General features: G+C 36.3%; 8 protein-coding genes, 1 long non-coding RNA gene and 2 pseudogenes across 13 annotated transcripts; 9 read left to right on the top strand and 2 right to left on the bottom strand.

The window, feature by feature from the left end:
• Positions 1-1,566: 1,566 nt before the first annotated feature.
• Positions 1,567-8,090, top strand: LOC137747757 (uncharacterized). The gene is made up of 3 exons (XM_088687457.1): positions 1,567-2,525; positions 3,769-4,304; positions 7,176-8,090. The coding sequence occupies exons 1-3, from the start codon at positions 1,712-1,714 to the stop codon at positions 7,866-7,868; spliced, it is 2,043 nt and encodes a 680-aa protein (XP_088543583.1). The 5' UTR covers positions 1,567-1,711; the 3' UTR covers positions 7,869-8,090.
• Positions 8,091-9,861: 1,771 nt separating this feature from the next.
• LOC137748351 (tail-anchored protein insertion receptor WRB-like protein) lies at positions 9,862-12,097 on the bottom strand. The gene is made up of 7 exons (XM_068488497.2): positions 11,893-12,097; positions 11,666-11,745; positions 11,411-11,481; positions 10,771-10,841; positions 10,583-10,664; positions 10,421-10,470; positions 9,862-10,073 (listed from the first exon to the last, which is right to left on the bottom strand). The coding sequence occupies exons 1-7, from the start codon at positions 12,007-12,009 to the stop codon at positions 10,002-10,004; spliced, it is 543 nt and encodes a 180-aa protein (XP_068344598.2). The 5' UTR covers positions 12,010-12,097; the 3' UTR covers positions 9,862-10,001.
• A 1,661-nt stretch (positions 12,098-13,758) lies between these two features.
• On the top strand, positions 13,759-15,488 carry LOC137747211 (high mobility group B protein 3). The gene is made up of 8 exons (XM_068487278.2): positions 13,759-13,939; positions 14,141-14,196; positions 14,319-14,408; positions 14,533-14,590; positions 14,707-14,751; positions 14,855-14,935; positions 15,022-15,114; positions 15,214-15,488. The coding sequence occupies exons 2-8, from the start codon at positions 14,153-14,155 to the stop codon at positions 15,232-15,234; spliced, it is 432 nt and encodes a 143-aa protein (XP_068343379.1). The 5' UTR covers positions 13,759-13,939; positions 14,141-14,152; the 3' UTR covers positions 15,235-15,488.
• Positions 15,489-18,081: 2,593 nt separating this feature from the next.
• LOC137747036 (high mobility group B protein 3) lies at positions 18,082-19,834 on the top strand. The gene is made up of 8 exons (XM_068487035.2): positions 18,082-18,312; positions 18,425-18,472; positions 18,623-18,724; positions 18,847-18,904; positions 19,049-19,093; positions 19,187-19,267; positions 19,360-19,452; positions 19,556-19,834. Exons 2-8 carry the CDS (start codon positions 18,432-18,434, stop codon positions 19,574-19,576), a joined length of 441 nt encoding a protein of 146 aa, XP_068343136.1. The 5' UTR covers positions 18,082-18,312; positions 18,425-18,431; the 3' UTR covers positions 19,577-19,834.
• Positions 19,835-20,988: 1,154 nt separating this feature from the next.
• LOC137748412 (TMV resistance protein N) lies at positions 20,989-27,611 on the top strand. Of its 4 annotated transcripts, none has more exons than XR_015957691.1 (9): positions 21,031-21,246; positions 21,345-21,431; positions 21,733-22,191; positions 22,411-23,518; positions 23,647-23,943; positions 24,060-24,917; positions 24,995-25,701; positions 26,658-27,126; positions 27,314-27,611. XR_015957691.1 is itself a non-coding variant. In XM_088687469.1 (6 exons), the coding sequence occupies exons 2-6, from the start codon at positions 21,698-21,700 to the stop codon at positions 25,478-25,480; spliced, it is 3,243 nt and encodes a 1,080-aa protein (XP_088543595.1). In that variant the 5' UTR covers positions 20,989-21,246; positions 21,345-21,697; the 3' UTR covers positions 25,481-25,866. The 4 variants fall into 4 exon arrangements, 1 of the variants encoding a protein (XP_088543595.1); XR_015957692.1 differs by having other exon boundaries at positions 21,736-22,191; XR_015957690.1 differs by having other exon boundaries at positions 20,989-21,246; positions 21,345-22,191.
• Positions 26,937-29,945, top strand: LOC148698750 (toll/interleukin-1 receptor-like protein pseudogene; annotated as a pseudogene).
• On the top strand, positions 29,295-33,291 carry LOC137748410 (TMV resistance protein N-like). The gene is made up of 5 exons (XM_088687482.1): positions 29,295-29,434; positions 29,528-30,760; positions 30,892-31,188; positions 31,324-32,337; positions 32,415-33,291. The coding sequence occupies exons 2-5, from the start codon at positions 30,215-30,217 to the stop codon at positions 32,940-32,942; spliced, it is 2,385 nt and encodes a 794-aa protein (XP_088543608.1). The 5' UTR covers positions 29,295-29,434; positions 29,528-30,214; the 3' UTR covers positions 32,943-33,291.
• Positions 33,292-34,487: 1,196 nt separating this feature from the next.
• On the top strand, positions 34,488-37,746 carry LOC148698751 (disease resistance protein Roq1-like). The gene is made up of 3 exons (XM_088687484.1): positions 34,488-35,696; positions 35,996-36,880; positions 37,021-37,746. Exons 2-3 carry the CDS (start codon positions 36,842-36,844, stop codon positions 37,684-37,686), a joined length of 705 nt encoding a protein of 234 aa, XP_088543610.1. The 5' UTR covers positions 34,488-35,696; positions 35,996-36,841; the 3' UTR covers positions 37,687-37,746.
• LOC148698752 (TMV resistance protein N pseudogene) lies at positions 35,209-36,557 on the top strand (annotated as a pseudogene).
• A 9,182-nt stretch (positions 37,747-46,928) lies between the features above and the next one.
• On the bottom strand, positions 46,929-49,409 carry LOC148698753 (uncharacterized). Its single transcript, XR_015957700.1, has 3 exons — positions 47,983-49,409; positions 47,579-47,651; positions 46,929-47,492 (listed from the first exon to the last, which is right to left on the bottom strand). It is a non-coding gene; the product is annotated as an uncharacterized LOC148698753 (long non-coding RNA).
• Positions 49,410-54,776: 5,367 nt separating this feature from the next.
• LOC137748411 (uncharacterized) lies at positions 54,777-57,695 on the top strand. 2 transcript variants are annotated; one of them, XM_068488555.2, is made up of 4 exons: positions 54,777-55,482; positions 55,791-56,055; positions 56,191-57,096; positions 57,212-57,695. In XM_068488555.2, exons 1-4 carry the CDS (start codon positions 54,992-54,994, stop codon positions 57,287-57,289), a joined length of 1,740 nt encoding a protein of 579 aa, XP_068344656.2. In that variant the 5' UTR covers positions 54,777-54,991; the 3' UTR covers positions 57,290-57,695. The 2 variants fall into 2 exon arrangements, with proteins under 2 accessions (XP_068344656.2, XP_088543617.1); XM_088687491.1 differs by having other exon boundaries at positions 54,814-55,482; positions 55,947-56,055.
• Positions 57,696-60,948: the final 3,253 nt, after the last annotated feature.

The following is a 60,948-nucleotide window of genomic DNA, read 5'->3' on the forward strand; positions in this document are numbered from 1 at the left end:
ACCAGCTTGACGTCAAAAACGCGTTCTTCCATGGTTCCTTAACTGAGGAAGTATACATGCGCCAACCTTCTGGCTTTGTCGATCCACAGTTTCCAGCACATGTATGTCGTCTTCGACGGTCCTTATACGGCTTAAAACAGGCCCCACGTGCCTGGTTTCAGTGTTTCTCTCAACATTTGGAAGAGCTCGGGTTTCATGCATCAATGGCAGATTCTTCACTGTTCATTTACTTCAATGAGACTACTGTTATTTATTTACTCATATACGTTGATGACATCCTTGTTACAGGTAATAATCCCTCTCACATCTCCACATTGATTCACCAGTTGGGAAACAAGTTTTCAATGAAGGACCTTGGGGCCTTGCATTATTTTTTGGGAATGGAAATTACGAGAACACCGACGACCATGTACTTAACACAGTCAAAATATATCCTGGACCTACTCAAACGCACTAACATGGCTGATGCCAAACCACTGTCTACTCCAGCCCTACCTGGCCGCAAGCTTAGTCTGTATGAGGGTGAGCCCTTGGATGATGGTACAAATTTTCACAGTGTTGTTAGGGCTCTCCAATACCTCTTATTCACACGGCCTGACATTGCTTTCGCTGTAAATCAAGTCTGTCAGTATATGCATTCACCCACCACTACACATTGGGCTGCAGTCAAGCGCATTCTTCGCTATTTGAAAGCCACTCATAATCAAGGTATCGTTTACAAACCCAGTTCGTTGTCCCTAACAGCATTTGCAGATGCCGACTATGCTGGTGACCCCGATGATCGTCGCTCCACTGGTGGCCATTGCATTTTTCTACGGGATAACTTAGTCTCTTGGAGTTCTAAAAAAAAAAGAGGTGTGTCTCGCTCCAGTACAGAGGCTGAGTATCGCCAAATGGCCTATACCTCTGCCACCTTATCTTGGTTCCGCCACATATTCCGTGATCTTCATCTACCTCTAAATCCACCACAATTGTGGTGTGACAATATCAGTGCATTGGCCGTAGCTTCCAATCCAGTATATCAGGCTCGTATGCGTCATGTGGAAGTTGATTATCATTATGTTAGAGAAAAAGTAATTCGCAAAGAATTAGTTGTGGGATATATTTCATCCGTTGACCAACTCGCCGATCTCTTAACCAAGGGTTTGTCCACAGCTCGTTTTAGTTATCTCATTTCCAAGCTTCCTGTTTGTCAACGTCCACTCAGCTTGCGGGGGCGTGATAAACCAACTCTTCAAGATATCTCTCCACGTCCGAAATACATGGTAAACGTCTCTCCAAGTCAACCACACAAGTTGGATACTCTTCAACCTCTTCAACAGATAGAAAGGAATCACAATCCTTCCTTATCTAAAACTCATGTGTAACTTAGTTTTGAATTTCAAATGTAATCAGATGATATGTAACCAACCTCATCTTGTAATCTCTATATAATGAAGTCCATACCTCACTCATAATTAATTGAGTTGAGTTTATGCAATCTATGTTTACAACCCTAGCTTAAATTCTTTCAATTGTGACATGTAAGGCTGTAATACGTTCAATTGAAAGAAACAGTTGCTCTCTCTTCCGTCTCTCATTTTTTTGCTCTCAAGCCTTATATTCAACAGTCAATACCTCCACCAGATTGCTGCTTGAACTAGTCAACAGAACTGGCCTTGTTGTAATTTTGCCTTTCTCCCCCTCCTGCATCACTCTTCACCCCCTCAACATGGATACCTCCATTATGGCTGATCAGTCAGAGAGTCCTATTACTCCGTTAGCATCAACCGATGTCGGTGACCAGATCGAGCAAGCAGATCAGAGTCATCAGACCGACATTCAAGAAGCTACAAAATTAGAAGGCAACAATAGTACAGTTTTAATAAGTACCATGGATCGTAATGTTTTCAATGCCGCAAAACAAGGCAATCTGTATATCCTTAAGGAACATGGCGAGAATCTGGACAAAATATTGACTGCAACCAAGAACACAATCCTTCATATCTATACAGCATGCTATAGTTGCCCAACGAACAATGAATCTGAGTATGAGATACTCAAGTCAACAAACACTGTGAAAGGTATCCTTGAAATGTGTCCAGCACTACTATGGCTGCAAAACGAGAGTGGTGATACTGCCCTGCACATTGCGGCAAGATATGGGCGTGCTGGTATAGTTGGAGCTCTCCTCGCAGCTACAGAAACTTATTATCAAGGCGACGTTGAGCAAGGCTCTGCGATCTCATCAGAAGATGCCGTATTGCAGGAGCAAAAACTCATCAGGAAAACCAACAAGAAGAAGGACACAGCGCTGCACGAAGCTGTCCGCTTTAATTACTCTAGGGTGGTGGAGATATTAACTGAAGAAGACCCTAAGTTTTCTTACTCTGCTAACGATGCCGGCGAGACTCCTCTTTACCTAGCTGTCGAGAGGGGATGCAGTGCTTGTTGTGTTGCAATACTTGAAGGTTGCAAAAATCCAACTTATGAAGGCCCAAATGGTAGAACGGCTTTGCACGCTGCGGTTATCCGCAATGATGACGGTAAAGGTATATAGAAAATAGTTTTTTTTTTTTTAAATAAAAAAAAAAATAGGTTAGTATCTGGTTTCTAGTTATTAATATTCATTAACTAATATCTTGTTAGTTTTCAGATTTCAATCGAAGTCCCTAATATTAATGTAATAATATATTTACATGTCTAGTTACATAATTTTTTTAAAATAAAAATCAGTAATTGATTTAGTGTTTTAATACTCACACCTTTATTAAACTCATAATTAAGTTTTAATTTAAAACAATTACAAGATAAAAAAAAATTAGAATAAGTTTGTACCTATTAGTTTTTTATAAAAAAAATTTTGTTGTAGGCCTAATTTACTGAATAATATAAAGGGAAGAAAGGGGGTGCAGTGGCACAAAGAGAAAAAGAGAAATGTGTAATTATGAAGTGTGTGCTATTTCACCTCATTATTCTTTATTTATAATAATAGGGAAGATAAATTCCTTACCCAAATAAAATTACAACTCTAATATGATAATATATAGTCTAAGAGATACGATAGAATCTCATGGATATCATAGGTATGAAAGGATTAACACGATCAAATTCCTAATCTAATAGAACTTCAACGAATTTTATTTTTTAATCATAGATGTACTCATTCATATAAATTTTCAATTTTCTAAATCTTAAATTGACTCATTCTTAAATATACCAATTTTTATACGTAAAATATACTATTTTTAATATAAAATGTACCTATTTTTCTTTATATAAAATCCATTCAATTACTTTCTAATCCATTTTAAAACTTATATGGGTACATTTTTTTTCGTTGATTTGAGATGTATGTATCCCTGTCAAGTTCAATTGAAGAAATTTATTAATGTTATTAAGCCTAATACCTTTCTTTTTTTTTGTGTTTTTAAGAATGTAACCATGTTTATGTATACAATATATCAAGAGTACAACTTCTATTTTAATATTATTAATCCCAGAAATTTTGGGTTTTATTTAAAATCTCATTAATATAAACAACTACTAATTTCAAATGTTAATTTAAAAAAATATAGTAACCTACATAAAAATACATTACTACATTAATATCAGGACTTCGATTTAAAACTGAAAACCAACAAAGTTTTAGTCAAAGAACATTGAAATATAGGGAGCGCATCCAAAGTCTTCCTTAGAAAATTCCTTTTATCTTTCATTTCATGATTCATTAATAAATATGTTTCTTGAAGTTTATATTTATGTTTTCTTTTTCTTTTTATACTTAAGGAATGACGAGGGCATTACTAAAATCGGATGGAACTCTGGCAAAAACAGCAGACGAACTAGGATGTATTCCGCTTCACATGGCTGCAGATTTTGGTTACTTTTCAATGGTTGGGCAACTATTGGAATGTGATAAATCTACGGCCTACGTTGCTGACAATAATGGGCGCACAGCTCTTCACCTTGCTGCGTCCGAAGGCCATCTAGATATAATGAAAGAGCTTCTTACTCATTGCCCTGATTGTTGTGAACTGGTCGACAACAAATGTCAGAATGTGCTTCACTATGCCATAGAGAGCGGTCAATATCACGTAGTTGATTTTATGTCAAAAGATCTATGGCTTAGCAACATCCTCTTAAATGCCAAGGATGGAAATGGCAATGCACCTATCCATTACGTTGCTCTTTATCCCATGCTTGCGATGACTAATCTTGTACTTGATGATAAAGTTGATATAATGTCGTTCAACAAGGAAAATTTAAACGCTTTCGACATCATTCTAGCTAACAAGGACAACATGAGCAGAGCACTTCAGCTGGTATGTATCATCTCTAATTTTCTTTTATGTTATTATCCAATTTTTCTTCAACTGTCTAGGATTACTGAGTACTTTTAAATTAACTCTTCAGCTGGTATGTATCATCTCTAATTTTCTTTTATGTTCTTATCCAATTTTTCTTCAACCGTCTAAGATTACTGAGTACTCCTAAATTAAACGGTGAATATTAACATTAAGAAATTGTTTAAAAAGTCGACTATTCGATAGACTGAACTACAAAAAACAAACCTTTTATTATGTTACCCACTAAAAATACCTTTCCGGCTCCGTCCATAAAGAAAATCCAAAGCTGTCTAAATAAGGATCACTTATTCGTACAATTACATGACCAATAATAAGGATGTTGCTAAACTTCATCCTTAGATTTGTCCTTAAAGATAACATTAATCTTCTATGTCCTGCAGGAAAATATAAAAAAAAATTTGCTAGGCAGGTATGGTAGACCAGGTCACAGAGTCAAAAGCCACAACGATGATGGCAATGAAGTGGAGGACGAAAACCAAGGTAGCAGAGACACTGGAGAACGTTTAATGAAGGCAAAAGAAACCCAACTGGTGGTGGCTACACTTATAGCAACGGCAACCTTCGCCGCGGGTTTTACCATGCCCGGTGGTTACCATAGCGAAAGCAGATCGGACCAGGGTTCCCCGATTCTATCAAGAAACATAGCGTTCAAAGCATTTGTTATAACAAATACACTAGCCATGGCCATGTCTAGTTGTTCTGTTCTGGTGCTCCTGTATTCCTCCATTTACACAAAACGAAAGTACACGATCAAAACCTCTCCTACGTTTTACATGGTAGTAAATTTGACAATGTTGGCTTTGATTGCAATGGTGATTGCATTCGTTACCGGCACATACGCAGTACTTGGCGGTCATTCTCCAGGATTAGCCCTTGCAGCTCTTGTGCTTGGCTGCTTTTTCTTCTATTTCTTTGCACATTCCATTCTTTCTTTAGAAAGCAAAAGACTTAAGGCCCCGCATTTCCTGCACCATTTGTATTTAGGCATTGCATTGCTGATATGGTACTCACTTTTTGCGCTGCTTAGATCGATACGATTGAAGCTAAATAACAGGCCCCAGCCGACCAAGTAGCTGTTTGAGCCTAAATCGTTTCCAGTGCAGATGCAGCAAGAAGTTTACTTTTGTTTGGTTTTTATTTTTATTATTTTTAATAAATTTAACGGCTTTCTAGTTCTAAAGCTGTGGTAATCAAGTGACAAATGTACTGTCTGTAAGTTCTATATGAGAGCAAACACTTTGGTGATTTGATTAAAGACATTTGGAATGATAAGGAGATTAGGATTGACACTTGTGGTAGACTTATTAGGAGTTGTATTAATTAAAGTTTCAAGTCAGATACATTCTCGATAAAACTAGAACTCTTCTAGCTGATATAATGCATAAGTGTTTCACGGTGATAAGGCTACTCTTTGATAAGGATCACTTAATGGGAGGGATCCTTATTGAATTCCATCGTATGAAGTATAAAACTGAGGTCCCTGCTCTCTCACAGGATGCGCAAGTTTACAGAAAACTCAAGCCCCATTGAGAGAGACTTGCTTTCGGTTGTGTAGAGTTGCAGAAGAACTTCAGTTATTAATCCTAGTTCTTTAAGACGATGTCTTCCACAGGTAAGTGGTTAAGTTGATAATTGTGAATAAGTTTTTCCGTTGCATAATTTACTTTCATTTGGTATCAGAGCCCTTCACATATCATTTGAGCCTAAATCGTTTCCAGTGCAGATGCAGCAAGAAGTTTACTTTTGTTTGGTTTTTATTTTTATTATTTTTAATAAATTTAACGGCTTTCTAGTTTTAAAGCTGTGGTAATCAAGTGACAAATGTACTGTCCAGATTAAATTTGTAAATGGAGTCGGTTAATTGTTTGTCTTCTAGCTCCATTGCAGATAAGTTTGTGAGTTGGCAATGTACCAAAATTTGTTACATATATATAATATATAAATACATATGTATTGTGATGTATGAGCTGCTGCATATGCACAACTTTTAGCCGTCACCGATCTGACAATTCCTTGTTCCATCCCTTGTAATTCACAGCTCCAAGAACAAGAATCATTTAAACACAAAATTCATAAATATTATCATGACCTCAGAACCCAGAACTGATCATTGAGACATTTTTCCACGATCTGAACCCGTTCGTATTTACTGGAATTTCCTTATGCTGCATAAATTCAAAGAATCGTACATCATTCTAGCTAATAAGGACAACATAAGCAGCGCACTTCAGCTGGTATGTATCATTTCTAATTTTCTTTTATGTTATTATCCAATTTTTCTTCAACCGTCTAAGATTACTGAGTACTCCTAAATTAACCCTTCAGCTGGTATCTATCATCTCTAATTTTCTTTTATGTTCTTATCCAATTTTTCTTCAACCGTCTAGGATTACTGAGTACTCCTAAATTAAACGATGAAGATTGACATTAAGAAATTGTCTAAAAAGTCGACTATTCGATAGACTGAACTACAAAAAAACAAACCTTTTATTATGTTACCCACATCTCTAATTTTCTTTTATGTTCTTATCCAATTTTTCTTCAACCGTCTAGGATTACTGAGTACTTCTAAATTAAACGATGAAGATTGACATTAAGAAATTGTTTAAAAAGTCGACTTTTCGATAGACTGAACTACAAAAAAACAAACCTTTTATTATGTTACCCGCTAAAAATACCTTTCCGGCTCCGTTCATAAAGAAAATCCAAAGCTGTCTAAATAAGGATCACTTATTCGTACAATTACATGACCAATAATAAGGATGTTACTAAACTTCATCCTTAGATTTGTCCTTAAAGATAACATTAATCTTCTATGTCCTGCAGGAAAATATAAAAAAAAATTTACGAGGCAGGTATGGTAGACGAGGTCACAGAGTCAAAAGCCACAACGATGATGGCAATGAAGTGGAGGAGGAAAACCAAGGTAGCAGAGACACTGGAGAAAGCTTAATGAAGGCAAAAGAAACCCAAATGGTGGTGGCTACACTTATAGCAACGGTAACCTTCGCCGCGGGTTTTACCATGCCCGGTGGTTACCATAGCGAAAGCGGATCGGACCAGGGTTCCCCGATTCTATCAAGAAACACAGCGTTCAAAGCATTTGTTATAACAAATACACTAGCCATGGCCATGTCTAGTTGTTCTGTCCTGGTGCTCTTGTATTCCTCCATTTACACAAAACGAAAGTACATGATCCAAACCTCTGTTACGTTTTACATGGTAGTAACTTTGACAATGTTGGCTTTGATTGCAATGGTGATTGCATTCGTTGCTGGCACATACGCAGTACTTGGCGGTCATTCTCCAGGATTAGCCCTTGCAGCTCTTGTGCTTGGCTGCTTTTTCTTCTATTTCTTTGCACATTCCATTCTTTCTTTAGAAAGCAAAATACTAAAGACCCCGCATTTCCTGCACCATTTGTATTTTGGCATTGAATTGCTGATAGGTTACTCACTTTTTGCGCTGCTTAGATCGATAAGCTTGAAGCTACATAACAGGCACCAGCCGACCAAGTAGCTGTTTGAGCCTAAATCATTTCTAGTGCAGATGCAGCAAGAAGTTTACTTTTGTTTGGTTTTTATTTTTATTATTTTTAATAAATTTAACGGCTTTCTAGTTTTAAAGCTGTGGTAATCAAGTGACAAATGTACTGTCCAGATTAAATTTGTAAATGGAGTCGGTTAATTGTTTGTCTTCTAGCTCCATTGTAGATAAGTTTGTGAGTTGGTGATGTACCAAAATTTGTAACATTTATATAATATATAAATATATATGTATTGCGGTGTATGAGCTGCTGCGTATGCACAACCTTTAGCCGTCACCGTTCTGACAATTCCTTGTTCCATCCCTTGTAATTCACAGCTCCAAGAACAAGAATCATTTAAACACAAAATTCATAAACATTATCATGACCTCCGAGCCCAGAACTGATCATTGAGACATTTTTCCACGATCTGAACCCGTTCGTATTTACTGGAATTTCCTTATGCTGCATAAATTCAAAGAATCGTATTTTCACAAGAGGTAAGCTTTCTGCATACTTGTTTGGGCCCGATTGTACATAATCGGTTTGGCATTGGATGGACAAAATATTTGAACCGCTCCTAGGATAAAGATGTTTTTATTAAATTTCACGATAATTATTCTGATTAAAGATATCCAGATATTATCCATCAGAGTAGTTATCTTGGAGTTTAATTACATCAACAAATAGATTTTTTATCTAACAAGATTGTAGCTGGATTCCATCTTGTCATATGGCCTTCATGCATGGTTACGGCTGAATATATCAGCATAGGGTTTGATTAATGTTGTGGGATGCATGGTCTTCATGCATGCATAGGTAACTTGCAGGTGGGATAAATTCCAGTAGCAAATTGGATAGGTGTCTGCAACGTGTGGGGCGTATAGGCATTGAGAAAAACAAGGTGATTGTTTTGGATGAGAAAAGAACCGTGTATGACCATCCAACAAATTCGGTGATGGGGTAAAGATAAGTCAAAGTTGGAATAAGATAGGATTAGAATGCAGAGTCCCTATTTGACGTCCAGATTCGCATGTGGTCATCGTTTTAACTCTCAGAATATTCCAAAGTCTTTAGGTGCAATTGAAATGCTCTGTTTATCGTCCAGGCCGTGCCAAGCAAGTAATCAGCCCTATAAATACATATGCAATGGCAACGGAAAGAGGACCTTCACAAAATCAGCATACAATTGCCCTACGCAAAACCTCTCAAACACCTTGAGATTTTTCCTTTTCTTTTTCTGCCGACACACCTTCAGTTTGGATAAACAGCACTGTGGAAGCACCCGGCGAGCATCTTCAGTTTGGATAAACAGCACTGTTGCCGCATAATCAGCCGACCGAGAAGCACCTTCAGTTTGGATAAACAGCACTGCGTCGAGGTCGACCGGTTATCTATCTAAGTCTCGGCCGAGAAGGGTTTTCGAACCTTTATTGGCAAAGGTCACCTTGCTAGCCTTTTCGGCATAGTCAGGTGTTACGAATTGCATTGCTCGGCGTACAGGACGCCGAGTTATTTTATGATTGGATACTCGCAAGTAGGTTTCAGGGTTCGACATTCCGACGGCCGAACTACTTTTACCATCAAGACATACATCACGTTCGAGTACCTGTGCCCATATAGTTTGGTCTCGATTCGACGTGCTTATACTCTTACGAATATAATCACAGTGACCGAATCGGGCTCCGACGATTATTGAACTCCGCAGAATTAGTAGCCTTGTCTTCAGGCTGTAGAACCCAGAGACCGAGAGTGTTCCTTCCTCGGTCGCAATCGCAAGATAAAGAAGTCAACGACGCGCTCAAAGTGACATCAACAAATTTTACTCCTCGGCCGAGCTCGGCCGACGAGTTGGCACGCCCCGCATTCAACCAAAGGACGTAGTTAGCTTACTAGTTACTCGGCCTGCGCGCCACGTAGGTTTTGTAATTTTTAGAGTCAACAATACTACAATGATAAACTCGATTTCACAGACAACAGAAAGAGTAATGCACACTACCGGTTCAAATTAAACGAGTAGGTAACAATCTTAAGTTCATGACTGGACATTGTGGAGTAAATGTCAGAACAAAATCATGTTTCCGTTGGTACAATAAAAACTTGACAGAACACGAATAATTTAAACTCTAGAACTTGGCAAGTCGACATACGAACTTGCTAACCCTGGTAGATAATATCAACCAAGGAATAATTCCTACCTGCAAAAACAAATCAAGAAGAATCAGAAGCAATACTCAAAACCGTGCTTAAGAATTCGCTATATCGCATACTAAGCAATGCACATCTCTTTTCTTTCTGACCCAAGATATGTAATATGCAAACATTGGCAGTCTAAACACGAAAGTGACAGTACATAGTATTGACGAGACATTAGAGTGCCAGCAAATATAGATACTCTTACAGAAGTGAAAAGAGGATGGCATTTTTTAGATCATTTATTTAAGGCACCTTTAATATATGACACATAACGATCAAAAGTAATTCCAACTTTATTTACCATAATATATGACAAGTAACGATCAAAAGTAATTCCAACTTTATTTACCATAACATTTTCGTTTACAATTCCTCCGGCCCTCCATGATATCAGCTTCCCTGCAGGGCAACAAGAGATAGTAATCAGTAACTTCTATCAATTGTTATAGACGTACCATCTGAATAGGAAAGAGAGGGCTTGAAAAGCAAATTTGGATCGAGAAAACGCTACCAAAGGGTTGCACAAGTTGTTGTGATATGGAGGCAACAGGAACCCTCCAAAACCAGCAAACCAGCACAATATATGTCAAGACCTAAATGGACAACCAAGTGTATCTATTAAGAACCCTAGCTCAGGCAATTCCCTGTTATCGAAGAAAGCTAATAAATATTTCAAAAGTCCAAAATACTGAGAACTACCTTTAAGATGAACAAAATTCTCAGATACAAATCATATGAAAGTTTTATCTCCTTGCCGTGTAATTCTTGATCTGGAAGGCACGTAATATGTTAGAATCAACTCATAATAACTATACAAAATTGTAATGATCGAAATAAATTAAAATGTTTGAGACAAAGTGATTATAGTACATACATTAAGGAAAGAGAATTGCAAGTACCTACGGAAAATTTGAAAGGTAAAGTGGGGAAAAAGAGGGTGTAGAAACATTAAGGCATATGTGGTACGTGACAGAGGACTGAAGAAAGATGGGAAATTAAATTTCAAAGTCATTGATTCACCTTATCGGCAGTGAAACAAGACTAAACTTATACTAAACTCATCTCTCAGTATGAAATTTTTGTATCGGGACACCTAGATGCTAACGATATTGAACAACAACCTAAACTGTATTAGCCATTCAATACTTTGCTTAACAACATCATACTCATAAAATGCGTGGACGCTATATACAAACACAACTTTGAGCACAAGGATGTCATATATAATTACTCTCTGCAATCATATATACGTAGCATACGTGTTTTAGGAATGCCTGTATATAATTATACATATGATCAACATAAACCAATAATCCAAGGGCTGGAGTTGCAAACTAACAATTTGCAAGTTCTTTCTCCTTAGCAGCTGCCATCCTCCGAAGTTTCGCAGCTTGCGCAAATGTCGACGGCCTGGATTCAGGCAAAAACAAAGATCATGCAACTGCAAATAATCCAAACTAACGCCTGATACTATAAGGCTAAGAAATTTGAAGCTGCAATCATCAAAACAATGCTGAAAATCCAAAAAAATAACAAAATCCATTTGATAAATTGGAGAACATATATGATTAAATAAAAAAAAAAAATCACTCACTGGGACATGGAGCTTGCCTCCTTCAAGAGGTCTTTAATTTCTCCACGCAATCGGCTTGCCGTGGCATTCTTAACTCCTCCCTGCCAACAAAACGAATCACCCAAATTCAAATTTTAATTTCAGAATAAATGCAATTAAAGCATAAATAAAAGATTAAGAGCTTAATTTCGTACAGAAATTAGGATTAAATTGTTTGAATGCAAGTGAAAAATGGTCGAGGAAATTACCTTCTTTAACTGTTCCAGCCACCTAGAGAGGAATTGGAAAGCGACGACGACGATGAATACAATTGGAGCTGCGAAGGAGCTACGGTGCGCCGGTAGGGTTTCTATTACCTCTCCCATGTCTGATTCCTTCCTTGCTCGATCCGTACGAGACACCACCTCCTTCGTTTCGGATTTTCTATGCTTCTCTGCAACAGGGTCAGTTCCTATAGACCGCAGTCTAAAACTCCACTGGGCAACCCCGATTTAATTGGGCCTAAGTTGTTTGACAATGGTCTAATTGAACAAGCCCAAGTTAGCCCAAATCTCATAAATAACGAGTTTTTAGTTATTGTATATTCTCAAACAGATTTGTGATATGCATACCCCTAAGACGAGGTAGAATTCCCTTCTCCTAAACTTTTTTCACAAAAGGCCATTCAAAAAAATTCTCTACAATTCAAGATATATTTTGTCGTGAATTGATTTTAATGATTTTAAAACAATTTAGTACGATTGTCTACTGATTTTTTTTTTTATTTATAAGTAAGAAATTTTAAGTTCATATATCGAGAATGATGAATTCTTAAATATTTTATTTTCTCATCCATTAGTCTAAATATATGATTACTGAAAAAATGGATTTCAAAGGAATTAGAAATATTTTATTATTAGATTTTAAGCTTCCACAATCTCACAACTCAAGTATAGAGGGATTTTAATCACACTTAACATAAAATATCCAGAAACAAATACAAACTTCATCAAATTACATAAAGTCATAAATCTATCAAAATTCCTAAAATTGAATACGCTTCCATTTCAAGTTTGATTTAATAGAAAATACACGACATAAAAATAAAATAAAATAAAGGAATGAAAATGTAACGATGTAATGATTTTACCAAGAAATAGTTTAGTTTGTCGAGAAAATGACTCGATACACCAAGTATTATAATATAATTTATTCAAATTTAATTTTTAAATTCCTTCAAAATTGTATTATTACAATTGTTGTTCAGTGCCGTAATTCTTAAGCATTGAGGGTTGGCTTGATACTGTGGTGCTTTAAAAAAAAGAAGCTTAAAATAGACATCAAATGTGTTTGGTAAAACAAAACAAAAAATACTTTTAAAAAAATTTGCTATTTTTTTATTCAAAGCATAGTAATCAGTGTCTTTTTAATGAAATTTTCAAATGATAAGTATATCCGCACTTATTTACAAAATTACAATCATTGACCCCATATTTTTCTTTGACAATTTTCATATCACATTAAATTTTATATTTTTTTAATCATTTATATTCACAACAATTTATATAAAAGTTTACTAAACATTCATACACTATTTTTTTGTTAAAATCACTTGTACAAAAAATAGTTTACCAAACACTTATTTTACAGCTATTTATTCTTACGTCACAATAATCAATTTTTTTTAAAAAACACATCAATACCAAATTAGTCCTGAATATGTCTCATTTCTATAAAAAAATATCAAGCAACCAATTGACATATTTACCCCCAAAGCGATAACATCCCGTAAATAAATACAGGAGTAGCGAGCTCCAAATTTAATTTAGTGAATCGATCACCTTCCCACAAACATCTAGAAGCGCCCCAACCCCAAACTTGTAATTTCACCAAGAACTACGCACGTGCCTTCCATATCCCACGCACACATCGTCCACGTGTCGCCCTATTTCCACCGATTTCCAGTGTCCCGGCAGCGGAAATAGAACAAAGAAACACAAGGAAGCGCAAACGGGATCCCAAGCGAACTTCCCAACCAATCGATCCCCATCACGCGGATCGCCAACGTGGCACCAATATTTTGAAATCCCGCCCAAACCCGGACTTCAATCCTTTCAATAAATCAAAATTTAATTGTCCGCCATTTTTATTTTTTATTTTTGCGCCACGGCCTTCCCTTCTTGTCCCTTCACACAACCAAGGGCAAATTTTACACACGCACACCGCACCAAAACAAAGCAAACGACCCAAAGGCATATCTCTCATTATTCTCCATCTGTCTCTGCGTCGTCGCCTTATCCTCTCCCTTCACCAAAGGTAAACTCGCCCGCCGACTCGGGCCGAGTCGCCTCGTTTTCCGCCGTTTCCGAACGATTCTCGTCGTTTTTCGCCGTGTCCGAGCGATTCTCGCTCGTTTTGGAGGCGTTCTCGTCCTTTTTCGCCGTTTCCGAATGGTTTTTATCGATTTTGTGCCGTTTCTGAACGATTCTCATCGTTTAATTGCTGTTCTCTGTGCAGGTTTAGCTGAATATGGGGAAATCAAGAGCTGCTGCTCCCAAAAAAGCCGATGCGAAGTGAGCTTCCGGTTTTGTTTTCCGTTTTGCTGTGAATTTTCTTCCATTTTATCGTTTCAATTCGAGATCTATATATGAAACGGTGATTTTGAATTTATGTTTAATTTTTTGAATTTTGATAGATTGAAGACCAAAAGCGCTGGCGCGAGCAAGAAAGCTGCGAAGGATCCGAACAAGCCTAAGAGGCCTGCAAGCGCCTTCTTCGTTTTCATGTACGGTCAACGCTCTCTCTCTCTCTCTCTTTCTCTCTCTGCTTTTTGAGCAGATCGAACGATTTTATTGTCGTCTGTTTTGTAATTATATTTTTGTATGAATTTTTGGTTCAATTTTATACAGGGAGGATTTCAGAGTGAAATACAAGAAGGATCATCCTAATAACAAATCCGTCGCCGCTGTAAGTGAATCTCATATTCTCAGATCTGCGCTTTTAATTTTATTTTGTTGAATATTTTTTGTTTAATTTTGCAAAATTAAATTGTATTTATTCTTATTTTCGAATAATTTGAATAGGTCGGTAAAGCTGGTGGGGATAAATGGAAATCGCTTTCAGAGGCTGTGAGTATTTAGGCCAATCAATTTTGTTAATCGATTTGTTAATTACATGAATATTCTGTAACCTTTTTATTAATTTGTTGGTTATTGTAATTAAATTATTCAGGAGAAAGCTCCCTACATTGCCAAAGCAGAGAAAAGGAAGACCGAGTACACTAAGACCATGAATGCGTACAACAAGCGCATAGTGAGTGCTCTCTTTTTTATTTACGTTTTTTTGGTTGAATTGATTTGTGTGGTGTTGTGAGAATTGTTGCATCATTGTGAAATTAGGCTGAGGGAGGCAATGGAGCGGAGGACGAAGAGTCTGATAAGTCCAAGTCCGAGGTGCAAAACGAAGATGAAGATGATGACGAGAGCGGAGAGGTTTTTTCGAATTGGCTCTTGTTATTGTGTTGATCATGTTTTCTCTGCGTAGTTCTGTGATTAGTGTGATTGAACTGTGTTGGTTTTGTTTAATTGTAGGAAGAAGATGATGACGAGTAGAGAAGGAAAGCCGGAAATCAAATGAAGGAGAGGAGCAATTCGTGGTTAGGGTTATTGGTTAGAACATATCGAATGACCTGCATTTTCTGATTAAAGCTCTGTGTCTGATGATAAGATAGCTACATTTTTAGGATTAGGGAAGGAAAAGGAAAAACACAAGGGGTTATGTTTCGGGACTCATCCACCTGATTCCCCATATCGTTTCTGTACTTAATGATCGTTTTTATGCTCAAATGACTTCTGTTTTGCTCTAATTAGTATCCCTTTTATTATATGCTTGGGATTGATTTGCTTTGTGCATTTTCTTATGGTTGTGGCATTAGACTTCGTATAACATTGGTGTCATGGTGTCGGTATTCCAAATGAATTGCAATGCGTGTTGCGACGTATGATAACTTTTTTTTACAAGAGTTTGTGATTCGCTTGGAATACCGGCAACTAGCCATCTTCAAGTGAGGATGTGTTTTGTCTGCAGTTCGGTTTGAGATTTTGCATCATTGTTCTCTATTCACCATCTTGTTTTATGTGATGGTGGTTGTTTGGCTTCAATCTGCGTCTCTCTCTTTTGACTTTCTGCCATTGGTTCCTTTGGATTGCTTCGGGGATTCTTCGTTGGTTAACAACACCAATTGGATGACAACCTGTCAGTGTTTTTTTAGCATGGCATGAATGTCAACTCTTCCAGTATGCTCGAGTATTTTAGGGATTGTTTAAAAAGTGCTTTTAAATTACCGAAAGTGTTTTTAAAAAAGAAAAAATTTTGGATTTCAAAAGTATTTGAAATGCCTCATGCTAAAAGCACTTGTTATGTGCTTCATACTAGAAGTATTTAAGTGTTTTTCTAGAATTAACTTGCATTTTTATTAAGTTTTGATTTCAAAATTTTTATTTAAAGGGGCTTTCAGTCGTTTAAAAGCAACGTTTGCATGAGCACTTATATATGAGACTTTCGATTCCTAAATTCTAGGTTAAGGAGTCGAGATCTAACGGCCAAATTTCTCAAGTGCGTAGGCGCCCCCCCGGGGGTGGGGGGGGGGGGGGGGGTGTAGTATAATTTTCGTTTTTCAAGATTGAACTAGATTTTGCTTCATTTTTGGGACCTGGTGTTGAATACCTGCCGGTACTTTTGATTTGGCGGCCTTGCTTCAGTATTTGTGATGTTATCAGAAGTTTTCAATAAAAAATAGGAGTGCTATTTATATATATTTTTTTACTTCTCACATTTTTTTAATTTGTGATTGTCGGATCGAATGAATCAAACAAAATCAATGGATAAAAATTAACAAATAATGTGTGAGAAGTAAAAAAAAGTATGGATAACACTCTTTATTATTCAACTAGTTAATTGAAGCCTCCAAATCACGTTTAACCTACAACGACAAGAATATTGTCTCCATTGCGGGTTTCTACTACCCCTCCCTCCATATCGAAAGATTTTTAGGGCAACGCGTGCAAAGCGATGAAATACAAGGGCCTGTTCGAATTGCTTTTGGAAGAGCTAAAAGCATAATTCGTATTTTGTAAGGTGTTCCCACTATCAAGTGATACAACAAGTATCAAGGGCGTGTTCTAGACTGATTATAAAAGGGCCTAAGTTCTTATTTGAGAAAGGTATTGTCAGAGAGATGAAATTAGATAAAATTTGTAAATTAAATGATGTATCATCAATAACATTATGCACGTTTATGAATGCTTATGTAATAACTCAATCATTAACTTTCATGTCATTTAATTAGCAAAATTTTATCTATAAATTTAATCTCTCTAACATTATTTATTGGATAAATACATATAAAATATTATTTCTTAGTTTTGTGTTTTGTTTCAAGTTATCACTATGCTAATCTATACTAAATCCAGGGGGTGACGTTATTAGGAATATAGTGGGTTGAAGATTAATGCTTATCTATAGAGACAAATAGGAGCGACAAAGGTAAAAAAAAAAAGAGAATGGGGAAATCACTTTCCATTGTACATTATCTAAAACTACATTAATGAAATTCTCTTTGTCAATCAAAAGAAGATAAAAAAAACATATTTATCTTCCATCACAACAAAACATTCAAGGATAATAATGTAATTTCACAAGGCAAAAATTTACTATTTTTTTAAATCTCACCAACATGTCGTTTCTAGCTAAAAAAAAATAAAAATGAAGAAACAACCTCTCTCCCTCTCTCCTTGCTTCCATGTTCTCTCTCACTCCCTTTCCCTCTCATTCAATTTGAACAACAAAAGTAAAAATATTCACAGAATTTTTGTGTGGGTATATACTAGATTGTTTTATAACTTGCTTCACTTGTCGTGAGGTTCTTGTGTAAGGTCATTGGATATTGTATGAGGGGTAGTGGTACACAAATTGGGGTCGGGTGAACCGAATCCTGAACCGTAGGGATACGTGGTTCGGTCCGAACAGGGAAGAATTCTCCCTACTTGTGACCTTTTCTATCCGTACCAAGTGCAACGGGGTTCAGTAACTTCAGTTTAACCAAGTTTTTGCTTCTCTACAACCCAACAGCCCACTTAAAAATATCTCCAACTTTTCCGCTCCGTCAAAACCCTAACCAAAAAAATAATCCGAAATTCCCGAAAAATCAAGCCACCACATTTACTTATTTACCCCCGCTTCAATAATATCCCACGCCAATACAGCTGTTGCGTACTACACCTTTTATTCTATCGATTCGATCGCTCTCAACCACCAGACCCCCACCCACAAAATCAAACCCCAAATCCGTCATTTCACCCCTACCCCTATCACGTGCATCCCCACGTGCCCTCCTCGCTAGCGAAGAAGCACACAAGGAAGCACATAAGGGAGAGCCCAGCAGCAAATGAAGGCGTAGCGCACGGATAGCTGACGCGGCAAAACATTTTCGAAATCCCGCCGAAAACCCAAAACTTCAATTTTTTGGGTTAGTCGAAATTCGGTTTTGCCCCTTCTTAATTCCTTCTTATTCCCCCCTTCAGCCCTTTCGCCAATTTCACACCCACGCATCGCAACAACAAAAACAAGGGCGTAGTTTACTCTCTCTCTCTCTCTCTTTTGCGTCTTCGTCTTGTTCTCGAAAACCCTAGGTAACCTCGCGCCTCCGCCCCCTGACTCGGTCCGAATCGAGCTGTTTTTGACCGTTTCCGAACGATTCTCGCCGATTCTCACAGAATTTTGACTTTTTTTGGGTGTTCGCAGGTTCGCCATGGGTAAAGCCAGAGCTGCTGCTCCCAAACGCGATACGAAGTGAGTTTTGTGCTCTATTGTGCTTTGATTACTCTCCGATTGCATCGGTTCGATCGGAGAACTGTGATTTGTTCTCTCGTGTTTTGATTTCTGCCGTGCTTTGTTGAATTTTTGCTGATTTTTTTTTTTTTTAATTTTGAATTTTGAAAGGTTGAAGAGCAAGAGTGCCGGAGCGAGCAAGAAGCCGGCGAAGAAAGCCGGAAAGGATCCGAACAAGCCGAAGAGGCCTGCCAGTGCCTTCTTCGTTTTCATGTACGGTCAACTCTCTTTCTCTCTCTCCAGTTCCAGTTCTAGATCTGACCTTTTCTGCATCTTTTTTTTTTTTAAGATATTTTTCCTTTACCGAATTTAAGTTTGCTTTCGTCGTTTTACAGGGAGGACTTCAGAGAGAAGTACAAGAAGGAGCATCCAAACAACAAGTCGGTTGCTGCCGTAAGTCAAAATCTCATCCTCTCGGATCTACCAACTTGTTCTTCGATTTTACTCTCTAATTAGTTTTTTTGGTTAATTAATTAATTAGTTAGATCAAACATTAATGCAAATTAATCTTGATTTTGTTCAATTGTAATCAAACAGGTCGGTAAAGCTGGTGGCGATAAATGGAAATCGTTGTCAGATGCCGTGAGTGTTCAATTATCGTTTTAATTTCGTTGATTAGTGAATAATGTGAAATTATTTTGCTGAATTTTGATGGGTTGTGCTTGAATTAATCAGGAGAAAGCTCCCTATCAAGCCAAGGCAGACAAGAGGAAGGTAGAATATAACAAGAACATTCAGGCATACAACAAGCAATTAGTAAGCGCTCTTGCTCCGGCTTTCATGTAATTCGCTTAGTTATCAGGTTGAGGATATTTGTGAGATTTTGTTGGTTTATTTACGTGAATTAGGCTGAAGGAAATAACGAAGCTGATGAAGAAGAGTCTGACAAGTCCAAGTCTGAGGTAAATGATGATGATGAAGACGAGGACGAGAGCGGTGAGGTCAGTTGTAATTAATCGAGCTCACATTGTGTTTGTTTCCGCTGTTTCGCATGTTCAATTAGTTGAATTGGTTACTTAATTGTTTGTTTTGGTTGTGTTGTAGGAGGAAGACGATGACGAGTAGAGAGTAGGGGAATCGAAATGGAGGGGGAGAGGCAATATGTGTAGGGTTGCTTAGAGGACAATTGAAAGGCCTGCCTGCACTTGGTCTTCACTATGGATAAGTTGCTGGCTCTCTACTTTTGTTTTTAGGGATTAGATTTAGGAGAAACACAAACAAAAGTCGGATTAAGTTTGAAGATTGTCTGCTCCCCTTGATTCCCATATCGTTGTTTTTGTACTTAATGATCCTCCTTATGTTCAATGAATTTCAGTTTGCTTTCGTTAGTTTCTTATTATGCAAGTTAGTGTTGTCACATGTGACGTGATGATATTAGTGTTCGACAATACTCTGGTGCTAGTGTTCGACCTGACCCTGGGGATGGTGATTGATTTTACCTCTGGACATTAGAATAATTTGTGTTGAGAGATTCTCCCAGGATTAAGTCTTGGGACGAGAATCTGGGAAGTTAATGTGGCGGTATTTTGCTTAATTTAAACTATTCAAGCAACGTAATGGCATGGGATTATATGTAGTGTACTCATGGCATAGAACGAGAGCGTGACTTATGTTGGGGAATCGGAAATTGATAGTTGTAGATAAAACCTGGCAGTGAAATAGTTGACACTACCTTTGCTTGAGTAAGAATGAGCATGTTTATGAATGTTAAAAACACTTTTAAATGAGTTAAAACGACTTTGGACAATGCTTAATTCAATGATGCACGTGACGATACAAGTCCTGGTTTCAGGTAGGGGGTTTGCCTGATTCACTAGTCTTACCTTACCTCCAAACTCATTGCTTGGGTGATGCTAAACTATCTTCCAAGGGTCAATACTAGTACATGGGCTTGAGTTTCCTATGCTTTTGAACGGGTATTTTTGATTTTTCAATGGTTAACTCAACTATTTCAACCATTTTCAAACACCTTGTAGCATCTTCCGGACATTCGAGGGCGGACAAAAAGTTGGAAAAGTGCTTCTATCGAAAGTGCTTAGAAACACAAGTGTGGTTAAAGTATGCACTTGCGCTTGAAATTTGGATGTGAGGTCTTTCAGATAAGTACTTTTTCGTTAAGGTTAATTGCATAGAGTTGCAAAATAACTTAATTTTCTTAGACAAAGATCTAATTTTTAACCAACGGAAGAGAAGTAGTATTATCGGAAAATAGATAAACATTTATAATTACGATCTGTTGCAAATCATCCGCGACTGGCAAAAATATATTTAGATTCTTTGTTTTCGACTTTTTTAATTACTGAGAATTTTCTATTTTATAATGACTACTTTAAAAAGTGTTTTTGAAACATAAATAAAAGATCTCGTGCCTTGCTAACAAAATTAAAGAGCGTAAAAGAAATGAAATGCTTTAATCCTCCAGATTATTGACAGTGTCGGCCTGTTTTAATATCAAATTATTACGGTTACTATGGGATTAAAAATTAAAATTACCACACAGAAGGTCAAGTTTTTTGGGCTGATATGGGCGGGTCGGGCCTAATATCCAACATGCCCAGCCCAAAGCAGTGAAGATAACAACCGCGTGCCATCTCTTCCACAACGACTTGTGGATTCTGTTAGTCGTGTTGGCTGATCGAGCGGGGGTAAAAAACGAACGACAGTGGAAGAGGGAGGCGGAGGAGAAGCGAGAAATGGCCGGTCCCGGAAAGTGCTTGCTGGTGACTGGACCTCCGGTAAGCTATTCAACTTCCAGTCACTCTTAACTCTTGATTTCACATTTGTACTTATTCAATGCTTTTCTAAAAAGTACTTTTGGATGTTGCTGCTGCAGCTGATTTCGGGTGCAGGGTGTCGGCAAAGGCACTGTTGCTGAAATCAAGTTTCCATGAAAGTTCTTGTCCAGATTGAAAGATAGTAGGTAGGAAAATGCTTGGTAGAAATCACTTTTGGAAAAAAATTGCCACGAAACTTCCTGTCAACATTGAAAGGTAGTAGGTAGGAAAATGCTTGGTAGAAATCACTTTTGGAAGGAAGTAGCCACGAAACTTCAACTTGACCAGATTAGGTAGGAAGAAAATTAGGAGGACTGATACAACAAGAGAGAGTCCGTTGTCCATACCGTACTGCATATTCCAATTCTTTTGAGAGGCTCCTTTCTTTAGTTTATCTGGCTTTAGTTCTCCTATGGCCAATCAACTTGTCTCTTCTTCTTCCTTCAGCAGTACTCCTTCATGGAAATACGATATCTTTTTGAGCTTTAGAGGGGAGGATACATGCACCAGTTTTACAGATCACTTATACAAGGGTTTGGTCGATAAAGGAATCCACACCTTCATCGATCGCCAACTTCCAAGAGGAGAAGAAATATCTCCGGCTCTTTTCAAAGCAATTGAAGAGTCGAGAATTTCTCTTGTCATATTCTCTAAAAGCTATGCATCCTCAAGGTGGTGCATGGACGAGCTCGTCAAGATCCTTCAATGTAGAGAATCAAAGAAACAAATAGTTTTGCCAGTTTTTTACAAGGTGGATCCGTCCCATGTGCGAAATCAGAAGAGTAGTTTTGGTGACGCATTTACAGACCACGAGAGCAAATTCAAAGACAAGAAGGAGGTCTTGATGTGGAGGAGAGCTCTTAGAGAAGTAGCAAATTTGTCAGGATATCCTTTCCTAAAGGGAGAGTACGTATATTTCTTCCCCTTACAGTGTTTTATTTATACAGTTAATTCTCTATAATAATGTCGATTTTGTGTTTCATTTTTACTCTTTAGATTTCTAGCAAGCGACACATGCTGGACTTTAGTAATCACTAGTGCAATTTGAAACCCTTTTTCATTTGGATAGAAATATAGAAAATAAAAGTTCACTGATTAAATGTGTTATTTGTTTTGAACTGCTAGCTCTGAAGCTACATTTATCAGCAACGTTGTTGAGGATATCTTAGTCAAAGTACGTGGTGACACATGTTTGAATGTGGCCAAACACCCAGTTGGAATACAATCGTGCGTACAAGAGGTGAAAGAGCTTTTAGGTGTTGGTGGAAATGATCGTTGTGTGGTTGGGATTTGGGGGATATCTGGAATAGGCAAGACAACAATTGCAAAAGCTGTTTCCAATGCGATTGCTCATAAGTTTGAAGGTAGATGTTTCTTAGCAGATGTTAGAGAAACATCGACATCAAGTCAAGGAGTAATCCAACTACAGAACACTCTTCTCTCTAAAGTTCTATGCGGTACAGAGTTGAAAGTTGTCAATGTTCATGAAGGAATCAGCCTGATAAAGAAACTGTTGAGGGGAAAGAAGATTCTCTTAATTCTTGATGATGTGGATCGATTGGAGCAGTTAAACAACTTGGTTGAAGTTGATTGGTTCGGTGAGGGTAGCACGGTGATCATAACCTCAAAAAATAGAGGATTGCTGGAATCTTATGGAGTTGAGTTGATATACGAGGTCCAAAAGCTAATGGATGACAAGGCTCTTGAGCTTTTAAGTTTGAACGCCTTCGGAATAAATGAACCTCCGGATGATTGTTTAATACTCGCACATCGTGCAATAGCTTATGCGCAAGGCCTTCCGTTAGCTCTTAATTTGATAGGTTCTCATCTGCGTAAGAAAAGTATAGATCGTTGGAAAGCTATATTGGATAGTTATGATTCTTACGTAGGAGAACCTTATACAGATATTCAAAGAATACTTCGAAAAAGTTATGATGCCTGGGATTATGTCGTGCAACAAGTTTTCCTAGACATTGCATGTTTCTTTAAGGGTGAACATAAAGACTACGTGTTACAAATATTAAAAAGTTCGAAGCTCAATGTACCTCAAGATTGTATTGAAGTACTCGTTGAGAATGCCATCATAACTATTGAAGATAATAGGATTTTGATGCATGACTTGCTAGAAAAAATGGGTAAGCGTATAGTTTACGAAGAATCTCCCACTGAACCAGGGAAGCGTAGCAGGTTGTGGTTTCATGAAGACGTGTACCACGTTCTAACTGAAAATCAGGTAAGTACAATATATTTTCTTACATTTAATTTGGCATGATATAGAAAAATAAAAGGATTTTAAAACAGCCTTTGTAAATTCTTTGTTATATGACTTGTTTGCTAACATTATTTCTTTTTTCATCTTAGGGAACAAAGAAAATTAGAGGCATTGTGGTGGAGCTGCCCGAACCAGATGTGATAACCTTGAATGCAGAAAGCTTCCTGCGGATGGTAAATCTTGAAATTTTTATAAACCGTAATGCACGCTTTTTTGGGCGCGTTGATTATCTGCCCAATGATTTGAGGTGGATTGAATTGGGTGGACAATCCAATTTTCAGCAAAGGCACAGACTTGTGTTCAATTTACCATCCAATTATCATCCAAGACATCTCGCTGGGTTTGATGTGCCATATAGTGGCATCAGACCATTGAAGGAATTTAAGGTACACATTTTAAATTATTTAAACAATTATTTATTTGAACATATATTTTATTCCCCCCCCCCCCCCCCCAAAAAAAAAAAAACTGAAGTGTTTTGGTTTTGGTTTTGGTTTCACAGAATTTGGCAAAGCTTACAAATATGAATTTAAGTGGTTGCGAATTCTTGGAAAAAATCCCCGACTTATCTGGAAGCCCAAATCTAAAGCACTTGGTTCTAAGTGATTGTAAAAGTTTGGTTGAGGTTGATGATTCTGTTGGATTCCTTGATAAACTTGTTGAATTGAATCTTTATGGGTGCTCTAAGCTCACGAGGTTTGTAACAAGACTTGGATCGAGATTCCTTAAAACGCTTTCTCTTCGTAGTTGCGCAAGCCTCGAGAGTTTCCCAGAAATAGAAGAGCGCAAGATGGAATCTCTGACGGATTTGGATATAGGAGAAAGTGGCATAAGAGAATTGCCTTCATCAATTGCATATCTTACTGGGCTTGCCTATTTGTTTGCAGATAAATGTGAGAACCTTATAGGTACATCATTACATCATCTTTCTGGGTTGCAATCTCTCTCTGAGGTTTCTTTGCGTCAATGCCCAAAACTGGTGACATATGGGAAGAACAAGAGGACGTTTGATGAAGTTTCATCCAGCAGTACCGAATCTCAACTGCCTTCAACTGACTTAGAGACTTCACAGGACAACTGTAGCACATGGCTTGATCTCTCGAGAAACAATTTTGTTAGTCTTCCAGATTGCATTAGCAAATTTGTCAACTTGGAAACACTTTATTTGACTGGTTGCAAGAGGCTTCGGGAAATTCCACAACTCCTCCCACCAAACCTAAAGTTTTTATATCTCAATGATTGCACATCATTGGAGAAAACTCCAAAACTACCCCCGACGCTTAAGTATCTGGACTTGACTAATTGCTATAAACTAAGTGGCGATGAGGTGACAAAGCTGGAAAACAATTTGTTGAATGAGGTTCCTCTCTCTTCTTAACTTCTCTTGAAATGAAAATTAACTTTGCAGGTTAACTATATATGTACCTACTATTGCAGGAATCTCTTTGGTGCCCTGGATTGGAAGTTATTTATCCGGGCAATGAAGTTCCAAATTGGTTCAGCTATACCTCTAACCATCCCACAACCATTGAACATCTACCAGAGGATGATGAGATAGAAGAATTTGTTGGAGGCAGTGAATTTTGTTTTGAGATTCCTCTAAATTTACAAGGGGAGACGTTGTTAGGATTGGCTGTATCTGTGGTTCTTGATGCACCGGGTACTAATCTTTATAATTCTTATATTCTCATCAACAGATCTCCATGCTTGGGACCATATTTTTCACGTTACAAGCACATCGAGGCAACTCATGTGTGGCTCAAGGTACTGGATTTAGACGAGAACGCGCAACGGAGAGATATTTTTCAAGTTATATTTCGTTTCAGCGAAGGCGCACGCATTAAAAGATGCGGGGTGCACCTCCTACGCGCAACCAGGACGAATGGCGACCTCCTACTCGGAGGGCTCAGATATCTTCTATGATGCATGTGATCACCAAGAGCAATGAATTTCCTTGTCTTCGGAGCCAGAGGATGATCATTCTAAGTGGACACATATTGATGTCTAGCCGAGGAGCCAGAATTTTCAAATAATGAAGCAATAATTACAAAAAAGAAAAAAAAAAAATTCATTGGACCATTTGGTCGAGCACATGTTGGGCACTTACCAATTCCTGCTGATGTTTGCCAAAAGCTCATGCCAAGGTATGTCAACAATTACTGTGATCAATAGAGGCTTGTGTTAGTAGAAAATTGGCAATTCCTAGTAAAACGATTAAGTTTGTAATGCCTGAGACTAGCACATGTTTCGATTGTACTTATTCTATTCTAAGTATATGTCCCAAACCTAAACACAACATTGCAAAATAATTATTAAAATGCAGTAGATAAACAAACCCAAAACCTAAGTTCGATCATTCATTCATCGAACGTTGGAAAATAAATCAGAGGAAAACATAGTGCAGAAACTTGCCTCAATGTGGTTCTTGGTATTTACATTTAGAAGTATGCCTTGGTTCTCCATAAACTGAACACAAGCATCACAATTTACATCAGACTATCAAATCAGCCTACGAGCCGACTAATATACTTTTCAAGACGAACAAAAGGGTCTCAAAATTTCATTCGTTAACATGAAAACCGAAACAAAACAGTTGGAGATCGAAGAAAGCAACAAGTAATACTGTACAAAATCTGTATAAAAACTTGCTTGGAACTGCATTGACAGACTCATGTAGAGCTTGGGTGTAATCTTTGCCAAATAATTTGATTCTGCCGGTGCCATCCCTGTTAATGTGAAGAAATCATCATACATGTTCAAGTGAACGAAAATGAAGGCAAACGACGAATGTCCTGCACAGACAATTTCTCAAAGGCAATAATAAGGCTAAATTTGGTAGTAGAAATGGACTCACTTGGTTGAATTAATTGCAAGTAATTTTTGATGGAGTCACAAGCCAACAAGTTACAGCCTGATGGTATATTCCATGATGGAATAATACACGTGGATCTATATCAGTGCCTCTTAAGATTATTAGAGTTTCCTCCAGGCTACAAAATAGATAACAATTAAGTAATGTTAACTCTTAAACTGCCTTTAGAATCAGATGGATAAATCTCATTTTTAATTTAATATTATCTTCAACTGTTCCTTGCCACAGAAGCAACAACATAAACACTGAGGACCAACAAACAAGACGAAGTTTGAGTACTCCAACTTCCGAGTGACTTTTAGTCAGTATTTAAAATATCAGTAGTTGAATCACATTATTGTAAGTGAAAGGTTTTAGGTTCGATTTATGCCAAAAGCGAATTTGAAGCACATTATTGTTAGCCTATTATGAGGTTAAGCTCATCTCCTCTTCTTAGCGTAGACAATGTTTGTCCTAAAAAAAAAAAATTAAAATTACAGCGCGGGAGGTCAAATTTTTTGGGCTTATATGGGCTGGTCGGGCCTTATTCTCGTCAAATTATCAACAGCGTACCCTCTCTTGCACAACGACTTGTCGTTCCTGTTAGTCATGTTGGCTGATCGAGCGGGGGTGAAAACGAACGACAGTGGAAGAGGGAGGAGGAGGAGAACCGAGAGATGGCCTTCCCGGAAAGTGCTTGCTGGTGACTGGACCTCCGGTAAGCTATTCAACTTCCAGTCACTCTTAACTTTTGATTTCACATTTCTACTTATTCAATGCTTTTCTCAAAAGTACTTTTGGTTGATGCTGCTGCAGCTGATTTAGATTTTGAGATTTTTTTGCATCTTTTTATTTTGAGATGTTTTTTCTTTTCCGAATTTAAGTTTGCTTTCGTCGTTTTACAGGGAGGACTTCTGGGGGAAGTACAAGAAGGAGCATCCAAACAACAAGTCGGTTGCTGCCGTAAGTTAAAATCTTATCCTCTCAGATCTACCAACTTGTTCTTCCATTTTACTCTCTGAGTTAAAACGACTTTGGACAACAGTTAATTCAATAATGCACGTGACGATACAAGTCTTGGTTCCAGGTAGAGGGTTTGCCTGATTCACTAGTCTTGCCTTCGGACTCATTGCTCGGGTGATGCTAAACTATCTTTTAAGGGTTAATAATAGTACATGGGCTTGAGTTTCCCATGCTTTTCAACGGGTATTTTTCGATGGTTAGCTCAACTATTTCAACCATTTTCAAACGCCTCATAGCATCTTCCGGACATTCGAGGGTGGACAAAAAGTTGAAAAGTGCTTCTATCGAAAGTGCTAAGGCCTGGTTTGGTACTGAGGTGATTCTGAAAAAAGCTAGTATAAAAAAAAACTGGGAGCTGTTTTTGTGTTTGGTAAACATTCAGCTTCAGCTTTTTTTCACAGTTTTGGGTGAAAAAAAACCAAAAACAAGAAGCTGCAAAACCCAGCTTTGAAAAACCGGCTTTTTTTCACATCTGTTTAACATAAAAGTTTACCAAACACTATAATACTGCTTTTTTTTTTCAAAAGCATTTTACAAAAAAGTTTACCAAACACTCTGCTGCTTTATTTCACAGTTGTTTATTCTCACAGCACAGCAGAAGCAGCTTTTTTTTAAAGCACAGCAATACCAAACCAGCCCTTAGAAACACAAGTGTGGTTAAGGTATGCACTTGCGCTTGAAATTAGGCTGTGAGGTATTTTCAGATAAGTACTTTTCGTTAAGGTTAAGAGAGTCTTAACGAAACATTTTTAGTACTGTTCACTTTTAACGTTAAAAATATTTTTAATCAACGGAATAGAAGTAGTATTAGAGGAAAATAGATAAACATTTATAATTACGATTTGTTGTAAATCATAAGAAGATAAAATATTTATTAAAAAAAAAAATCCTCTGCAACCGGCAAAAATATAATTAAATTTTCTGTTTTTGTCTTTTTTTAATTGCAGAAAATTTTCTATTTTATAATGACGACTTTAGAAAGTGTTTTTAAAACATAAATAACAGATCTCGTGCCTTGGTAACAAAATTAAACTAACTAAAAGAAATGAAATACTTTAATCGTCTAGATTATTGACGGTGTCGGTCGGTTTTAATATCAAATTATTACTGTTACAATGGGGTTAAAAATTAAAATTACCACACAAAAGGTCAAGTTTTTTGGGCTGATATGGGCAGGTCGGGCCTTATTCCAACATGCCCAGCCCAAAGCAGTGAAGATAACAACCGCGTACCCTCTCTTCCCCAGCGACTTTGTGGATTCTGTTAGTCGTGTTGGTACGAAAATTCCTGTCCACATTGAAAGGCAGTAGATAGGAAAATGATTGGTGGAAATTGCTTTTGGAAGGAAGTTTCCATGAAAGTTCCTTATTTAATGTTACCAGATATGGTAGGAAGAAAAATGAGGACTGATATAACAAGAGAGAGTCCATTGTCCATACCATACAGCATATTCCAATCCTTTGGGAGGCTCTTTTTTTAAGTTTATCTGGCTTTAGTTCTCCTATGGCAGGTCAACTTGTCTCTTCTTCTTCTTCCTTCACCAGTAATCCTTCATGGAAATACGATGTCTTTTTGAGCTTTAGAGGGGAGGATACACGCACCAGTTTTACAGATCACTTATACAAGGGTTTGGTCGATAAAGGAATCCACACCTTCATTGATCGCCAGCTTCCAAGAGGAGAAGAAATATCTCCGGATCTTCTCAAAACAATTGAAGAGTCAAGAATTTCTCTTGTCATATTCTCTAAAAGCTATGCATCCTCAAGGTGGTGCTTGGACGAGCTCGTCAAGATCCTTCAATGTAGAGAATCAAAGAAACAAATAGTTTTGCCAGTTTTTTACAAGGTGGATCCGTCCCATGTACGAAATCAAAAGAGTAGTTTCGGTGACGCATTTACAGATCATGAGAGCAAATTCAAAGACAAGAAGGATAAGGTCTTGATGTGGAGGAGAGCTCTTAGAGATGTAGCAAATTTGTCAGGATATCCATTCCGAAAGGGAGAGTACGTATATTTCTTCCCCTTACAGTGTTTTATTTATATAGTACTTAATTCTCTATAATAATGGCGATTTTGTGTTTCATTTTTACTCTTTAGATTTCTAGCAAGCGACACATGCTGGACTTCAGTAATCACTAGTGCAATTTGAAACCCTTTTCATTTGGATAGAAATATAGAAAAAAAGTTCACTGATTAAATGTGTTATTTGTTTCGAACTGCTAGCTCTGAAGCTACATTTATCAGCAACATTGTTGAGGATACCTTAGTCAAAGTACGTGGTGACACATGTTTGAATGTGGCCAAACACCCAGTTGGAATACAATCATGCGTACAAGAGGTGAAAGAGCTTTTAGGTGTTGGTGGAAATGATCGTTGTGTGGTTGGGATTTGGGGGATATCTGGAATAGGCAAGACAACAATTGCAAAAGCTGTTACAATGCGATTGCTCATAAGTTTGAAGGTAGATGTTTCTTGGCAGATGTTAGAGAAACATCGACATCATGTCAAGGCGTAATCCAACTACAAAACACTCTTCTTTCTAAAGTTCAATGCGGTACAGAGTTGAAAGTTGTCAATGTTCATGAAGGAATCTGCCTGATAAAGAAACTGTTGAGGGGAAAGAAGATTCTCTTAATTCTTGATGATGTGGATCGATTGGAGCAGTTAAACAACTTGGTTGAAGTTGATTGGTTCGGTGAGGGTAGCAGAGTGATCATAACCTCGAAAAATAGAGGATTGCTGGAATCTTATGGAGTTGAGTTGATACACGAGGTCCAAAAGCTAATGGATGACAAGGCTCTTGAGCTTTTAAGTTTGAACGCCTTCGGAATAAATGAACCTCCAGATGATTATTTAATACTCGCACGTCGTGCAATAGCTTATGCTCAAGGCCTTCCGTTAGCTCTTAATTTTATAGGTTCTCATCTGCGTAAGAAAAGTATAGATCGCTGGAAAGCTATATTGGATAGTTATGATTCTTACGTAGGAGAACCTTATACAAATATTCAAAGAATACTTCGAAAAAGTTATGATGCCTGGGATTATGTCGTGCAACAAGTTTTCCTAGACATTGCATGTTTCTTTAAGGGTAAACATAAAGACTACGTGTTACAGATATTAAAAAGTTCGAAGCTCAATGTACCTCAAGATTGTATTGAAGTACTCGTTGAGAATGCCATTATAACAATTGAACGTGATATGATTTTGATGCATGACTTGCTAGAAAAAATGGGTAAGTGTATAGTTTACGAAGAATCTCCCATTGAACCAGGAAAGCGTAGCAGGTTGTGGTTTCATGAAGACGCGTACCATGTTCTAACTGAAAATCAGGTAAATACTATTTTCTTACATTTAATTTGGCATGATGTTGAAAAAAAAAAAAAAAAGAATTTTTAAAACAGCCTTTGTGAATTCCTTGTTATATGACTTGTTTTCTAACATTATTTCTTTTTTCATCTTAGGGAACAAAGAAAATTAAAAGCATTGTGGTGGAGTTGCCGGAACCAGATGTGATAACCTTGAATGTAGAAAGCTTCTTGCGGATGGTAAATCTTGAAATTTTTATAAACTGTAATGCACGCTTGTTTGGACGCGTTGATTATCTGCCCAACGATTTGAGGTGGATTGAATTGGATGGACAATCCAATTTTCAGCGAATGCACAGAGTTGTGTTCAATTTACCGTCCAATTATCATCCAAGACATCTCGCTACGCTTGATGTGCCATATAGTGGCATCAGACTATTGAAGGAATTTAAGGTACTTACTTTAAATTATTTAATTTAAACATATATTTTATTTCCCCAAAAAAAAAAAAAATAATAATAATAAAATTGAAGTGTTTCATTATATCTTTCTAACATGTGAACTTTTGTTTTGGTTTTGGTTTCACAGAATTTGGCAAAGCTTACCTTTATGAATTTAAGTGGTTGCAATTTCTTGGAAAAAATCCCCGACTTATCTGGAAGCCCAAATCTAGAGCACTTGGTTCTAAGAGATTGTGAAAGTTTGGTTGAGGTTGATGATTCTGTTGGATTTCTTGATAAACTTGTTGAATTGAATCTTGATGGGTGCTCTAAGCTTACGAGGTTTGTAACAAGACTTGGATCAAGATCCCTTCATACGCTTTCTCTTCGCCGTTGCGCAAGGCTCGAGACTTTCCCAGAAATAGAGGAGTACAAGATGGAATCCTTATATTATTTGTATATACAAGAAAGTGGCATAAGAGAATTGCCTTCGTCAATTGCTTATCTCACTTGGCTTCTAGAATTGGATGCAACAGGCTGTGAGAACCTTACAGGTACATCATTACATCACATATATGGGTTGCAATATCTCTTTGAGGTTGCTTTCTGTGAATGCCCAAAACTGGTGACATTTGGGAAGAATAAGGTGAAGTTTGATGAAGTTTCATCCAGTAGTACCGAATCTCAACTGCTTTCAACTAAAACTTCGCAGGACAACTGTAGCACATTTACTCTTCCCAACCTATGTTATCTTTATCTTAGAGGATGCAATTTATCAAAAAGTGATTTCCTTGTGCCTCTTGATTGCTGGGATACATTAACATGGCTTGATCCGTCGAGAAACAATTTTGTTAGTCTTCCGGATTGCATTAGCAAATTTGTCAACTTGGAAACACTTGATTTGACTGGTTGCAAGAGGCTTCGGGAAATTCCACAACTCTTCCCACCAAACTTGAATTCACTTGATTTGACTGGTTGCAAGAGGCTTCGGGAAATTCCACAACTCTTCCCACCAAACCTAAAGTATTTATATCTCACTGATTGCACATCATTGGAGAAAACTCCAAAACTACCCCCGATGCTTTTGTGTCTGAGCTTGACTAATTGCTATAGACTAAGTGGCGATGAGATGGCAAAGCTGGAAATCAATTTGTTGAATGAGGTTCCTCTCTCTTCTTAATTTCTCTTGAAATGAAAATTAACTTTGCAGGTTAACTATATATATACCTACTATTGCAGGAATCTCTTTGGTGCCCTGGATTGAGAGTTGTTTATCCAGGCAATGAAGTTCCAAAGTGGTTCAGCTATACCTCTAACCATCCCACTACCATTGAACATCTACCAGAGGATGATAAAATGGAAGAATTTGTTGGAGGCAGCGAATTTTGTTTCAAAATTCCTCTAAATTTACAAGGGGAGACGTTATTAGGATTGGCTGTGTCTGTGGTTTTTGATGCACCGGTTACTAATCCTTTTAATTCTTACATTCTTGTCAACAGATTTCCATGGTTTGGACCTAATTTATCGTGTTACAAGGCAACTCATGTGTGGCTCATGGTACTGGATTTAGACAAGAACGAGCAGCGAAGAGATATTTGTCAAGTTATATTTCGTTTCCGCGAAGGCGCACGCATTAAAAGATGCGGGGTGCACCTCCTACGCTCAACCAAGACGAACGGCTTGCCCAACGAGTACTCTTGGGAAGAGGCCTCCTCCTCGGCGGGCTCAGATATCTTCTATGATGCATATGATCACCAAGAGCAATGACTTTCCTTGTCTTCGGAGCCAGAGGATGATCATTCTAAACGGACGCATATTGATGTCTAGTGGAGGAGCCAGACTTTTCAAATAATGAAGTTATAATTACAAAAAAAAGAAAGAAAAAAAAAAAAAAAAAAAAAAAAAAAAAGGGGTCATTGGACCATTTCGCCGAGCACATGTTGGGCACTTCCCAATTCCTGCCGACATTTGCCAAAAGCTTACGCCAAGGTATATCGACAATTATTGTGATCAATAGAGGCTTGTGTTAGTGTAAAATTGACAATTTCTAGTAAAACGACTAAGTTTGTAATGTCTGAGACTAGTGCATGTTTCGATTGTAATTATTTTAGTCTAAGTATATGTCCCAAACCTAAACACAAAATTGCAAAATAATTATTAAAATGCAGTAGATAAACAAACCCAAAACCTAAGTTCGACCATTCATTCATCGAACGTCGGAAAATAAATCAGAGGAAAACATAGTGCAGAAACTTGCCTCAATGTGGTTCTTGGTATTTACATTTAGAAGTATGCCTTGGTTCTCCATAGACTGAACACAAACATCACAATTTACATCAGACTATCAAATCATCGTACGAAGAACCGACTAATATACTTTTCAAGACGAACAAAAGGGTCTCAAAATTTCATTACATTAACATGAAAACCGAAACAAAACAATTGGAGATCGAAGAAAGCAGCAAGTAATACTTGTACAAAACCTGTATAAAAACTTGCTTGGAACTGCATTGACAGACTCATGTACAGAGCTTGGGTGTTATCTTTGACAAATAATTTGATTCTGCCAGTGCCGTCCCTGTTTATGTGAAGAAATGATCATACATGTTCAAGTGAACGAAAATGAAGACAAACGACTAACGTCCTGCACAGACAATTTCTCAAAGGCAATAATAAGGCTAAATTTGGTAGAAGAAATGGACTCACTTGGTTGAATTAATTGAAGTTATTTTTGATGGAGTCACAAGCCAACAAGTTACAGCCTGATGGTAAATTCCATGATGGAATAATAAATGGTAATCTATATCACTGCCTCTAAGATTATCAGAGTTTCCTTCAGGCTACAAAATAGATAACAAATAAGTTATGTTAACTCTTAAACTGTCTTTAGAATCAAATGGATATATCTCATTTTTAATTTAATATTATCATCAACTGTTCCTTGCCACAGAAGCAACAACATAAACACTGAGGACCAACAAACAAAACGAAGCTTGAGTACTCCGACTTTTGAGTGACTTTTAGTTAGTGTTTAAAATATCGGTATCTGAATCATATTATTGTAAGTGAGAGGTTTTAGGTTTGATTCCAGTCAAAGACGAATTTGAACCACATTATTGTTAGTCCATTGTGAGGCTAAACTCACCTCCTCCTCCCTAGCATACACAATATCAATTGTTCAAAAAAAAAAAAAAAAAAAAAAAAAAAAAAAATTACCGCTCAGGAGGTTAAATTTTTTGGGCTCATATGGGCTGGTCGGGCTTTATTCTCCAAACATACCTAGCCCAAAGCAGTGACGATATCAAATTATCTACAGCGTACCCTCTGTTGCACAGCGACTTGTCGTTCCTGTTAGTCATGTTGGCTGATCGAGCGGGGGTGAAAACGAACGACAGCGGAAGAGGGAGGAGGGGGAGAAGCGAGAGATGGCCTTCCCGGAAAGTGCTTGCTGGTAACTGGACCTCCGGTAAGCTGTTCAACTTCCAGTCACTCTTAACTTTTGATTTCACATTTCTACTTATTCAATGCTTTTCTCAAAAGTACTTTTGGTTGATGCTGCTGCAGCTGATTTAGATTTTGATGCATGACTTGCTAGAAAAAATGGATCTTGACAATTTCAGTCTGACCTTTCAAATACAGTCACATCTCATACATTGAAGTATCATAGAAAAAACCCTAATTTAGATTGCAAACAACTAGGCTCTGGGAAACTTCATTCTTCATTTTTATATTATATATTTTGTTTACGGAGGCGCATGCGAGGTTTTTTTATATTAGTTTTACCAATGTGAACGGAAGACTAACTCTAATATAAGGCAGAGAAGCAACGATGCTTTCATTGTGTTATATATATATATATATATATATATATATATATATATATATATATATATATTCAATAATTGAAAATGAAGTTGCCAAGAAAAGCATGAGGACTGATATAACAAGAGAGAGCCCAATGTCCATACCATACTGCACATTGCAATTCTTTGAGAGGCTCGTTTTCTTTAGTTTACCTGGCTTTAATTCTCCTATGGCCGATCAACTTGCCTGTTCTTCCTTGCCTCCTTCATGGAGATATGATGTGTTTTTGAGTTTTAGAGGAGAGGATACAAGCACCAATATCACAGATCATTTATACAAAGCTTTGGTCGATAAGGGAATCAACGCCTTCATTGATTGCCAACTTACACGAGGAGAAGAAATGTCACTAGCGCTCCTCCAGGCATTTGAAGAGTAAAGAATTTCTCTTGTCATATTCTCTAAAAACTATGCATCTTCAAGGTGGTGCTTGGACGAGCTCATCAAGATCCTTCAATGTAGAGAATCAAAGAAACAAATAGTTTTGCCAGTTTTTTACAAGGTGGATCCGTCCCATGTACGAAATCAAACGAGTAGTTTCGGTGTCGGGTTTGCAAAACTTCAGGGCAAATTCAAGGACAACAAGAAGAAGGTGCTCATGTGGAGGAGAGCTCTTAGAGAAGTAGCAAATTTGTCAGGACATCCGGTCAAGGAGGAAGAGTACGTACATTTCTTCCCCTTACCGTATATTCATATAGTTAATTTCCTAAATAATGACATCAATTTAGTTTTGTATTTCAATTTTACTCTTTAGATCTTTAGCAAGCAACACATACTTGACTTTAGTAATTACTAGTGCATTTTGGATAGAAACAGGGAAAAAATTTCAAGTTCACTTTTTGTTAATATCGTGTAATATTTGTATCTCTCTATTTGTTTTTACATCTCTGAAATATAGCAAAAAAAAAAAAAAAAAAAGGGTTCACTGATTAAATGTGCTTTTTGTTTTGAACCGCTAGCTATGAAGCTACAATAATCAACAACATTGTCAAAGAGATCTCAGTCCGAGTACTTGATGGCACGAATTTGAATGTGGCCAAACACCCTGTTGGATTACAATCTTGCGTACAAGAGGTGAAAGAGCTTTTAGGGGTCGATGGAAATGGTGGTTGTGTGGTCGGGATTTGGGGGACATCTGGAATAGGCAAGACAACAATTGCAAAAGCTGTTTATAATGCAATTGCTCATAAGTTTGAAGGTAGTTGTTTCCTGTCAGATGTTCGAGAAACATCAATGCAACACGGAGGCCTAATCCAACTACAAAACACTCTTCCAAGTGAGATTAATCGTGGTTCAAAGTCGAAGGTTGTCAATACTCATGGAGGAAAGAGCCTTATAGAGAATTTGTTGAGGCAAAAGAAGATTCTCTTAATTCTTGATGATGTGGATGAATTGGAGCAGTTAAACAGCTTGGCTGAAGTCGAATGGATTGGTGAGGGTAGTAGAGTGATCATAACCACAAAAGATAGAGGATTGCTGAATCTTATGGAGTTAAGTTCATCTACAAGGTCCGAAAGTTAAATGACGACGAAGCTCTGGAGCTTTTAAGTTTGAATGCCTTTGGAAGAAATGAACCTCCAGACAATTATTTCAAACTCGCACAACGTGTAGTAGCCTATGCTCAAGGCCTTCCTTCAGCTCTTAATCGTATAGGTTCTCATCTGCGTAAGAAAAGTATAGATCGTTGGCAAGTTATATTGGATATTTGCTATTCTTGCAAAGGAGAGCCTTACTATGATATTCAAACAGTACTTCAAAAAAGTTGTGATTACTGGGATGATGTTGTGCAACAAGTTAGTTGTGATATGTCATACAGCGACATCCGACAATTGAAGGAATTTAAGGTACATACTTTAAATTATTTTGAACCATTATATATTTACACATATTTTAGATCAAAAAAAAAAAAAAAAAAAAAACTCAAGTGTTTTATTATATTCTTTTAAAGCACGTAATTTATTTTGTTTTGATTTTGGTTTTACAGAATTTAGCAAAGTTTACATCTATGAATTTCAAAGGTTGCGAATTCTTAGAAAAAATCCCCGACTTATCTGGAAGCCCAAATCTAAAGCACTTGGTTCTAAGTGAGTGTAAAAGTTTGGTTGAGGTTGATGATTCTGTTGGATTTCTTGATAAACTTGTTTACTTGAATCTTAATGGGTGCTCTAAGCTTAAGAGGTTTGCAACAAGACTTGGATTGAGATCCCTTGAATGGCTTTATCTAAAAGGTTGCACAAGGCTCGAGAGTTTCCCAGAAATAGAAGAGGGCAAGATGGAATCTCTAACGGATTTGGATATACGACAAAGTGGCATAAGAGAATTGCCTTCATCAATTGCATATCTTAGTGGGCTTCAAAGATTGAAAGCAAATGAATGTGAGAACCTTACAGGTACATCATTACATCATCTATATGGGTTGCAAGATCTGATTCAAGTTCATTTCGGTAAGTGCCCAAAACTCGTGACATTTGGGAATCATATGGTGAAGTTTGATGAAGTTTCATCTTGCAACTCTATCACATTAGCCCTTCCCAACCTATTTGATCTTGATTTGGGAGGATGCAATTTATCAGAAAGTGAACAGTATCGCGGATTTTTCGTTAAAATTCCCTTTAATTTATATAAAATATGCCCATTTTTTTTTCTATAAAATGTACCAAATTATTTTATGTCAAATGTACCCACATTTTAATATAAATATACCAAACTTTTATATGTAAAATGTCCCTTATATAAATGTACTCATATTTTATAAAAATAACAATAAATCTAGAATACACCCATAAACAAATTTTTTATTTATTTATTGTTCATTGTTATTGGTCCCTAATTAAATTTTCTTAGGCCATATCCAATGGAGATGGCTAAAGGTCCAAAAGCCAAATCCAATAATTGATTTAAATTTAATGGTTAGGTTTGAAAATATCCAACGGTAGTTTAATTAAATTAATCAATAAATTTAAAGTATAAATTTTTTTTAATACATATGATATTGTCTGCACTAAGGAGTGGGGGAGTGAACTAAGTCTCACAGTAGGCTAGTCATAAAAATATGGTTCGAATTCGCCTTTGGGGAGAATTGAACCTAAAGGCTAAAACCTCTCATTTACAAGTTTAAATTAAAAATAATAAATTGTTAAGGGGGCTATGTTTAGCTGTGACATCCCACATTGCCCAGGGGAGTGGTCATTATATGTATATTCTCATCCTTACCTAGCACGAGGCCTTTCGGGAGCTCACTAGCTTCGGGTTCCATCAGAACTCCGAAGTTAAGCGAGTAGCGTACGAGAGCATTCCCAAGATGGGTGATCCATCGGGAAGTTCTTGTGTGAGTTCCCAAAAACAAAACCGTGAGGACGTGGTTGGGGCCCAAAGCGGACAATATTGTGCTACAATGGAGTCGGGCCCAGGAAGTGGTCCCCCTCGGGCCGGGATGTGACAATTTGGTATCAGAGCCTAACCCTGGTCGTGATGTACCAACGAGGATGTCGGGCCCCTAAGGGGGTGGATTGTGACATCCCACATCGCCCAGGGGAGTGATCTTTATATGTATATTCTCATCCCTACCTAGCATGAGGCCTTTTGGGAGCTCATTGGCTTCGGGTTCCATCGGAACTCTGAAGTTAAGCGAGTAGCACACGAGAGCATTTCCAGGATTGGTGACCTATCGGGAAGTTCTCGTGTGAGTTCTCAAAAACAAAACCGTGAGGGCATGGTTGGGGGCCAAAGCGGACAATATCGTGCTACGGTGGAGTCGGGTCCGGGAAATGGTCACGCCCGGGCCGGGATGTGACATTAGCCGCTTCAGTTGGCGATGGTATATGAGTATGGTCTAATATTGTTTATTTAAAAATTATTTCTTGCATGGCTATAATTTTGAATGAGACTATTTTTGCCTTTTCTATTAGAGATGATCTTATAATAACATTTAGCTGTACAAACTATTTAGAAATACTCCAAATTAATATTGTAGAAAACTTTATTTTAGTCTTTAAAAGAAATCAATTTTCAACTAAAAGTCTAAAATCTTGTGTAAGATTTAAAATAATTTCAGTCCCTTAACTCAACGTACATGTTATCATACATTTAATCACCTCATGTATTAAGATATTTTATTTCTCCTTTTTTTCCTAATTTTAATGTATTAATTATATTTAATCCTAATTTTTATTTCACTTCATAATATATTTTGTTATAGAAATTTAGATAAATTATTATTTTTTTGTATAATATATTGTGATTTTTGATAAAATATGCTTCTATCGAAAGTGCTTCTGCTAAAATGCTTAGGAACATGAGTACTTATGCAAGCATTCTCAAATGAGGATGGAGTAACACTTGCGCTTGAGATTTAATTGTGAGGTTTTTCCGCTTAAATATTTTCTTAGCCAACAGAAGAGAAACTATTAGAGGAAAATCATTAATCTTTTTAATTATGACTTTGTGCAAATAATAAGATGAAGAAAATATTTAACCAAAAAAATTGGTATATCCTATGAAGTATTTGGTTCCATTTGTGGCCGACTTTAAAGGTGATTTTGTGGTGAAATTGTGGCATAATTTTAAGGTGCTGGATGCTTCAAGAAGATTTTTAATGAAATGTGGTTCTATCGAAAGTGCTTAGGAACACATGTGTTTACACAAGCAACTTCGAATGGGGTTTGAGTGAACACTTGCGCTTGAAATTTGGCTGTGGGGAATTTGAGCTAACAACTTTTTTTAATGTTAATTGCATAGAGGGTTATAAAATAACTAATTTTTTTTTCTAAGAGACACACACAAAGAACCTTGTATAATAGATGGCAAGGCTGGCCCTAAGGATAGCTGAATAGGCGCCTGCCTAGGGCTATCAAATTTTTTAAGTGTGTGTGTGTGTGTGTGTGTGTATAATTTCACAATTAATAAAATATCAAAAATAAAATTATTGGTAATAATATAATTTTTTCTTCACATTTTCTTCTTTTCCATCACCCATATGTAACTCTAGTATTTCTCTATCCGTAAAATGCAATTCTTATAATCCAACCATTTATTCATTTATTAAACGTAATAAGTAACTTTGCAACAATAAAAAGAGATTGGAATGTGGTGTACTGTGACACACCCTGATCTGGATTTTAGTAGGCACCAAAATTGAGGCGTGTTGGCCATCACCCGGATGGCTGACGAAGGCATGACTGGAGCATTCTCATCATCTGATTCATGCTCTCTCTCCTCATTTTCTCTCTCATCCCCCAGTTACTCTGAGCTGAGCTCACCACCTTATTTTCTCAATTTCCTCATTATCTTATTCTTCTTCTTCTTCTGTGAGGAAGCATGAGTGAAATTACAGTCTACAATGTTCAGGTACTCGTTTTTGAACGACCAACTCTTGAAGAAGACCTCTATTTTTAATTTGCATGGGAGCCGCCATTGTTCTCATCCTCTTTCTCAACTCGCTTTGATACCAATGTGTCGCTCTTTTACCTTCACATTCTCACACGCCTCCTCGTGTGTGGCGAATTTTTAAGCCAAACATGTGGACAATACGAATTGGGTGATATGGAACACGTGTGGACAACACGAATTCTCTCCGATAAACCGGCTCTACCACTCGCCGATCACGTACGTAAGCCTCTCTTTCACTCATCTCTAAATTCTTAGTTTCAATTTCCTAAATTTTCTGAGAAACTAAGTTGAGAATTAGGGTTTATAGAGAGAATTCATGGTGTGTCATGACATACATTCTGCCGACAACTCACTACGCTTGTCATGTCGTGACCAACAACGATGTTTTGGCGTGCCACGATGCGAGTTTACCATGTCAAGACAAGCCTTGACAAGCCATGTCAAGTGCCCCAAAGGTCAACAAAATGCATGCCATGATATGTCATCGCATGTGAACAACGATGTTTTGGCGTGTCGTGATGCGAGAGTATGGTGTCAAGACAAGTAATGACATGCATCTTTTATTTGCATGTGTTCTAACACGTTCAATATCTAAGATGAATATTTACACAACTTCTCCAGTAAAAACATGTGCATTATCTGAGCTGAATATTTACGAAGGTTAATACTGTTAAGAATGCTTTATATATTTCCTAGATTTTTTTTTTAAATTATCCCGAACGGTTTCAAATAATGAAGAAGTTGCGACAAAATAAAAAATAAAAAATAAAAACAACTTCATCGGACAATTTTGTCGAGCACCTGGTGGGTACTTGTCGATTCTTGCCAACATTTTTTCAGAAGCTTACACCAATGTATCTCAACAACTACTATGATCGATAGAGGCTTTTGTTGGTGTAAAATTGGCAATTCCTCCTAAAATGCCTAAGGTTGTAATGTCTTAGTGTCACATCTCGGTCCGAGTCCCCACCACATCCCGGGCTCGACTCCACCGTAGCACGATATTGTCCGCTTTGGGCCCCTACCACACCCTCACGGTTTTGTTTCTGGGAACTCACACGAGAACTTCCCAGTGGGTCACCCATCATGGGAGTGCTCTCGCGCGCTACTCGCTTAACTTCGAAGTTCCGACGGAACCCGAAGCCAATGAGCTCCCAAAAGGCCTCGTGCTAGGTAGGGATGAGAATATACATATAAGAATCACTCTCCTGGACGATATGGGATGTCACACTTAGACTAGTGTATGTTCCAATTGTAATTATTTTAGAGTAGGTTTATGTCCCAAAACTAAGCACAACATTGCAAAATAATTATTAAAATGCAGTGCTTAGGTTTGGGACATAAACCTACTCTAAAATAATTACAATCGAAACATACACTAGTCTAAAATAATAAAGAAAATTGTTTTGCAATATTGTGATCACAACATTGCAAAACTTGATCATTCATTCATCGAACAACGAAAATTATATCAGAGGAAAGCGTAGTGCTGAAACTTGCCTCAGTGTGGTTCTTGGTATTTACATTTATAAGTATGCCTTGGTTCTCCATAAACTGAACACAAACATCACCATTTATATCAGACTATCAAATCATCGTACGAAAGAACCGTCTGCTATACTTTTCAAGACGAACAATTGCTAAATTTCATTACATTAACATGGAAACTAAAACAAAACTGTTGGAAATCGAAGAAAGTAACACGTAATACTGGTACAAAACCTGTAAAAACTTGCTTGGAACTGCATTGACAGACTCAAGTAGAGCTTGGGTGTTATCTTTGCCAAATAATTTGATTCTGTCATCCCTGTAAGTGTGAAGAAATGATCATATATATTCAAGTGAATTAAAATGAAGACAAAAGAACGAACATCCTACACAGATAATTTCTGAAAGGCAATAATAAGGCTAACTTTGGTAGAGGAAATGGACTCACTTGGTTGAAAATTAATTGCAAGTAATTTTGGATGGAGTCAAAAGCCAACAAGTTTCAGCATGATATACACATTCATTATCTGAGCTGAATGTTTACAAAGGTTATTACCGGTAAGAACGCTTCATATATTTTCTAGATCTTTTTTTTTTAAATTATTCCAAAATAGTAGGCAAAGTGTTAGAAAAATGCACAGCATGTAATGACTCTTCTTGACACGCTAACCCTTGCATCGTGACACGCCATAACAAGCCTTGTGAATTATTGACATAATGCATGGTGTGGCATGACATGCATTATGCCAACAATTCACAACACTTGTCATGTCATGGCTAACAACGATGTTCAGGTGTGCCACGATGCAAGGGTTACCGTGTCAAGACAAGTCATGAAATGCATTTTTCTAACACTTTGACACGCTAACCCTCTCATCGTAGCACGCCAAAACATCGATGTTGGCAGACATTACCTAGAAAGGAAAAAACAAAATTGCATGGTGGTTCACCTTCCTCAGCTTTACCTTAACGATGTCGTTGGCTTTCAAAATTCTCCTCTGAATTCTCTTCGGTAAACTAGCTCTGTCACTCGCCAATCACGTACATAAGCCTCTCGTTCTCTCCTCTCCAAATTCTTAGGTTTAATTTCCTACATTTTTCGAGAAACCAAGTGGAGCATTAGGGTTTATAGAGAGAATGCATGGTGTGTCATGACATGCATTATGCTGATAATTCGCGATGCTTGTCATCTTGTGGCCAACATCAATGTCCTAGGGTGCCAAGATATGAGGGTTACCATGTCAAGACAAGCCATGACAAGCCTTGCTAAGCGCGCAAAACGTCAGCAAAATGCATGCCAACAATTATGTTTTGATGTGCCATGATTTGAGGGTAGCGTGTCAAGACAAGTAATGACATGCATCTTTTATTTGCACGTGTTCTTACCAATAAGAACACGTTCAATATCTGAGCTGAATATTCACACAGCTTCTTACCAGTAAGAACACGATCATTATCTGAGCTGAATATTTATGAAGGTTATTACTAGTAAGAACTTTTCATATATTTTCTAGATTCTTTTTTTTAAATTATTCCAAATGGTTTCAAATAATGAAGTCTTAATTAGGGAATGCATATCTTTTATATTTTCATAAAAATATTGAGCATATCGAAGAAATTTTAAGCAATGCTTGTATTTAAAAAAGTTTAAAACCTTTACTCATGTTTTTGAGGTTTCTGTTCCGCTTTCTCCTTTTCTTAAAAACCACTTGAGTCTAGAAAGAGCTTTTTCTTCTTTTTTTTTTTTTTTTTTTTTTTTTTCTTTTTTTTTGTTTTTTTTAGGAACCACGTCTATAATTGCATTCGAATCCTTATGTAAGGAGGCTGGTTAATTACGAGTCTCCTAGTGTAGCTCAAAAGGATCTCCTTCCAAACGAGAAATGCTAAGAAGAATTTTTTCAAATGAGACTTTTTATGAACTTCCTGATATCTTATGTTTTTGAAATTGAGCAAAAAATATGAGGTGGCAGAGAATTCATGGAAAATCCACTTTTGAAATATTATCTTTAACATACCTGATCCACGTGTGAGCAATAAAGTTTACCAGCTACAATACGTTAACAATGAAATTTAGATTGACCAGAGAAACTTATGTCATTCATTTTCTCCCGCTCTTTGACCATGGAATATGGGTCGACAAATCGGACGGTCGAAACTCGTTGGGGAGTAGACGGAAGAGCGAAGTAAATTTTTTTTTTTTTTTTGTTCAAATTATAGATTTTTATTAGATTAAATGTTAAATTAATCATCAACGAAATTCTGACTCACACCATCATGTAATAATTCAACATATTTTTACCACCATATTAAAGAACACTTGCGAAGAGGAGAGTAATTGGACCTGTTCCGATTGGGGCTCATTTTCTCATGTTTATAATTTAAATTTGGGCCCACAATTGATTTTGTAGATAAAAATAAACATTTGATCCACCGCCCATCACATGGACATGTTTTTGAACTGTTTACTCCATACCAAAAATTTTATTTTATTTATTTTATTTGATACGGGTTGACTATAGATCCATTTTGTTTTTTGTTTTTTTTGTTTTTGGAAGAGTTGACTATAGATCCATTAAAAACGTGCATAACGACAAATTAATAAAATATGTACCAAAGAAGATTAAAAAACTAGATTGTTCATTTTGTAGTTAAGTCGGATTTCTCTTTCTTCTTAATGTAAAATATATATTTGTACTAAAAAAAACATACAATAATGAGATGGTTACTACTACTTCATCCTCGCTAAAGAGCCCAAGGTTTATGTCCATAGAAATGTAAGAAACGAAGATGTCAAGCATAGAATTTGGCCAGGCTGCTAGTGTTCGCCACTTTGAACTGTATGAAAATCTTGTAAAGATGAAACATGGTCTCTTTTAAATTTAATTCCTATTTGCTGTGATAACAGATGTATTGTCATAAGATCTTTAACAGCCATGACCCCTCAACAGACTATGAAGTCTATGAACAATTTTCTTTGCGGTGAATCCAAATTCATCGTAAGCCTATGAAATTTTGCATACTTGCTGCTCATTCATTAAGAGAAAAAGCTACGCATAGGCACCAGAGAAAGAAATAAAAAAGGAAAAAAATTAAAGATACGAACTAGAAAGGGTTTAAATTTATAATTTTGAGGGTATTTGGGTCTCTTCATGAGTGGTTTGGTAAGAGAATTTATCAATAATAGCCAAAATTTAACACTCATTTTCATAAATGTCACTTTTTATAAAAAATTTCAAATATAACAGAAAATTCACATGAATAGACCTAAATGTCTTCAAAATCCAAAACTCATTTACACATAGAAACCAAAACAATTGAATAGATCTCATCTACATCTTTGTTTGAGAAACTATCATCCCATATGATGGCCGGATACTTTACTTTGGTTGCATATCTTGTATTCGATACTTTTCGTAAATGATATTTGTTGGATACTCTCGGATGCTTTTTGGATTCATATCATGGTTAATGGATATATTTTGACAGGACGGATACACGTATCCCACATTTGGGATACAAGTATCATGCTTTTAGAATACTTTTACACTTGCAAATAAAAAAGTAATAAGAGACAAAGCTTTATTTGAAATCAATGAATATGAACTATGAAGAGCAACCTCTTATTGAAACTATAAATACAAATGTCATCCTTCTTTTATATATACCAGGGGAATTAGATTTCCAACTTTTCTTCTCCAATAAATCAAACGAACTTGAATTTGAATGATCTTGTGTTATCAAAATATGTTCTAAATTATATTTTTATCTTTTTTTATTATTATGTAAATTTAATTGCCGTATCTATCATGTATCATATCCTACTTTGTAGAGATTTTTTGCCGTATCGTATCGCCATATCCGTGTTCGTATTTTACAGATCATCCCCAAAGTTCGACCTCTTTTGATGTTGAGTTGGGCAATAATTTGGGGAGCTAGGAAGTCAATGTTTTGAAATGGAAAGATGGAAGCCCCGAACATCCTTGTGTCCTGTACCACCTCCCTATGGTCTAGTTTTGTCCGCCGCAACTCAAACTCTTCCAAGCCTAGACCCTTTACTCTTCTGTTCCATCTCAGCTTTGGACTCTGAATTTTCATTGGCATCAAAATTTTTGTCGATAGTACTACTACGGTCCTGACATTTTTGCTCGCGTTGTTTCTTGTACTCCTCTTTTAAGTCTTTCTTTTCTTCTCTTCTTGGGGACATGGAGTTTCTCAATTTACTTTTTTTTTGTTTCCAAATTTACAGTTGGTTTGACATCACAAAATGTGCCTCTCATTTTTTTCTTAATTCTGATCTAATAGGGTGTTGTCTCTTATGTTTATTTGGTTTTAATTATAAAGGTATTTACATCTATTTAAGTGGTTTTTATGTTATATTTGAAAGAATTTATAAAAAAAATGACATATATGAAATTGAGTGTTAAATTTTGGCTATTATTGATAAATTCTCGTTTGGTTATGTATTAAATCTTTTATAAAAAGAGAATTGTTATTAGCACTCCAAAAAACTTATTCTACACTCCAAACTTTCTATATTAGAAAAGAAAAATACACTTGTGAGGAATGTATAATGAGATTTTTGAAGTGCCAATAACACTTTCCTATAAAAATTGGCATTTTATGAAATTGGGGGCAAAAATTTGGCCATATATGATTAGAACTCTTACTCTATACCAAAAATTATTTATCTTTTTGGGTTAATCTCATTTTACTACATGAAGTTTCTTGGTTTTCAACATTTAATACATCAAGTGTTCTTCATCCTAGAGTGGTACCTGAAGTCGTAAATTGGGACACTTTCATACATCACTTAAGGTTGATGTTAACTCAGTTGTTAACTGGTAACATGGTACACAGGTAGACAATGACTGGATGCCACACATTTCAGCTTTGATACCATATTGAATCTTAGCTTGTAAGAAAACTCAGCAGTGTGAAAAATACATCCCTTAAGGTTGATGTAAATAAATAGCTCTGATACCATATTGAATCTTAGCTTGTATGAAAACTCAGAGGTGTGAAAAACGCTTCTTCTCATTTCGTTGACCTATTGAACAATACACACATTTCAGTATATATAGATACAATTCAATTGTCATAATTGACCCTAACATTTACAACTAATTACAAATAGCCCTGGATTGACTTATTCTAATTGTACAATTACTATTAGACTCTTTACCACGTGTCAATATGGGCCCACGTGGATATTAAATAAAGTAAAAATTAATAAATTTAAAAAAAATTACAAAAAGAGTAAAAAATATAGGCCTTTCCTACCTCACCCTTCGCTCCCACCCAACCCTTCCTCCCTTCTTTATCCATTAAGGCTGGGCAAATGGGTCCTAGACCTGCAGATCGGGACGGGTCCAAAATTTATGTACATAAAATTAGGGCTGGTTTGGGTCAGGATCCTGAACCAAAACCCCCCAACCCGAATCCCAAACCAAAATATTTCGAAATGGGATTTTATATCCCGAAACCAAACTGAAACTATTCACTTCCCGCGATTTGGGATTCCCGAAATCGTCTCGGGATTTTTGGGACACTTCAGGCTTGGGCCTTGAAGCCAAAAAAATCCTGCACAGACAGATCACAGTTTCACTGATTCATTCACATAAACATAAACATAAATATAATCAAACACAAACAGATCCTGCACATACCCATAAACTTCCACCATTCCTTACAATTTCGTGCACCGATGACCCACCTCCCAAGTGCCAAAGGCCTGCAGTCCTGCACAGCACCCACCCTAATCTGAAACCCTGTAATTCGTGCATGTCCTATTTCCCCATCCCCTATAATTTTATTCTACAAATTCGTGCACCCACCCACCCTATTCTTAATCTGAATGAACCTATAAATTCGTGCACCTACCCTTCCAAAGGCATGCAAGTCCTGCACTGCACCCACCCTAATTCGAAATCAAATCCCAAAATAGAGAGAAAACACGATTCAAGCAAAAAAAAAGAAAAGAAAAGAAAAGAAAAGGATGATTACGTTCCATTAATTAACCTCTCACTCTCGCATCAATAGACATAGATTTCAGAAATTCAAAAACCCTTACCTGGAGTTTGGGACTTGATTGGTGTCGGATTCGCGTCGTTGAATGAATGGGACGGAGGGCGGGATGAGCGCCTTTGAAGTGGATGGAGGACGGGAGGAACGTCGTGACTCGAATCGATGGAGGAGCGGAGCGGCAGGAGCACTATAGCCGTTCGGGAGATTGAGTGAGAGTGTGAGTGTTTGGGACACTGAAGGAAGGGGGATAACAAAATGACCTAACTCAATGAACGGTTGGATTAGATCTTAACCAATTCAACGGTCCAAGTAATTTCTAATTATAAATTAAAATTAAATATATATAACATTCGGTTCGGTTCTGGATTACCGAACGCATTCAAACTTGTGGCCGAATCCTAAATCGAAACTTTTGGAACGGGTTCGGTTTTCGCTACCAAGTGTTTCGAGAAATTCGGTTTAAGTATTTTTCGGTCAAATTTCAGGACGGAATCGGAACGGTTCAAGATATCGGGAAAAAATTCCACCCCTACATAAAATGGGGCAGGGCGGATTCCAGAAATTGTGGCAGTGGGGCCTTGATTCGAACTGTTGCTAACATTGGATTGGATTGGATTTATCTCCACCGTTGGATTTCAGACTCACTCTTCTCTTCTATCGTCTCTCTCTCCCATTCATTCATGCCTCTGCACATCACCACCAATTCACTGACTCGACTCCGTCTTCGTTTCCCTCTTTCTGGTGACTTGCGAGTTGCGACCACCATCACGTCTCCTTCCTCTTTTGCTTTGGCTTTGCTGGATTTTGGGTCTCCTTGTAGGCAGAGACCTAGCAGGCGTATATTGACCATTATCCCCAAAACCAAGCCTCGATACCGTCTTATCCCACGGTACAGCGGGTGGATCAAGCTGGGCCATCTTGAAGCGGAGAGTACGTGGTGGAAGAGCATGTGCGTTCGGCGGAGAAACCAGAAACGGCGCCACGTCGACAATCTCCTTGGCACGCGATGCTTCCACGTGGACAAGTTGGATCCCAAGGTCGGCTTACCAGGAAGGGCAATCTTGAGGCATCAAGCTATGTGCAGCAATTGATTGGATTTTTAGATCTTTCTTGTGGCATTTTTTTTTTTTTTCCTCCCACTAAAAAGCTCTGATTTTAGTTTGTATCATATTATAAGTATATTAGCAGTGGCCTTCTTTCTTTGATTTTTTTTTTCTTTGTTTGTAGATTTTGGGTTTTTTTGGGTTTAAGAGATGGATTGGGATTTTGGGTTTTCTAGGTTTTTTTGTCTGTGTTCATCGAATTTTGATGGCTGTTTTTGAACCAGTATCCCAATTTTTGTTTAAAATACTTTCGCGTTCTGTGATTTCCTCTCAATCCTTTTCATTTGAACGAGTTGCCGATTTTGTTTAGATTCTTTCTTTAAATTGGTTTTTGGGTGCTCTTTCTTTGATTTCGTTGGCATGGTGTTTAATAATTAGTAAATTTCCACATGTGGTTTCTTTAATTGACTTGATTTGGTGGTGGTAATCAACCTAAAACTTGGAAAATTGAAAATATTCACATGTTCTAACCAAAAACAAAAAATTGTAAATAGACTTGTGGACCCGTTCCGAACTAGCCTGTTTCAAACAGGCCGGGTTTAGTCTAGTTCCAAGTTTCAAAACTCTTAAACTCGGCCCGGCCCATCCATTGCATTTTAAAGCAGATTAGTCCGGTTCCTCCAAGTTTGATGGCTGGGCCGGAGTCACCACCGGCCGGCCCCGACAATTGTAGTGAAGTTGCCCAAACTAGATGATCTAATACAGTTGAATGCTAAAAGCTTCTTGTGGATGATAGATCTTGAAGAGAATATAAAGGATGATGCAGCATAAGAGAAGAACATGGAAGGTTTGTGCTTCAATCCCTCGATAGGTTTGAGTCATTAAATTATATAGGGTAATTTTATTCACACCCCACAAATTTAGAAACCACTCCACATTAAAAATCCTACAAAATTCCAACTCAATAAACTTGATTACACACTAAAACCTAAGTAAAGAAAACTCAGCAAATATTAAGTGCATATATAGACTTATTTGAATATAAACTACATCACAAGAAAACTCATCCAAGATTAGTATAAGTAAAGATACAAGGTCAAATGGTGACGACACGATTCTAATTTAGTGAAAAAAAAAAAAAAAAATTACCCACTAACACTATCGTTGGTTTAAAAAAAAAAAATCAGTAAAAATTCTACAATACACTTGTACATTAAATGCATAAAATATTTAAATTGTTGGATTTGTATGGCTGTATGTTGACAGTTTCACTCCAACCTTTTATATAATAAAAACCCTAATTTTTAGATCTCAGACAACTAGGTTTTGGGAAACTTCATCCTTCATTTTTATATATTTTGCTAACGGACGCGCATGTGAACGGATGACTCTGTAATATAACACAGAAACAACGACGCTTTCATATGGGTATATATTTATGTCTTTGCATCGGAGCCGTAAGCCAGCAATTAAAAAAAGTTAACAAGAAAAAGTCAACAAGTGGAAATTAAGGTTAAGTTATTATTGGCTGAAAGAATACTAAATTTTATGAACCACGGAAAATACCTGGATCCTTCTTATGGGAATTGCGACTGGGAGTAGTCATTCACTGTTTGATATGTGCAGAAATCATTTCAATTATTTTTTAGTCAATGGTTTATTATTATTACTAACTATAATATAAAACAGAAGCAATGATGTACTGTTATCTGATTAAAAAGACGATTAAGTTGGTGAGTCCACATCCATGCTGATCCATCGGATGCGGTAAGCCAACAATTAAAAAACTCAACGAGTGGAAATAAGGTTAAGCTATTATTGGCTGAAAGGATAATATTTTATGAAGGTTTTTTTTAGTTAAAATGGTAGATTTGCATAACTCCTCACTTTGTCTTTGAAGTTTGAAATCAATAGAATTAATCCTTGAGTTTGTCCACCATCAATTATTTTGATCATTCCTTGAAAAATCTCACTTAAATAAGAACACAATGATCAAAATGATTTTGTCATTTTGATCATTATTTAACATAATTTTGCACGGAATGATCAAAATGATTGATGATGTCAAAGGCCACTTCTATTGATTTCAAATCTCAGAAACTAAAGTGATGTGTTATGCAAATCTCAGAAACCATTTTAGCTAAAAAAAACCTTCATAAAATGGTATCCATTCAACCAATAATAGCTTAACCTTATTACTAGTTGAGTTTTTTAATTGTTGGCTTACCGCATCCGATGGATCAGCATGGATGTGGACTCACCAACTTAATTGTCTTTTTAATCAGATAACAGCACATCATTGCTTCTGTCTTATATTATAGTTAGTAATAATAATAATAAACCATTGACTAAAAAATAATTGAAATGAACCATTTTATGAATAACGAAAATAATTGAAATGTAATGCTACAGAGACAATTCTTGAACCACATTCTGTAAATTTACTTTAAATGAAGTTGCCACGTTAAAAAGTAATAGCTAGGTAGGAAAATGCTTGTTATAAATTACTTTTAAAATGAAGTTCTCACGAAAATTTCAATCCTTCAATTTGACCACATTCACGTTGAACGACACATAGTGGGTAGGAAGAAAAGCATGAGGATTGATATAACAATAGAGAGCCATTGTCCATACCGTACTGCATATTCCAATTCTTTGAGTGACTCTTTTCTTTTGCTTATTTGGCTTTAATTCTCTTATGGCCAATCAAGGGATTTTTTCGAACTCAAGGAGAGTATCTTGAAGTACATTCTCATGACTTTAATGTACTCTTTTTTCTACAATTAGGAGCACTCTTTTTCCATTAGGTTTTTGGTAACCTAATGAGGTTTTTATGAGACACATGTACTAGTCATACCTTTGTGAGCTTTAAAGATCCTTCTGAATATGTGTTCACACCAACATCCTGCATTAACTCACTTTTTTCTCTTTAAGTCTATTGGATTATCGTAGCAAGGTTTTTGTAAGAAATTCATTTTTATATGCGCCCCTACTCTGAGACTCGTGTTAGCAATTATTATATCTGCCGAGAACCGACAACAACAACTACCATCCCCTAATCATGAAAGACCTAATACTGTTACTTCTTAAGTTGTATACACTAAAGAGCGAGTGTTGTGAACATAATTATTAATTAGAAATATGATTATGTAAACTTAAAGTAAAATCCGATTATGATTTGACGATCAAATTCTCATAGGTTTGTATTGCAAGGCAAGAAAATTTATCATGATTACTGTAAGTAAAGATACAAGGACAAAGAATGAGGACACAATTCTACCTTAGTGAAAAAAATTTACCAACTAACGCTATCATTTGTCTATAAAAAAAAAAATTAGCGAAAATTCTATAATACACTTGTTTACGCCATACATGAAACATTTGAATAGTTAAATTTGTATTGCGGTATCTTGACCGTTTCAGTTTAACTTTTCAAATAAGTATTATAATAAAAAGTTAAAAACCCTAATTTTTAGATCGCAAACAACTAGGCTTTGGGAAACTTCATCCTTCATTTTTATATTATATATTTTGTTTACGGAGACGCATGTGAACGGCTGACTGTAATATACGACGGAGAAGCAACGACTTTTTCATATGGTTAATATATTTTATGTTGTTGCATCGGAGCCGTAAGGCAGCAATTTTAAAAATAAAAATAAATAAAAAAAACTAATAAAAAAATTTTGAAAATTTTTAGTTTTAATGATAAGTACAAAATAAAGAGTAAAGTGAATAGTACCAAGCTTGACTTTTTAGTGTAAAAATATGGTTTTTCATTAAAACGAACAGTACCGGAAGTTTTTCGTTAAAGTTCCCTTAAAAAAGTCAAGTGGAAATTAAGGTTAAGTTAAGTTATTATTGGCTGAAAGAATACTAAATTTTATGAACTAAGGAAAATACTAAGTTATTAAGTTATTATTGGGAGTAGTCGTTCACAGTTTGATAGGTGCATAAATTTTTATTTTTGTATTTTTAACGAGTTAATTCAACATATAAACTGTGAAGTAAAAATAAATAGTGCATTTCTTCTCTATGAATTTCGGCATAATGTTCTTATTTTACAAACTTATAATAAAAATGGAATTTGAAGAACAATAAGACATTAATAAAGGATTAATCATGATTATCGGGTTTAAAGGATTAATATTGCCATCTCTAAATATATCTCATACCATCAAATTTACGGGAAACTTCTTTTTTATTAACTTAGGGATGAGCATGCGAGTTTTTTTGTTTTTTTGGGTAAATGGTTTATTATTTATTACAAACTATAATATAAGACAGAAGCAATGATGCGTAGTTATTTGATTAAATGAACAATTAAGTTGGTGAGTCCACATCCATGCTTATCCATCGGATGCCGTAAGCCAACAACTAAAAAAAGTCAACGAGTGGAAATTGAGGTTAAGCTATTATTGACTGAAAGGATATTATCTTAGAATAAGGAAAATTCTTGAAATGTAATGCAAGAGAGACTATCTTCTTAAATTATATTCTGCAAATTCAATTTTGAAATGAAGTTGCCATAATGAAAGATGATAAGTAGGAAAATGCTTGGTAAAAATCACTTTTGAAATTAAGTTGCTACGAAAGTTCATCTTCTTTTAACTTGACTACATTACATAGTAGGTAGGAAGAAAAGCATGAGGATTGATATAACAATATAGAGCCATTGTCCATACAATACTGCATATTCCAGTTCTGTGAGTGACTCTTTCCTTTCGCTTATCTGGCTTTAATTCTTCTATGGCAATTCAAGGGAGTTTTTTGAACTTAGGGAGAGTATTCTAAAGTATATTCTCATGATTTTAATGTATCGTTTTTTTTCTACGGTTAGGAGCATTTTTTTTCATTGGGTTTTTAGTAACCTGATGATGTTTTGATGAGACACTTGGGTTAGTCATACATTTGTGAGCTTTATTGATCCTCCTGAAAAGGTGAAACATCGACATCCTGCATTAACTCACTTTTTTCTCCTTAAGTCCATTGGATTACCGTAGCAAGGTTTTTTTGAGATTTTCTTTTTGATAGGCGCCCCTTACTATGAAACTTTTTTTTTTTTTTTTTTTGGGAGAACATCGACGATATGAGAGAAATTTACTATGTGACTCATGTTATTATATCTACCGAGAACTGATGACACAACTCCGTTCCCTAATTAAGAAAAACCTGATGCAACTGCTTCTTAAGTTGTACATGCTCAAGGGCAAGTGTTGTGAACAAAATTATTAATTAGGAATGTGATTGTGTAAACTTAAAGTAGAATCCGATTATGATTTGACGATCAAATCCTCGTAGGTTTGTATTAATTGTAAGGTAAGAAAACTCATCATGATTACTATAAAGATACAAGACCAAGGGGTGAGGACACAATTCTAATTTAGTAAAAAAAGATCACCCAGTAACACTATCGTTTGTCTATAAAAAAATATCAAAAATTCTACAATACACTTGTGTATAAAATGCATGAAACATTTAAATTGTTAGATTCGTATGACTAGATCTTGACAGTTTCAATCTAACATCTCAAATACTGGTGCATCTCATACTTCGAAGTATTATAGAAAATGCCCTAATTTTTAGATCGCAAACAACCAGGCTTTGGGAAACTTCATTCTTAATTTTTGTATTATATATTTTGTTTACGGACGCACATGCGAGGTTTTATGTTTATTAGTGTTACCTATGTGAAGTGAAGACTAACTGTAATATAAGACAGAGAAGCAACGGCGCTTGCATTGTGTAATATATATATATATATATATATATATATATATATATGTTGTTGCATCGCATGCCGTAGGCCAGCAATTAAAATACTCAATAAGCAAAAATGAAGTTGTCGGGGAAAGTTCCTCTCCTTCAACTTGACCACATTCACATTGGAAGGTAGTAGGTAGGAAGAAAAGCATGGGGATTGATATAACAAGAGTCCATTGTCATACCATATTGCACATTCCAATTCTTTGAGAGGCTCTTTTCTTTAGGTTACCATGCTTTAATTCTTCTATGGCCAATCAACTGGTCGCTTCTTCTTCCTTACCTCCTATATGGAAATATGATGTGTTTTTGAGTTTTAGAGGAGAGGATACACGCACTAATTTTACAGATCATTTATACAATGCTTTGGTTAATAAGAGAATCAAGACCTTCATTGATCGTGAACTTAGAAGAGGAGAAGAAATAGCACCAGCACTCCTCAAAGCAATTGAAGAATCAAGAATTTCTCTTGTCATATTCTCTCAAACCTATGCATCTTCGTCGTGGTGCTTGGAAGAGCTCGTTAGGATTCTTCAATGTAAAGATTCAAAGCAACAAATAGTTTTGCCAGTTTTTTACAAAGTGGAACCGTCCCATGTACGAAAGCAAGAGAGTAGTTTCGGTAAAGCGTTTACAGAACTTGTGAGCAAATCCGACAACAACAACGAGAAGGTGCCTGTGTGGAAGAGTGCTCTTACAGAAGTAGCAAATTTGTCAGGATTTCCTGTCAAGGAGGGAGAGTACGTACATTTCTTCCGCTTACCGTGTATTTATGTAGTTAATTTCCTACAATAATGTCATCAATGTAGTTTTGTGTTTCATTTTTACTCTTTATATCTTTAGCAAGTGACACATACTGGACTTTATTAGTTAGTACTAGTGCATATTGGATAAGAAACAGAGAAAAAATTTCAAGTACACTTTTTGTTAATATCGTATAATATATCTCTATGTTTGTAATATTTCCCTCTGTTTGTTTTTACATCTCTGAAATACAGCAAAAAAGATAGTTCACTGATTAAATGTGTTATTTGTTTTGAATTGCTAGCTACGAAACTACAATTATCAATGACATTGTTAATGATATCTTAGTTCGAGTACCTGATGGCACATATGTGAAAGGTTCTCATCAGCGTAAGAAAAGTATAGATCGTTTGCAAACTACTTTGGATAGTTACGATTCTTATAAAGGAGAACCTTTCAGAGATATTCAAAGAGTACTTCAAAAAAGTTATGATGCCTGGGATGATGTCGTGCAACAAGTTAGTTTGGATATGTCACACAAGGGCATGAGACAATTGAAGGGGTTTAAGGTACATACTTTAAATTATTTGAACCATTATTTATTTACACATATTTTTTATTTCCAAAAAAAAAAAACTATTCAAGTGTTTCATTATGTTCTTTTTAAAGCGTGTGATTGTTTTGTCTTGATTTTGGTTTCACAGAATTCGGCAGAGTTTACATCTATGAATTTCAGAGGCTGCGAATTCTTACAAAAAATTCCCGACTTATCTGGAAGCCCAAATCTAAAGCACTTGGTTCTAAGTGATTGTAAAAGTTTGGTTGAGGTTGATGATTCTATTGGATACCTTGATAAACTTGTTTACTTGAATCTTAATGGGTGCTCTAAGCTGAAGAGGTTTGTAACAAGACTTGGATTGAGATCTCTTGAATGGCTTTATCTAAAAGGTTGCACAAGGCTCGAGAGTTTCCCAGAAATAGAAGAGGGCAAGATGGAATCTCTAACGGATTTGGATATACGACAAAGTGGCATAAGAGAATTGCCTTCATCAATTGCATATCTTACTGGGCTTCAAAGATTGAAAGCCAATGAATGTGAGAACCTTACAGGTACATCATTACATCATATATATGGGTTGCAAGATCTGATTCAAGTTCATTTCGGTAAGTGCTCAAAACTCGTGACATTTGGGAATCATGAGGTGCAGTTTGATGAAGTTTCATCTTGCAACTCTATCACATTAGCCCTTCCCAACCTATTTGATCTTGATTTGGGAGGATGCAATTTATCAAAAAGTGATTTCCTTGTGCCTCTTGGTTGCTGGTTCGCATTAGCAAGCCTTGATCTGTCGAGAAACAATTTTGTTAGTCTTCCGGATTGCATTAACAAATTTGTCAACTTAGTGAAACTTAGATTGAGTGGTTGCAGGAGGCTTCGAAAAATTCCACAAGTCCTTCCACCAAGCCTATGTGACTTATATCTGGATGATTGCACATCATTGGAGAAAATTCCAAAATTGCCCCCGATGCTTGAGCGTCTAGAGTTGACTAATTGCATTAAACTAAGTGGAGATGAAGTGGCAAAGCTGAAAAAAAATTGGTTGAACGAGGTTGCTCTCTCTTCTTAATTTCTCTTGAAATGAAAATTCATATTGTTAATACTTGAGATAGCATTCAGATCACAACTGTTAGTAATTAGTTATCTATACTTTATTTAATTTGCAGGAATCTCTTCAGCGCGCTGAATTGCAAGTTATTCTGCCAGACAACGAAGTTCAAAAGTGGCCCAGCTATACCCTTTGACCATCTTACAACCACTGAACATGTATCAGAAAATGAATTTCGTTTTGAAAGTCCTCTACTTTCAAGGGGACACGTTATTCGAATTGGCTCTATCTGTTGTTCTTGGAGCACGAACTAATTATTTTGATAATCTTTATATTCTCATCAAGGGAATACAAAAGCTTGTACCTTATTCATGGGACGAGATGAAAATCGTGGCAACTCGTGTGACTCGAGTCAGTGGATTTAAATGATCACGAGTAGCATGGAGATATTTGTCAAGTTATATTTCCTTTCCACAACTCTGCACTATTTCCTTGCGTTTGTCCTCCTATTTTCTTGATATGTTGGTGCAACCATTTTCATAGACGGCTTTTCTGTTTAATGACTTGTCCATGTTCTACTATCAAATCTATGCATTTCCGTACGTGTGGTAAATTGTCGCAGTAAATTGTACGTATTATGTTAGGGAGGACACCGTTACCTAAATGTGTTGCGTATGACTTTGGGATATATTGTGCTGTTTAGTGAAAGAGATTAGAATTAGTTTTGCTTTGTTCTTACCGGATAAGTCACGTGCACTTTAATTTTTTGATTGTTCATTGTTACAGGTCGCTGATAAAATTGTTTTAGGCAATATTCAATGGGGAGGGTTAAATGCCCAAAAGTCAAAAGATGGTCTAATTTGTCTAAAAATATATCTTCAGTGAATGACTGAGTTACAATTATTTGGAACTCATTAGACCATTATTTAGCCAAAATGGCATCAGGCTGGCCAAGTGTAGCCTCCCTCTTAATCTTTTTTCAAGGCCAAACTCTTCTACTGCAATAATTGGTTTGAATTTAATGATTAGGATTGAAAATATCCAACGGTAGCTTATTTAAATTAACCAATAAATTTAAAGTACAAACTTTTTTTTAATACATACTATATTATCTACACAAAAGAGTGGGGGAGTAGGCTAGTCAGAGTAATATGGTTCAAAGACCTCTCACTTACAAGTTTAAATTAAAACTAGAGGAGGCTATATTTAGCCCTTCAGTTGGAAATTATATATGAGTATAGCCTAATACTATTAAAAATAATTTCTTGCATGACTATAATTTTGAACGAAGCTATGTTTAACCCTTTTTGTTGAAAATAGCCTTATAATAACGTTTTGCTAAACCGACAGTTTAGAAATTCTCCAAATTAATATTGTAGAAAATTTCATTTTAGCCTTTAAAGAAAAAAATAACTTTCGACTAAAATCTTGTGTAAGATTTAAAATAATTTTAGTCTCTTAACTCAACGTACATGTTGTCATACATTCAATCACCTCATATACTAATCATATTTTGATATTTTATTTCTCCTTTTCTTCCTAATTTTAATCTATTAATTCTATTTAATCCTAATTTTTATTTCAATTCATAATATATTTTGTTATAGAAATTTAAATAAACTTTTTTTTTTGTATAATATATTGTGATTTTTAATAAAATGTGCTTCCATCGAAATTGCTTTTGCTAAAATGCTTAGGAACATGAGTGCTTACACAAGCATTCTCAAACGAGGATCGAGTAACACTTGCACTTGAGATTTAATTGTGAGGTTTTTCCACTTAATTTTTTTTTTTTTTTTGAACAAATAATATTACCTACACTAAGGACATAGGAGTGGCTAAGCCTCATAATGGGCTAGCAATAATATGATTCAAATCTGTCTTTGATGAGAACCAAACCTAAGACCTCTCACTTATAAATGAAGATGAATTATTAGAGGACTTACAAATGAAGATGAAATATTAGAGGAAAATCATTAAACTTGAATCTTTTAACAACAGAAGAGAAACTATTAGAGGAAAATGATTAATCTTTTTAATTACGACTTTGTGAAAATAATAAGATAAAGAGAATATTTAACCAAAAAAATCAGTATAACCTATAAAGTATTTGATTCCATTTGTGGCCGACTTTAAAGGTGATTTTGTGGCGAAATTGTAGCGGGTTTATTAGCATTCTAAGGAAAAGTACAAAAATGCCACTTAGCACTAAGATCTAGTAATTTAGTAGTATTTCTCTTCATTTGTAAGTGAGAAGTCTTATATTCGATTCTCACCAAAGGTGAATTTGAACCACATTATTATGGTTTGCCCAATATGAAGTTTAATCCACTCCCCCACCTCCTTAGTGTAGATATTACCGTCAACTCAAAAAAAAAAGTACAAATCTCAAATAGGGCATTTTAGATTAAGTCTGAATGATCCTCAAACAAAGAGGACTCCAAAACAAAAACAAAAAAATCAAGGTCAACTTAGCCAATCTAATAGCCATTATATCGAAGGATTTTTAGGTATGACAAGCATGAGAGCACATCCAGCAGTCTAAGCTAAAAGGACTTTTGTCTCAGCAACTTCATAAGCTACCTCATGCAAGATTTTGGGCACAAAATTATCAACAAAACCGGTAATGGAACACTCTTTGCATACATACAGCGCCGACTCAAAGAGGCATTGCCAAAAAAAAAAAAGCAAAGGTTACAGCTACAATAGGGACTGTGCACAAAATCACCAATGACTACCGGTTGCATCAAGACAAACTGCACCAACGCCACTATACGACCTGTCCCAAATTCCTGTAATTTTGTCCTCATTAATGTTAAATTTATCGAAATGCCCCTAAAAAGGTACATGCATCAGGTTAATACTATTAGAGCAACTCCAACGTATCAAGCCCTCTAGGGCAACTTCCTATTGAATAGCCTCCGGTGAACAGTAACTGTCTTTAATGAACAGTAATTGTCTTTTGCATCTTCACTCCTAAACTGAATAGTCATGGCAATGTGCAATAAAATATTAGTATTTTTTTATTTTAAAAAATAATTTTATTTCAAATTTCAGATATAATTTTTAATCGGTTTCATTGTACCACGTTTCATTAAATAAGAAATTACAACCCAAAGTATTTGAGAAAATATAAAATTGTGGTGTAAGGTGGAAGATAATGATAAGATATTTATAGAAAAAAAAATTAAATCTTTTTTTTATTTTTAAAACTTTTTCGGATTTTTTAATAATTGTTTACATTTTTTTTTTACTAATTTTTTACATTTTTTATTAATTTTTTATTGCTTTTTTACATTTTTTTTTATTAATTTTATAATGTGGCTGACGTCAACCATGCATCATATGGCCTCAAGCTTTCAGGCCACCAATTCGAGCTGAGCTTCTCACTCGGACCCCCTACCCAATCACTCGCATGGGATGGAGAAGGTAGTTGGGGCTATTGGGTCATCAAAGTTGCCAGTCCATCGAGCTCCAGCTGCCGCTGGAGTTGCTCTTACATAGACTTAGGGCTCCGATGCTTTCCAACAGGTAGTTTCCGTTTGTTGAATCAACTACTTCAACCATTAATTTTCGGCCACCTCATAGCATCTTATGAACGTTCAAGGGTAGGAAAACAATTTTAAAGTGCTGGATGCTTCAAGAAGATTTTTAATGAAATGTGGTTATATCGAAAGTGCTTAGGAACACAGGTGCTTTTTTTCTTTTTTTTCTCTTTTTTTTAGGAAAACAGGAACACAGGTGTTTACACAAGCAACTTCGAATAGGGTTTGAGTGAACACATGCGCTTGAAATTTGGTTGTGGGGCATTTGAGCTAACTACTTTTTTTAATGTTAATTGCATAGAGGGTTACA

The sequence above is a fragment of the Pyrus communis genome, chromosome 2 (genome assembly GCF_041283825.1).
Source record: "Pyrus communis isolate YQ-2024b chromosome 2, ASM4128382v1, whole genome shotgun sequence".
Classification (NCBI taxonomy): domain Eukaryota; kingdom Viridiplantae; phylum Streptophyta; class Magnoliopsida; order Rosales; family Rosaceae; genus Pyrus; species Pyrus communis.

Excerpts from the sequence above, each read along its gene's own strand:
- LOC137748410 (XM_088687482.1), top strand. The coding sequence starts at position 30,215 with ATGGATGACAAGGCTCTTGAGCTTTTAAGTTTGAACGCCTTCGGAATA. Across the intron at positions 30,761-30,891 it reads ATGTTCTAACTGAAAATCAG|GGAACAAAGAAAATTAAAAG; the intron begins GTAAATACTATT and ends TTTTCATCTTAG. Across the intron at positions 31,189-31,323 it reads GACTATTGAAGGAATTTAAG|AATTTGGCAAAGCTTACCTT; the intron begins GTACTTACTTTA and ends TTGGTTTCACAG.
- LOC137748412 (XM_088687469.1), top strand. The coding sequence starts at position 21,698 with ATGGCCAATCAACTTGTCTCTTCTTCTTCCTTCAGCAGTACTCCTTCA. Across the intron at positions 22,192-22,410 it reads TATCCTTTCCTAAAGGGAGA|CTCTGAAGCTACATTTATCA; the intron begins GTACGTATATTT and ends TTGAACTGCTAG. Across the intron at positions 24,918-24,994 it reads AAAACAATTTGTTGAATGAG|GAATCTCTTTGGTGCCCTGG; the intron begins GTTCCTCTCTCT and ends CTACTATTGCAG.
- LOC148698751 (XM_088687484.1), top strand. The coding sequence starts at position 36,842 with ATGTCATACAGCGACATCCGACAATTGAAGGAATTTAAG. Across the intron at positions 36,881-37,020 it reads GACAATTGAAGGAATTTAAG|AATTTAGCAAAGTTTACATC; the intron begins GTACATACTTTA and ends TTGGTTTTACAG.
- LOC137747036 (XM_068487035.2), top strand. The coding sequence starts at position 18,432 with ATGGGTAAAGCCAGAGCTGCTGCTCCCAAACGCGATACGAA. Across the intron at positions 19,094-19,186 it reads GGAAATCGTTGTCAGATGCC|GAGAAAGCTCCCTATCAAGC; the intron begins GTGAGTGTTCAA and ends TGAATTAATCAG. Across the intron at positions 19,453-19,555 it reads ACGAGGACGAGAGCGGTGAG|GAGGAAGACGATGACGAGTA; the intron begins GTCAGTTGTAAT and ends GTTGTGTTGTAG.
- LOC137748351 (XM_068488497.2), bottom strand. The coding sequence starts at position 12,009 with ATGGGAGAGGTAATAGAAACCCTACCGGCGCACCGTAGCTCCTTCGCA. Across the intron at positions 10,842-11,410 it reads GGAGAAAGAACTTGCAAATT|ATCAAGAATTACACGGCAAG; the intron begins GTTAGTTTGCAA and ends CGTGCCTTCCAG. Across the intron at positions 10,665-10,770 it reads GAATTTTGTTCATCTTAAAG|GTCTTGACATATATTGTGCT; the intron begins GTAGTTCTCAGT and ends TTGTCCATTTAG.
- LOC137747757 (XM_088687457.1), top strand. The coding sequence starts at position 1,712 with ATGGATACCTCCATTATGGCTGATCAGTCAGAGAGTCCTATTACTCCG. Across the intron at positions 2,526-3,768 it reads GGTTATCCGCAATGATGACG|GAATGACGAGGGCATTACTA; the intron begins GTAAAGGTATAT and ends TTTATACTTAAG. Across the intron at positions 4,305-7,175 it reads TGAGCAGAGCACTTCAGCTG|GAAAATATAAAAAAAAATTT; the intron begins GTATGTATCATC and ends TATGTCCTGCAG.
- LOC137748411 (XM_068488555.2), top strand. The coding sequence starts at position 54,992 with ATGGCCAATCAACTGGTCGCTTCTTCTTCCTTACCTCCTATATGGAAA. Across the intron at positions 55,483-55,790 it reads TTTCCTGTCAAGGAGGGAGA|CTACGAAACTACAATTATCA; the intron begins GTACGTACATTT and ends TTGAATTGCTAG. Across the intron at positions 57,097-57,211 it reads AAAAAAATTGGTTGAACGAG|GAATCTCTTCAGCGCGCTGA; the intron begins GTTGCTCTCTCT and ends TTTAATTTGCAG.
- LOC137747211 (XM_068487278.2), top strand. The coding sequence starts at position 14,153 with ATGGGGAAATCAAGAGCTGCTGCTCCCAAAAAAGCCGATGCGAA. Across the intron at positions 14,409-14,532 it reads AGCGCCTTCTTCGTTTTCAT|GGAGGATTTCAGAGTGAAAT; the intron begins GTACGGTCAACG and ends AATTTTATACAG. Across the intron at positions 14,752-14,854 it reads GGAAATCGCTTTCAGAGGCT|GAGAAAGCTCCCTACATTGC; the intron begins GTGAGTATTTAG and ends TAAATTATTCAG.